The sequence below is a fragment of the Pipistrellus hanaki genome, assembly GCF_964339955.1.
Source record: "Pipistrellus hanaki genome assembly, chromosome: 6".
Taxonomy (NCBI): domain Eukaryota; kingdom Metazoa; phylum Chordata; class Mammalia; order Chiroptera; family Vespertilionidae; genus Pipistrellus; species Pipistrellus hanaki.
The window spans coordinates 38468449-38539455 of NC_140508.1; the positions used below are offsets into that span (position 1 = coordinate 38468449).

Here is a 71007-nt window from a genome sequence, read left to right on the forward strand (position 1 = left end):
ATCAGATCCATGTCCGGAGAAAACTTGCCATATTCTAGGCATGGCATTTCAAAGGATGGGCATCAGTCCCCAGGAGCACAAAGCGCCCCTTTCCTCCGCAGTTTGAAAGGGGCCCACCCTGGCAACTGCCTCTCGTCGGACCGTTTTCTTTCTCCCCATCCCTCCTTCTCGCTTCAAAAATCGCCGGATGCAGGCAGGTATCATTCCTTTAAGATCTGCCTCCCTCCTCCCTCACCCCCTCCTCTTCCTCCTCCTTCTTCTTGTCTTGCTTTTCCTGTTTAAAAAAAAGTAACACACGGGTAAGGACATGGGGTGGGGTGGGAACCAGGTGGAGGGGAGCTATGGAGGGAAAAAAGAGAAACAACTGTTATAATCTGAACAATAAAGATTTATTTTAAAAAAGTAACACATGATCTTGGGTGGTGAGTGTACTGCATAATTTGTTCTTGTTCTCCTCTGTATTTTTTAAAAAAATATATTTTGTTGATTTTGTACAGAGAGGAAGGGAGAGAGATAGAGAGCTAGAAACATCGATGAGAGAGAGTATCGACCAGCTGCCTCTTGCACACCCCCTCCCGGGGATGTGCTCGCAACCAAGGTACATGCCCTTGACCGGAATAGAACCCAGGTCCCTTCAGTCCCCAAGCCGATGCTCTATCCATTGAGCCAAACTGGTTTTGGCTCTCCTCTGTATTTTTGAAATATATTACCATAAAAAACAGTGATACCTGAACATTGCAGAAAATACGGAGAGTGACAGCACGGAGAACAGAAAAATCCTGACAAGAATCCCAACACTGACGGTCGTGTTACATGAAAATGCATCTGAAAAGCACACCTCTTCTCAGTCCTTTTTGTGCAGTTGTTTACAATAAGAGCTTTTATTATATGTATAATTTTGCACCATCCTTTTACACTGATTATATGCTAAGCATTTCTCCGTGTTAGTCAACATTCTTTGTAATTATAACGTTTAGTAGCTACCTAATAATCCACTTAATGAAGGAAACATAATTTGGTTAGCCATTCTTCTGTAGTTGGAGATTTTTTTTACAGCTTCCTGTGCTTTTTTCTCCCTTTCTTTCTAGCTATTATAAATAAAGCCCCAGTGCAGATCTTTCTGTTACTATCTTTGGGCAGGTTTTAGATCATTTTCTTAGGATGAGCTTCCTGTGAATGGCATTTCCGAGTCAAACAGTGTGAACCTTTTTGGGACTCTTCACCGTCTCACCCAAATTGCCTTCTGGAAAGGCTTTGCCACTTGGCAGTCCTGCCAGCTGTGCCGGAGAGGCCCCATGCCACCGGGGCTGCCAGCCGCTCCATTTGTAGCAGGCTCCGAGGGCCCAATGTGGTCTCTCTTCATTTTCAATTTGCATCTAGTTTATTATGACAAGTTCAACATTTGCAACTGAATTTGCGTTTTGAACCTCATCTTTCATAAATGGACTCTTACCTCCTTTTATTGCCCCAACATTTCATTATGAAGATTCTTACTGCCTCTCTGAATGTTTATGAGAATTTTCCACCCAGAGAAGCTTTACGTTTCCCATAGTCAATTATGTTTGTATTCACCATTATAATTCTCTCTATTGCTGGGAAGGCTACCGTGGCCTCTCCCAATCACAGTTTAATGATAAATCATCCCCACCTTTTTTCTAGTTAGTAGTCTGCTGGTTTTTTGTTTGTTTGTTTTGCATTCAACTCTTTAAATCACCTAGCATTGATAAAAAATAAAAAAAATAAATTACCTAGCATTGATTTTGGTAAAAATTGCTTTTTGTTTCCCAAATCCTTCCATTCCCCATTCATTTGTGATGGCTCCGCTCTCAGAGACAACAGGGGACGATATTCTGTGGATCTGCATCAGGGCTTCATATTCTACTGCATTGAGATGTCTTTCTTTTTTTTGTTTGCAAAAGTATGTTATTTTTATATTAAAATGCAATATCTTAGCTGAAACCGGTTTGGCTCAGTGGTAGAGCGTCGGTCTGAGGACTGAAAGGTCCCACGTTCGATTCCGGTCAAGGGCATGTACCTTGGTTGCGGGCACATCCCCGGTAGGGGGTGTTCAAGAGGCAGCTGGTCGATGTTTCTCTCTCATAGATGTTTCTAGCTCTCTATCTCTCTCCCTTCCTCCTCTCTGTAAAATATCAATAAAATATATTTTAAAAAATAATAAAAAATAAAATGCAATATCTTAATTAGGATTGATTCTCTATTGAGATCTCTATTTCATGCCAGACTGGTTGCCAAGCATCTGTCTTCCACATCCAGCTTCCTTCTGGTCTCTCACCTGGGGTTTCCCACAGCTCCCGCATGTACACATTTTTCTGGCTATTCTTCTCCCAGGAAATCAAGTCATATCACTGTGCTCCATAGGGGCGGGCGAGGAGTGGGTACAGCCTTACAATCTGGAGACAGGGTCAGGAGATCTGGGTTTGACCACTGCCCCCACCAGCCGTACACTGTTTCTATGGACACCCCATTTCCCTTCCTGTAGAATGGGGGTTTCAATGGCCAAATGAGGTAGAGAACATCAACTGATGTGTGCGAGGTGTGGGAATACCAGAGCAATCAGGGAAGCAATGGTCTCTGAAGAGATGGCCTTCAGGGAGCTTCCAGGAGAGGAAGGGTGGGGGCTCTTCTGGGGGAAGCCCCTCAAACCAGAGAAAAATGGCAACTCCAAAGAAATTCTTACAAAGCCTGTGAGGGGAATGAACAGAATAAGGAGGAAGGAATGAGGAGGGGCCCTGCTCTGGACAGGTATCTGGGGAGAGCCTCTCTGGGGGACATTTAAGCCTAAAGAGGGACATTAAGGCTGAGAGGAAGGGGGTGGGGGGAGGCTTTCCTGGAATGAGGAGCAACATGAGCAAACACGTAAGAGAGGAATGAGCTTGCGGAACTGAAAGCATTAGCTTGTGGCCAGGGGACAGGAGTTGGAGCATCCGCAGGGGATTAAAATGTAGACTGCACATCAGGGAGCCTTGAGAAAGACATTGGATATTGTTCTCAGAGCAACAGGAAGTCGCTGAAGGGTAATGATATGGATGAAAAAGACATGATCCTATTTATGTCTTAAGAAGTCTCTTTTCAGTGCTGTGTGAAAGTTGTGAGGCTATTGTCATAAGGAGATGGGAGATGGGAAGTGTCTGGAACCAGGCGGTGGCAGCCGGGTGAGGGAAGGCCAGATTCTGGAGACAGAAGTGCCCGGATTCCCTGGATTTGGGTGGGAGGGGTCAGGGCGGGTTTGAAAAATTGAGTTGAAGGTTGGGTCTTTTGCAGAAAAGACAAGAGGGGAGTAAAAGTTTTAAGAAGTTAGCATTCTGATTGGCTCCAGCAAGTTTGGGGTGTCCAGGAAAGACAGAAAGTAGAGCTGTTAGCTGGACAATTGGGTGTGCCAGCTTAGAGAGGGCGGCGGTGGTGGTGGTGGGGATAACTAGTCATTGGTGACCACCCAGGCTGAAAATACAGAGGAAGATGGAAAGGGCTCAGACAGGAATCTTGTCTTGAAGGAATCCAACACCTACATGGTGGGGTGGAGGAGTGGCCAGTGACGGTGGAGGTATCTTGGTGTAATGGAGGCCAAGGACAGGTGCTTTCATGGGGGAGTGGTCAGCTGTGTTAAATGCTTCCATGGGGCCCAATGAGTTTAAGGAGAGAAAAGCATCCTTTGGATTGGGCAATTGGGGGTTGCTGAAAAGGATGGCAGCGGTGAACAAAGAATGGGGGGAGTGATGCCAGGCCAGTGGACAGCACTGTCACCTAGGAAGAGTTGGGCTGGCATTGGTATAAGTCCCACCCTTCCTCCTGTGCACACATTCTTTGAGCACATCTCCTGATGGCCAGCCATGAAACTATCTGGTAACATTTTCAAACCCACAGCCATTCCATCCTCACCTACCCTAACAGCTTCTTTTGCCTGTAATCTCACTCCCGCAGAGTTCCCACCTTGTACTTTTGATTTGAAAACAACAACAACAACAACAACAACAACAACAAAACACCACATTTTCTGAACCTCCATTTCAAACATTCGATTTCAAGCAAAAAGTAATTATCCTGCCTCTACCTAGCTCGCTGCCTGTTGCTAGGTGCCGAAAGGTACGAAGAATGAATGAGACATGGCCCCGGCACAGGCAGGATAAAACTACTGCTAGTTAGAGCTGTAGTTAAGTACCCAGAGGGCAGAGAAAAAGCCTCCACAGAAGAACATGGAGATCAGGTGACTTGTAAAATGTACATGAATCAATTTTGTTCCTTTCCACCAACACAGCTAATCCCTTCACCTCTACACTTAATCCTGCCATTCGAGGGCTCCTTTCATTACCTGTTCTTGCTCTTCAAACTCTGAAACTCAGGCTTCTGTAGCCCGCCTCCATTCAAATGTCAGCGTGTAAGAAACAGCATTTTCCGCACTGTCCCTCCCTCCAGGGACCCCCTTTCCCTCCTGCTTTCCCAGTCAGCGCCTCTAGAATCCCTACCCAGATGGGCTTCCTCCTCATTCCCTCCAAGTTGCTGAGGCAAAGGTCCCCAAAGACCAGATCCAGATGCCCTCGCTTCCTCTGACTTCTGTGCTCCAGTGGTCACTCTGATTTCTGGAAATGCTCTTTCATGGACCTCTGAGATCTGGTCTTCCTAGTCTTCTCTTCTTTCTCAGATTCCATTTCCCATGTTCATTGGTCTCGGCCTCGTCTATCACTGTGCAACTTTTCCCTAAAGTTTTGCCTACCTCCTGGGGGCTGATTCCCCAAGTAGAGAGTCCCGTCCTTACTGCCTTTAAGCTTTAGACCAACACATTGAAACTTCTAGTCTGTTTTTCTCTCTTCACTTCACTATCTGTTTTTATTCAAATTCCGAAACTTTCTTCCCCAAATTTGTCCTCATCTGGTGTTTCCTCTTTAGGGTAACGACAATATGCTATAATGAGAGACACTTGATAGTCACCCTACAACCTCTTCCTACTTCACCTGCCACATCTGTTTTAAAGTTGATTGATCTACCTTCTAACTGTCATATCAATAGGTTAGTCTAACCATCATCTTATGATTGGTCCACTGCAGTTACCTGATAATTGGTATCCTTAAATCAATACTTCCCACCAATAATCTAACCCCACAGAGCAGCCAGAGTGTTTCTCCCCTCCCCCAGAATATGTATGCTTTTAATGCCCACCTCCTTCTTAAACCCATTCAATGGCTCAGAGAAAGATCATCTTTGATTAATTCAGCCTTATTATACACCACATTCCTTCCACCGGACATGGTTCTTGCCAAAAGTCTTTTCTCCTTAAATCTTGCTAACAGAAGCCACTCTCCAAGTGACATAGATTGATCTATTGAGTCACAATGGTTAGGTTTACTTCTCTTGCCAGTGATTGGTTTTATGTGAGTGGGCATTTGATACAAATCTGGCCAATGAGAGGTGGTGGGGTCTTTTGTGGAAGGTTTCTTAGTCCTTAAAAAGAAGAATAAGAAAGAACCACTTCCTTTTATCCATCTCTGGATCCATCATTGTATGATGGATACAATGCCTGGAGTGTCTGCAGCCATCTTGTGATCATGGGGACAGGAGTCCATGTGCTGATTGGGAGAACTGAAAGAGGAACAGAAACTGAGTTCTTAATGACATTAGAGCTGCCTCCCCTGGAACTTCTCACATTACATTTCTTATTGTTTAAATGTGTTTCAGCTGAATTCTCTGTCACTTGAGTCAAAATTGTTCTTACCAGTAAATTCTGGATTCTGGAATGCACCACCCTCCTGCCACGGAGCTTCACATGAGCTGTTTCCTGATGAGCAATACTCTCCTCATTCCTAGTTAAAGTCCACTACTCTGATCAAATGTTTCCTTTCTGGTCTAGGAAGATTTCTCCATGAAGCCTATCTAGCTTAAAATTATGGATTTCTTTATTCTCTTGATAAATATCTGGCTGTTTTGCTGGCTTGGCAGCTGATGTGGGCAAAGACCAGGTCTGTCTTTGCTCAGCATTATGTACCTCTTAGATGAAACCAGTTCACTGATTCAGCCAGGGTCCTAATGAGAAAGAGAGTGGTGTACTAAAAAAAATTAACTGAAACTAATTTAATGAAAGAACTATTCAGGTGAGAGGTCTCCTTAAATGCTTTCTTCCCACCAATAATCTAACCCCACAGAGCAGCCAGAGTGGAGAGGGGTTCCAGAAAAGATGAAGGACCCAGGGGTGAGCAACAGTTCAAAGCCATCATTACTTCTAGGACTGAAGAGATGAGAAGAGGGTGTGTGTTTTCAGCTCCTTAGGAGAAAGCTGTGTCTTTAGCAAAGGAACGCAGTCGGTGCCAATCCACAGCACATAGGAAGACAGCCGGGGGAACCTTACTCTTTTCCCTCCCCTCACTCTCCTGCTGGTTCCTTTACCGGTCAAACGCAATTAACACCAGAGGGCAAGGAGACCTAGTGGTGTAAAGGTCAGCTATCCAGGGCACAGAACAGGATGGAGAAAGATAGAGAGTGGCTTTGAAGGAGCCAGTGAAGAATATCTGAACAGGCATCTAATGACCTTCCAGCTACTTAATTCAATGTACCTTTTTCACTTTCTTATCAGTGCCAACCACCCTGCGGAATTTGACAGTGTAGACAACCTTCTCCACAAGGTTTTCAGGCCCGGAAAGGGCATCGCAAGGGAATCTTGTCTGTCTCGCCCGCTTCCCTTGAGAAGTCTGCAATCATCGCCACGTGTTTCCTTTCAAATGGGCTCAGAGGATGGATCCGAGCTCACACATTGCTCCTCTTTTCATCCTCTCCCTCTCTGCTGGTGCCCTCTTTCAAGATGAGAAAATTTTAGGGTCTCTTGTTTTCAAAAAATCCTCCCTTGATCACCCACATTTTTCTCCCTGCCATCCAACTCCTCCCCTAGTCACCCAACCTTCTCTAAGGAGGGGTCTGTGTATCCTACACCCATTCACTCCACTGCCTCCTGTAAACTAGCTTTCACCTCCTTTCCCCCCCCTGCCAAGGTTCATAATAGCCTCCTGATTGCTAAATTCAAAGGACTTTGCTTTGTATTTTTCTGAGATTCGGGCCATATAGCAGCGTTGATTACTTTCTCCTTGAAACTCTTCACTACCTTGGTTGCCATGGCAACCCCCTCTCCAAGTTATTTGTCTCATCTCTCTGGTCCTTCCCTCTCTCTCTCCCTCCTTTGTTGCCCGCCCACACCTTAATCAGCCCCTCAAATGTCGCTGTAATTCAGGATTCTGCTCAAGGCCCTCTCCCATTCTCTCTATGCATTTTCCCTGGGGTTTCTGTTACTCTCTACCCCTGAGTTCGCCCCTCCAGTTGAATCTCTTTCTGAGCCTCAGGCTGTGGGATCCAGCTGCCTGCTGGGCGTTACATGGCTGTGCTCCCAGGCCCCTCAGCTCTAGCTGAGACTGGGTTCATTGTTACCATCCTCAAACTGGCCCCCATGCTGTGTTCCCCACCAACCACTGAATTTCCTGTCTCCCCCCCCCCCCGCCCCCTACACACACACACACACACACACACACACACACACACACACAGGAGACTCACCCTTGGCTCTACCCTCACTCCCACTCCAACAGCCAACAATCATCAAACATTTTTTTACTTTCTTTTCTAAAGATTTCTGCCCAACCCCCTTTTCATTGCACCAGGTCAGGCCTAATCCCATCTTACCTGGACCATAGTATCCTAATTGGTCTCCCTTCCTAGAGACTGTGACCTTCCAAATTTAGTCATCACACTGGCTACTACAGTGGTTTTCCCAAACCACACATTGGACATGTCACTGTGTAAAAACTTTCAATAGTCCCCACTGACTGTAGTATGAAGGGCCTGATCTCGGTCCTCTTCTTCAGTGACACTCTTCCCATTCTCTCCTTCTCCCATATTCCAGAAACACCAAATGCCCTCAAGCCCCACTTCCTGGGCTTTGCTCAGAGTGTCCTTCCAGTTCCTCTACTTGCTCTTTCCAAGTCAGACCAGTGCTCTCCTCCTCTTGTGCATCTCTATGTTCCATTATTACACTTACCGGACTATATTTTATGGTCTACTAAAATGTCCTGTAGTAGGATAAGATTTTATATATCATTCAATGTGTCCCGCACACTTCCTTGCCCATCACTGTTCTGTGTAACAATGACGCCAAACTTTAGTGGCTTAAAACACAATTTATTACTTCTCATGGTTCTGGGGTTTGACAGGGCTCAGCTGGGCGGTTCTTGTTTAAAGTCTCTTAAACAATTGCAGTCAGATGGCAGCTGGGCTTGACTCATTGAAGGGTCCACTGGGCTTCCAGCTCAAGAAGGTTCATTAACATAGCTAGCAGTCAGCTGGGAGCTCAGTGGAGGTTGTTCACTAGCGTGCCCACATGTGCATCCACAACATGGATTGGACTTTCCACACACAGCATGGCAGCTGTGTTGCAAGAGTGAGTGTTTTGAGAGGCCTGAGCAGAAGCTCACAAGTTTCACAAGTCCCGGATGTGCCTTCTGCTACATTCTATTGGCCAAGAAAGTAACTAAGGCCAGCCCAGATTTATTGTGGGGGTGGGTTGGGGTGGTGGTGGGGAGGGTAAGTAAACTCCACCTCCTGATGTGAGGAGTAGTATATATACATAAAGGTGTGTGTGTGTGTGGGGGGGTGATGGTGGGGGAATTGATAGTGACCATCTTTGGAGACTAGCTATCCTCGTCACTCTCTCCTGACTCGTCAGAGCTTTGTAAAATGGTTGGTATTGTTGTAGCATGAATGCAATGAGGAAGACAGCCGATAGTTTCACACAGTTTGTTGAATCCTACAGGGAGTTTGGTTGTGGTTGCTGACCTTCTGTAAAGGGAAAAGAACCCAAGGAACTCGGAACTTGAAATTGATACCATGAGCGGTAAATAGGGAAGAATGCAGACGCTGTCTTGACCAGCTAGTGGGAGAAGGAGTGTCATATGGAGACATAAGTAATCGTTTATACTAGATCTCTTATGGTGTTCCCCAGGAGACCAAAACTTCCCAGCTTGTCTGGAGAGGTTGAGAGCTCTGCTGGGAGGAGATGTCTGACAGATGGACCTGTGGGTGTCCTTCAGGGTCCTGTGTGAACCCATATCAAAGTACTGACGGTGAGGGTATAGTGAACTGGGTGAGTGTAGCTGGTGGAGTTGGAAATGCTTTGTGGTCAGGACAAGGATTCAGCTCCGTGTTTCAACTCAGTGGATACTAGTAGATCCTGATGATTGGGGTCATATCTAAACCCTGGTGCAGGGTAAAATAGGAGAGCCCAGAACACAGATCACCTTCAGTGAGAAAAGGACCAGCAGGAAGTAGAGAAACTGAAAGTGGACCAAGAATCTACTTAGGACAGCCCTAGCTGGTTTGGCTCAGTGGATAGAGTGTCAGGGTCCGGGTTCAATTCCGGTCAAGGACATGTACCTCAGTTGCAAGGGGTGAGCAAGGGAGGTAACAAATAGATGTGTGTCTTTCACATTGATTTCTCTCTCTCTCTCTCTCTCTCTCTGTCTCTCCCCCTCCCTTCCACTCTAAAAGTCAATGGAAAAATTTCCTGGGGTAAGGATTAATAACAACAAAAGAATCTACTTAGGCCAGACAGGAAAAGTCCGTATGTGGCTTGAACTGACATTAAATTTGTGCTACTGAACAGAAAGGAGTGGCAGTGGTGATAAGAGTGAGAGTACTATAAACAAGGAGCTATATTTTGGCAAGGCTCTGTTTATGGTAGTTTCTGGGCCAGCAACCTGGGGCCACCTTCAACCTTTCATTCTCTTATCTCTCATGCCCCCTATGTCTATCTCAAGAATTTCTCTTGAATCCATCTCCTCTCTATCCGCACTGTTGTTTAGCTCAGCTGTGCATCACTTCCCACCTGGACAATGTGTGGTGATCTCTTAGGCATTCCTCCTACCTCCAGGCTGTGGGGCCCTTTTCAAACCCTTTTCTACAGGCAGCCAGAGGGATAACACGATACATCCATTATTTTCTTTACCGAGACCAGTGCCAACTCCTCTGGAAAATCATTCAGCACTTTAACCTACCTGTTTTGAGTGGAATTCTCCTTATTACTTAATTCATCTTATTGTCTATCACTGATTGGACTGAGGTAATTGGATCCCTGACTTAGGCTGAGTCCTTCTCCAGATTTTTTGGCTTGGGAACAGAGAGAGCTCATAATGAACATCACTGGAGCACTTATTATATGTCAGGCCCTGAACTGAGCATTGAACAGGCATTATCTCCTTTGACCGTGACAACATGCTAAGCCTGGAGCTGCTACTCTCCTTGTTTCACAGAGGAGGACACTGAGGGCAGAGAAATCAGCCAAAATAGTGAGTAGCAAGAAGCACTGATTTTAGTGAAATAGCTGAACCCAACTCTGGCACTCCCACCTCGGTCTCTGTTTGCCACAAACCTGAGAGTGAGGCTGGTTTGCAGCAGGATGTGGAGGCATAGAAACGAGGGAGAGTGGGTCTGCTGGTCAAGCCCCTGGCTTCAGGGGCCCTGGAGGCCCACCTAGCCTGTCCTGTGGTTTGGTTATGTAAGCCAACCAAGTTCTCTTTCTGACTGAGCTGTTTTGAGTTGAGCTTCTTTTACTGGCAAAGAGAAGTGGCTAAATGAGAATACGATCACACCTGTCTCCCTGCTTAAGCACCAGTTCCTCATTACCCTTAGGAAACTACTTGACGTGACACACAGGCCCTGCATGTACTGGCTAGCCTGACTTTGTTTTTTATGTATTATCTCCCCGTGTTTGTTTTTATGTATTAGGTAGAGCTGCTACATCTTCCAGGCTTGGTGATAGTGGCTTTATGTAGTAGATATTATGTAGAGAACAGTGGCACAGCCTCCCTGATCAGCCAAGTGGGGCACTTGAAGTGAGCCCCCCAGGTGGGCTGAGTATACCTTCCTCTTTAAAAAACAACAACACAGCCGAAACCGGTTTGGCTCAGTGGTAGAGCGTTGGTCTATGGCAGTGTTTCCCAACCTTCTCTCATGATGAGAATCACCTGGTGGAGTTGTTAAAACACAGATTCCTGAATCCCAACTAAGAAGTGCTAAACTAGAATTTTTGAGAACATATAGGTAAAATTGCATACCTAACTTAGTGCTCTGTATATAAAATCTGTCTTAGAGCACTAGTTAAGTATACAATTTTACCTATATGTTCCCAAAAATTCTAGTTTAGCACTTCTTAGTTGGGATTCAGGAATCTGTGTTTTAACAACTCCACCAGGTGATTCTCATCATGAGAGAAGGTTGGGAAACACTGGTCTATGGACTGAAAGGTCCCAGGTTTGATTCCGGTCAGGGGCATGTATGTGGTTGCGGGCACATTCCCGGTAGGGGGTGTGCAAGAGGTAGCTGGTCGGTGTTTCTCTCTCATCGACGTTTCTAGCTCTTTATCTCTCTCCCTTCCTCTCTGTAAAAAATCAATAAAAATATATTTTAAAAAAACAAAACAAAAAAGAACAACAACACATTTTAATTGATTTCAGAAAGGAAGGCAGAGGGAGAGATTAAAAATCAGCTATCTCCAGCCTGCCCCCTACTGGGAATCGAGCCTGCCCCCAACCATGTGCCCTTGATGAGAATCAAATATGGGACCTTTCAGTCTGCAGGCCAACCCTCTAACCATTGAGCCAAACTGGCTAGGGCTATACACGCTCCTCTTGTAGTTGAGCCTTGATTGCTATTGGCACATCAATGGGAATGATTTATCCCCAAGCCAATCAGATGCAAGGACTGGTTGTGATCATTGACCATGGAGGATCAGCTGTGCAAGGGTCCACCTCACAGAGCAGGACTTACTTCAGCAGGGCTCTGGTGCTTGCTAAGTCAGTTAAACACAGAGCCTGTGCATCAGATGACTATAATCATGATAATGCTGTGCAACAAACAACCACACATCTTGAGTGTGTCTCTTATGAAGATGGTTGTGGTACTTCGACACATCTGAAGCTGTCCACTGGGTGCGCTGGCTCTGGGGCCTCCCAGAAGGTGCAGGCTAATGTCAGCCACCACCCATGTTCTGCTCTGGGACACCTTGAATGAGCTCCAGAGTGATCTTCAGATGGCTGCCACTTGTGCTGCGCTTGAAGGTGCCCAGGTAAGTCCACACTGTGACAAGGCCGGCTGCTGCTAGTGCCAGGCCTGGGCCCACTTAGCAAGAGGTATGGGGTAATCTGAGGCCAGCTGTTGCTTGTTTGAGAGATTTTAGGAGAATTTGAAGTATGAGCCAAAATAGGCCATTCATATGGAAAAGCCACTGAAAACAGTTTGGGTGGATCTCCAAGTACGTTGGGGCAAGGAATCACTAGGGCAGGGCAAACAGTGTAAGCCAGGTTGATGGAGTCTCAGATATAGTGCCTGCCTTCCAGCTCTGTGTGTATGGGGGGGAGGGGTTGTCTCAGGAACAATGGCCTCTACCAGTATGGCAGAAAGTTGCCCCTCTAGCTCTTGCCCTGATGCCAGCCAATTCAGTTCATCCCTATATCCTTGGGGCCTTTTGAGCTGCTGCCCCACAACTGGAGCTCAGAGTGAGTCGGAGTAAGTCGATGCATGGAAACTGCCTGGGACTGCAGCAGTATTTACAACCCCCCTGGATTTTCTAGCCAGAAGTTATGGGGACTTCTCTTCCTGGCACTGGAACCCTGGGCTGGGGGCCTGGTGTGGGACTAGCACCTGTCACTTCTCAGGTGGGACCTCTCCAGCTTAGATAATTCTACCAATTCTTTATCTGCCCATCCTATGTCTCTGCCTCTCCTACTAGTCTTGATATGGTTTCTTTTTTCTTGTTAATCCTCACCTGAGAATATTTTTACATTGATTTTTAGAGTGCATGAAAGGGAAACAGAGAAACATCTATATGACAGAGACACACTGATTGATTGCTTTTGCTCCAACACTGGCCAGGGTTATGGTTTCTTCTTTAAATCCCTAATTGTATGACTTCCATTCAGCTAGATTTCAGGAGGTTCTGAATGATGAAGATTAGTTATAATTTTGATGTGGTTGTGGGAAGATACGGGTATTGGGTTTACCATCTTGACATGAAGCCCCATACATATAATTTTTAAAAATCCAAGTGGCTAGAAGAAGTTTGATGAAGACTAGCCTTCTATGCTTTCTCCCCACCCCAAACTGTCACCCCAGAGTTCCTGAGGTCACCTCCCCAGCTCTAAAAAGATCTTAGATTCCTTGTATTTGTATTAGATGGAATGCTTTTACTAGCATTGAACAGAACACTTCCGAGTGTCTTACGCAGTAAGAATCTTTATTTCAAAGAATGGTAAGTCCAGAAGTCAGTGGTTTCAGGTGTCTAGGTGTCAGCTGCATCTCCTGGCCTTCCCTTCCTGGTCACAAGGTCTGTCCAAGCTCCAAGCATCAGGTTTCCACCTAAGTAGAAAGGAAGGGGCAGGGCCAAGAAACCTCCCAGGTTATTTCTTTAATTGGGAGGAAAGTGCTGCCTTGAAGCTGCATGAAGATGTCCCCTTATGAGATCCTAGTCAAAATTGGGTCATGAGAGTTCTCTGAACAGCATCTGCTGTACCCTATATCTAGTTCCTAAGATTTACTGATGTCCCATATGGCAGATAAGCCATTAGGTCACTTGGAAACTACTTCCCTCCATTCCTGCTTTTCCCTACACAGTTTTAAAGTACCTCAACTATTTATCAGTTTAATTGTAAGACATCTCCTTGTCTCTTCACTCCTGTTCCACTGTGTTCACAGAGGCTCTTGCCTCCCCACTACCATTCTCATCAGCCTTCCTACCCTCTCCCTAAATCGGTATCTCCCAACTTCTGTATCTTTACTTTCATGTTGTAATAGGTGATAATGCTGACATTCTGTGTTGAAACTATAATCAAATCCAGGCCAATACAAAAATTGAATATAAATGAAAACTGGGAAAGACAAAATTATCATTAATTGGGACAACTATTCCATCTATTTCCTGTGGGTACCTATCCATGTATTGACAAGTTTTTAGAAAGTTTAGAAAAGTGCACACTGAGCCCATTACAGTGGTTACCTCTCGGGAGAAAGAAGGAAATGGGACGGCAGTGGATGGCCGAAAGGGACCTGAGCTTCATCTGCAATGTTCTAGTTTTTAAAAAGGAGAATATATTCACGTTTTGCTGGTATCATTAAACTTTAATTTGAAAAAATTCCCATTCATTTTCAGCCAATTATGCCAGCTCTGTGTATTTGGCAGTGCTGGCATGTTTGTGCCCAGGGAGATAGAACATTACTTTGTGTGTGTATATGAATGAGACATAGTGATTAGTAAGTAGATTTAGAAAAATGTAACCAGCAAAAGCAAAACAAGAAAGAGGGTGAGAAGAGAACTCCTTCACAATACAAACCAGAGGAACAAACATTAGGAAACGGATAGCTTCTTTATGGAGAAAACTGTAATATGTGGCTGAAAGACACATAAGATGATCAGAATAAATGTAGGGCTCCTCGGTATCCATAAATTGAAAGGCTCAGTATTGTATTGATTCAATTTTCCCCAACTTGATCTTTAAATTCACAGAACTTGACAGGCAAGCTTTAAAATTCATGTGGAGGACTTAATGTGCAGTAATAGTTAGATTAGATCATTGGAAAGGAAGCACAATGAAATGGAGCATTTTATTTAACGCTACCAAAATGGTATAAAGTTATAGCAAATAAAATAGTCTGGTACAGACAGGAATATACAAACCGATGAAACAGAACAGGGGCCTCAGATGCCCCTGGCACTTCAGCTCAATGGAGAAAGAATGTACTAGTCAATCTACGGCGCTGCGTTTATCAGCTCCATGTTCGGAGAAAGGTTAGATCATATCTTATTTCAATCATAAAATATACTGTAAATGCATTAAAGACCTAAATAAAAACAAAATTATCAGAAAAGAATACAGAATATATTTAAACATTAGGAGTAAAAAAGGCCTACAATAGGATATAAAAATAAAGGGAATAAAGGAAAAGATTGCTATATTTGATTATGTCAAAATTTATAAATTGTCTAACAAAAGATTCTACAGAATTAAATGAGAAAAAGAATGAACAGATAATTCAGAAAAAAACCCCCAAAATACCATACACATATTAAAATCTCACTAGCAAACAGGTATTATATATTTTTTTAAATGATTAGATTTTTCATCCTTCAGATTGGCAAATATTTAAAACAACTACTTATGGTATGGGGATTAGAGCCTTCTCATACCCTCTGCCTGGAAATTTAAATGGTACATAAATTATGGAGATACTTTAGTAATATTTGTTAAAACTAAAAATGTGGAAAGCTAAAAATTTGAGACCCCAAATTCCATTTCTGAATCACTAGTCTATAAAAACATTACAGTGGAGTCATGTGCAGGCTGTTTTCCTACAGTGCTGCTTATAGAGGAGAAAAAAGGAAGCAACTTAATGTCTGTAGATCTTGGGGAAGAGAAAATGTGGTACATTCATGGGAATAAATATAATGCAGCTAATAAAGAATTGGATAAGAGCAATTTACATCAATATATGAATATATCTTTAAAATTTTTTTTTAAGTGAAAAAAAGCAGCTCACAATAAAGTCCCTATATAGTGGGATGATTCATTCAAAATACCTACATTAATACTATAGAAGGAGACAAAACTGTGGACAGGGTGGGAAATTCGGACTTCAGAGGATAGCTAAAAGCAAGTTTAGCTATAGTTACATTGTTCTACTTTTAATAAGGAGAATGCATTCATCCTTTACTTGTTTGATTAAAGTATAATTGGAAAAGATTCTAATTTGTTTTCAGTCAACTCTGCCGGCTCTCTGTTTGGCTGTGCCCGAATGTTTGTGCTCAGGGAGAAAGAACATTTACTTTGCGTGTGTGTCTGCAAATCAGGTACAGTGATTATAAGGAAACGAGATGCAATGGAATGAAAGAATAAGGACCAACCAAATAAGGGGAGAGGAAGTCCTACTCTCAGTTGATAGCAAAACTTATAATAAACCTAGAAATACATTTATCAGAAAATGTGCAAGACTTGGACCACAGAAAATCAAAAAACATCCCTTGTAGACAGACACGCTGACTGGAACTGAGAAATATAGCAATGTGCCCTGGTAGGGAGACTCAGCCTGACAAAGATGCCAATTTTCTTCACAGTTACCCATAAACTCAATGAAATCCCAATTAAAATCCTAGCAGAAAAATTTCTGGAACTTGACAGGCCGATTTTAAAATTCATGCAGAGGGACAAACATGCAAGGATGACCAAAGCAATTTTGCTAAAACAACAAAGAGGGTAGGATTTGTCTTGCCTGTTAGCAAAGCATATTATCAAGCTCGGGAGCAGACAAATAGATTAGTGGGCCAGAAAGAGCTCTGACATGGACCCACATCAGCATTCAGTGTCAGGCAAAGGTAGCAATTTTAAACCAGTGGATAAATGATATATTATTCCATAAGTGGTATTGGAACAATTACCTATCTTTTGTGGGGTGAGGAGGGATTAAAGTTAGATCCTAAGATTCCTGTGTATGGAGTTTATTTTATATATAGAATAAAAGCTTAAATATATACATGTATGCAAACTATAAATTTTAGAGAAGAAAATACAGAAATGCTTTTGACCTTGATACAGGGAAGGCTTTCTTAAATAAGCCTGTAAATTTATCAGTCTTTTATGTATTAAAATGTAAAATTTCTCTAAGACAAAAGATATAATTAAATGATAAGAATCAATGTAGAAAAACATTTGTAACATACATAACAAGGTATTAGTATTCAAAATGCATACAGAACTCCTAAAAATCAATAGCAAAATGACCAAAAAAATCTTTAAAATATAGGCAAAGGGTATGGACAAGCAATCCAGAGGAGGAAATACAAACAGATAGTAAACACATGAAGACTTCAGCCTTGCAGGTATATTCAGAAAATGCAAACTAAAGCCGAGATATTATTTTTCACTCATCAGACTGGTTAAAAATGTAGAATTTGGAGATGGTCTGGGTAAATGGACACTCTCACACATTGCTGGCAGGAGATTCCATTATTATGACACTTGGAAGAACATTTCAGCAGTCTCTATTAGAATTTAAGATGAGTATATTCTATGACACATCAATTCCTTTTCTAAGCATCTCTCAGAGAAACACTTGAATGTATGCAAACAGGCAATGTCCAAGGAAGCGCTTAACGGCTTCTTCTTAATGTAGTGACACTGGGAACATTTTAATAGTCAATCCGTAGGAAGCAAGGAAATCAAACAGTTGACTGTGGTGTATCGGTTATGGCTGCTGGTTGCCAGCTGCAAGGAGCACTGTATTGTCTGGCAGGCTATACCAGGTCCCGTAGGGCACACTAAGCTGAGAGCAACACCTCCAGCATGTACACACCCTGTCTCTGCAAACAAACATACACACAGAGAATGAAAGATGTGTTTCAATGGGCATAGGAAAACATTTTGGGTAAACAGCAAAAACCCAAGAACAACTACCTCTGAATGGGGGAAGAGTCCTGAGCAGGTGGTGTGGGAGATCAGAAGAAACCTCTTTATTTGTAAGGCATTAATTTTATGAATAAGAAAATATATTCATGTATCACTTGTATAATTAAAATTTAATTCACAAGTTCTAATTCATTTCCAGCCAATTAGCTCTACTTTACATGTGTACTGTGTTCTCAGTTGTGTGCCCAAGGACAAAATACATTTATTCTCTGAATAAAGCATCAAGATTAATAAGCTGATTAAAACTTGGAAAACAATAAGGAAAAAAAAACCTTTTTCCACTCACAAAAGCAACAAAATTGGTAAGGTGGGTACAAAAGCATAAATCTATTAAGAAATGTGAAAAACCTTTATGACAAAAGCGAACAACCTTTATTAAAAGCCATTAAGAACCAAATCAAATAAGACTGATTAAATGGAGACAGATACCATGTTTATAGATTTGAAGAACCAATATCCTAAAGCTGTTATTTCTTCCTTCAATCCCACTAAAAATTCCAACAGGAGGTGTTTTTTTTTTTTGGTTTTTTTTTTTTTTTTTTGTGTGTGTGTGTGTGTGTGTGTTTTCATGGTAATCTGACAAGCTGATTCTAAAATGTATGTGAAAAAGTAAATGTGTAATATGACCAGGGTTAATTTATAAAGGAATAAAGAGCCAGGAAGAGAGAGGTACTTACCATATTGGGTAGCAAGATAAAGCTTTGCTCATTAAAATCTGGTATTGGCCTAGAAGTAGACAAATAGATCCACAGATTTGAATAGAGTCTAGACATAGGGAACTGGGAGAAAAAATGGGGTGGGGACAATAAATAGTGCTTACTGGTTATTCATTTGGCAAATTAGAACTCTGTGTCACACCACACAATGAAATACATTTCAGGTGGATTAAGGACTTAAACATTTTATTAAAATTTAGGAATTTTAGATGCAAATATAGTATAATTCACATGATGGGAAAGCTTCTTAACAAGAGCGCGACCTGCTCTGATGCCAGTTCTGCAGAACCAGCACAGTAGTTTGAAAGGATGCTTTAATATCTGGTAGGTCTCCAGTCAGACTGTACTTCCAACCTCCTGGAGCAAGTGCCTGTGGAATGTCTCCACCTGGACCTGGCAGGCCTCTCTTCTTCTTGAGCTCAACCTGGTCCTGGGAAGGGGGACTGCAATACTGGGTGGACTGAGGGCTGAACCCAGCTCCTGCCACTTACGCTGTATGTTAGTAAAGTACTTCCTTCTCTGGTTTCTGCTTCCTCTTTTATGAAATGGGGCAATCCTCTGAGTCTTGTGGCGGGATATGAAGTTCATATGAGATGGGGAATATAAACAGAACACAGAAATGGCAGAGCTTACAAGGGTGAGGGAAGCAAACTCCTCTACTCTTTCTCCACCCACCCACCCCCCCCAAGCCCCCGCCACCCACGACTTATTATCCCAATTCTTTCTTCTTTCCTGCATTCTGAAGAATTGTCATACATTCTTTTTGGTCAAAAGTTTGAGCATTGACTTCAGATATTTGATTCCAGGGAAGAAAATACTTATTCAGCACCCAAAGTGCTTACTGCTTGAGGCTTGGTGCTGAGAAACACAAAAAATAGAGTTAAGACCTGATCCCAGCCACGAGGCAGGAGAAAACTGGTGCTAATTAGCACTGTAGTAAGTACACAGGTCAGAGAAAAGCTCCCAAAAAGAATATGAAGATCAAACTACTCTCTAAAAGGTAAATAATTTAATTTTGTCCCTTCCAGTCAGATACACATTATTGCCCCAAACTAACTTGTCCACCTCAACACTTGATCTCAGTCCTTGGGAGTTCATTTCACTAATTGTCTCCATCCGTACTCGCTTTGTCGCTTGGGCTCACATCCCTCAGAATATTCATATACCGGTGCTGCTCTTTCCTTTAAGATTAAAATTAAAAAGTCCTAGCCCCAGCTAGATGGCTCAGTTGGTTGGGGTCCCATCCCATAAACCAAAAGGGTGCAGGTTTGATTCCCGGCCAAGGCACATAACAAAGTTGTGGGTTTGATCCCAGTTGGGGTATGGGAGGCAACCAATTGATGTTTCTCTCATATCAATGTTTCTCTCTCCCTCTCTAAAAACCAATAAAAACATATCCTCAGGTGAGGATTTAACAATAATAATAAAAAATAAAATCAATAAATATATCCTCAGGTAAAGATTAAAAAAATAAAAAGCCCTAGACTTTGCTCCTTCCTCTTTATTCTCAGTCAATATTTTCCCCAAGCTGCCTCTGATAAAGGTCCCCAGAGGTCTCTCATGGTTCTTTGGAAGGTGCTAATCAGCACTGTACCATCTGCCCGAATGCTTTTCCCAAATTTGCTCTGTCCCATGAACTCCTTCCCCTTTTTAACGAACTGGTTGAAGTGTCACCTCCTCACGGAAGCCTCCTGGAGTCATCCTAGGGCAGGTCCTTAAATTGTACATCCCCAGCACTTAGTATCTTTCCTTCAAAGTGTCTATCAATGTTGGAAATTTTATGTTTATGTGATTATCTGATGCATGTGTTTCTCCCCTAAACCAAACAAGCTTCATGAGAACAGGGATTCTGTCTACTTTAATTCACCCAATTATCCATAGTGTTAGGCCCAAAATAGGTGCTAAGCTAGGAAATTTGGAATGAATCAACTTTTGGTCACTAAAGAATGCATATCACTTGTGGGGGTTGATGTCTGCCTCCTATGCTCAACTTCCCATCCCTCAGATCATGAAATCTTTCTTCAGACTCTTCAAAGGACTTTTAGTGATGGATTCACCACCACGTCATATCTCAACATTATTCCAGCCTATACCTGATCACTCCCCCAATGCTCTTATTTAGGTCACCAAAAGTTTATTAATTATCAAATCCAAAGTAGAAAATTATCTTATTGGAATTCTCTGCTCTGCTGCATTTGACAGTGTTGATTACTTTCTTCTTGAAACTCTTCACTACCTTGGTCGCTATGGCAACCCACTCTCCTAGTTGTTTGCCCCATCTTTCTCCTTAGTTGCCTGTCCACATCATGATTGGTTCCTCAAATGTCATTGTAAATCAGGATTCTGCCCAGGGCCCTGTCCCATTCTCTCTCTGGTGATCTCACTCATTCTCAAGGTTCCAATTACTCTGAGTGGTCATGGCTCTAGGCTGGTACTTCTGGTCAAATCTCTTCCTGAGCTTCAGATGTGGACCAAGAGCCTGCTGGGCTCTACCTGGCTGTGACCCAAACCACTTGGCTGAATCTAAGCCCATTGTATTGCCCCTCAAACTGGCTCCCCATGCTGCCTGTGCTCCCCATCCCAGGGGCCTCCCCACCATTCACCCTGTCATCCATCCAAGTCATCCTTGTCATTACCCTTATTCACCAATTATTTGGTTGTTGTTTGTTTGTTTGTTTTGTTTTTAATCTACTACAAGTTTCTGACCTATTTCTCTCCCTCTCCACTGGTCTAGTTCAGGCCTCTCACTCTCTTATCTGGACATTGTTCTCCTTGCCTCTGGGCTAGTTCATATGAGGGATGTCTGGGGATTTGGGCTTTCTAGTATCCCTTATTCTTCCCTAGTGCCTCTTGTTACATTTAGGGAAATTTCCTGTTCCCTGTTTTATGTGGCTGTGCTGGGATGAGGCTACTATCTAACAGAAGCAACAGAGGCTCTTTCACCAAGTTATGCCTCTCATCATCCAGGTCATCAGGGCATGGTGTGAGGCCTGAGCTCAGCCAGTTAGACCAAGGCTCTCTCCTGATTTTGACTTCTGTCCAAATATGACAGAAATAGAATTATTTGATGTCTAGGACAGCGGTCACCAACTGGTGGTCCGTGAGGTCTGAAAGGTTGGCGACCACTGGTCTAGCAGACACCACCAGGTACCCTGAATGTAGCATTTAAGACTGTGCCCCAGTCCTCTTCTACTTCATTGCCCATCATTAATTTCCTCTAATCTGCCTCTCTGGGCCTCAGCTTCCTAGCCTTGGAGATGGGGCTAATGGTAACCCACCCGGTGTGGGAATATGGGGTTAGGATGATCAGATGAGATAATGGTCATGACCCCACCATGTAAACTACTAGTATAAAGAGCTATGTACACACTGGAGTGCAGAATGTATTTCCTGAAGTCCAGATAGCCTTATATCCAGACAGCCTCAACCTTTTCCTTCCCCCTTGTTCATCGTTTTCCTGGAAATTGTTAAAAAATCTGTGGTAACAAAATTCTGAACCACTATTTCAGACATTTGATTTCAAGCAGAAAGTAATTATCCTGCCTCTACCTAGCTCGCTGCCTGTTGCTAGGTGCCGAAAGGTACGAAGAATGAATGAGACATGGCCCCGGCACAGGCAGGATAAAACTACTGCTAGTTAAAGCTGTAGTTAAGTACTCAGAGGGCAGAGAAAAAGCCTCCAGAAGTACATGGAGATCAGGTGACTTGTAAAATGTACATGAATCAATTTGTCCATTTCCACCAACACAGCTAATCCCTTCACTTCTGCACTTAATCCCAGCGCTCCAGGGCCCCTTTCATTACCTAATCTTGCTCTTCAAACTTGGGCTTACAGAGCCCTCCTCCCTTCAAATGTCAGCACATAAGAAAAAGCACCTTCCCTGTCCCCTCAAAGTCCCCCCTTCTCCCTTCTGCTTTCTTAGCCAGATCATCCCCCACTCAGGTGGGCTTCTGGCCCCTCCCTCAAAGCTGCTGTGGCAAAGATTCCAAAGACCAGATCCAGGAGATGCCCTCACTTCCCGGACTCTGTGCATCTGGCCCCCCAGTGGCTACCCTGACCTCTAAAAATTCTCTTTCCTGGGCTTCTAGTATGCCCACGTTTTTGGTCTTCTCCTCTGGCCCCTTCTGCTCGGTCTCCTTAGCAGGATCCTCTTTCTGCATCCATCCCTAAAATGTCCGTTACAGCTTTGAGTCTAGCCCTATTCCATAAACTCTGCACCTGCTCCTTTAAGCCCATCCTTAGTTCTCCATCTACCCCCCTTGGGAGATGCCCACACTTTCTTTGTGAGCTCCAAACTGGCATATATACTTTCCAGCTTGACAATAGCCCTAGTCAATGTCACCAATGAATATTTTCCCTCCTTACCCCCCTTTGATCTTCGCTCTGATTTCTGCAGACAGGAGGACTTTAGTGACAGTGCTTTCACTCTCTCTTCTATCATGTCTATCCTATTTCCTCAGAAATTCCCCCTCACTCAAATCCTAACCAGCAACTTCTCCCCAGTTATCACAAATTCCCCAGGATAGGTGGCCATGCTGCCTGGTTTTCCCTCCCTTTTCACTTCCATTTTCCTCTGCCACTTCATGTTCCAGTGAGGATTTAGCAAGTGCCCCCCCCCCCCCCCCCCGCCCACACACATCCCCTGCCCCCAAGTGCTCCATCTGGTGGGCTCCCAGTCCTTGTCTAACTGGCTTTTCTCCTTTGCCTTCATATTATTCTTTCCTGGAATAGCTCCACATCCCTGGGTTTCCATGTTACACAGGCTCTAGGTGCTTTTCCATCTCTAACTTCCTTTTTTTGCCCCTGTGTGCTTTTCTTTTTCTCTATCCACCCCTTAAATGGGGAAGAGGTTCTCTGTCCAGACCCCCTTTCTCTTTTTAGCTGCTACATTCTCTTAGGACCACCTCACCAAAGTCCATGGCTATAATCACCCTTAGTCACAACCTAAGTCTTTTGTTCAAATTTCCTGCTGGATCCAAACTCTCTACCTACATCCACTTGGATGCCCACCTTTTACTCAACTTGTCCAAAACTGGGCTCACTAATCTTTCTCTCACTCCCAAAGCCTGTTCTTTCTCCTGCATATTCTCCCAGTCACCCAAGATAGAAACAGAGAAGGCATCCCTGGTCAGCAGGTTTTTCTAATTTTACCTTCTCACCATCCTCTTGGCTTCCACCCTAATTCAGGTCTTGCCTTCTCTACCAAGGCAATCATTTCCTCATTGGCCTTTAAACCTCCAGATGTCTTCAAGCAACCAGAATAATTACGCTAAAACAGAAACCTTCCGACAGCAACTGCCTGCTCAAAATGCTTCAGTGGTTCCATGGTCAAAAGGAAAAAAAGATAAAACTCTTCAATTAAACAAACATTACACTGTGATGAAGACAAACCTTATTCATCTCTGCCTCTTATTTCATGTTTGGCAAGCCTGAACTGTCTACGAATTCATCCATGACGCTTCTCACTTCTGTCTCTGCCCTATACCTGAAAACTACTTACCCAGGCACCTCTCTAGGAGTGCCCCTGGATGCTCTCGTAAAACTTCACACTTACTAGTTCACCGCCCTCAGCGGCTGCATGCTTTGCTCATGTCCGATATCTCTGGCCATCTCCTCACTACACATAGTAATTTTAATATCTGTCCGTGTCCTTCTTACCTCTTTGCATGCCCAAGAGCGGGTACCACATCTTATTTATCTTCATATATATATTTTTCTTCATATATAGTTGTTAATGCTCACCTGAGGATATTTTTCCCATTGATTTTTAGAGTGTGTGTGTGCATAAGAGAGAGAGAGAGAGAGAGAGAGAGAGAGAGAGAGAGGCAAACTAAATTTTATTATTTCCTGGGAAGACTGGGCCAATTAATTCCTTAGGGAGTCTAGAGATTGATTAATTGGGCCATCTATCCATTTACCTCCCTGGCTGGACATCAGTAGGTTCCCTGCCAGGCCAGGTCAGGCAGGTACTGTCTGAGAGAGAGAGAGAGAGAAGGGGAGGGACAGAGGGAGAAAGAGGGAGAGAGAAGGAGAGAGAGACAGGGAGAGGGAAAGAAACATCACTGTCTTCCATTTGCATCTCGACTAAGGTCGAGAATCAAACCTGCAACTCAGGTACATGCTCTTGACTAGAAATTGAACCCTCAACCATCTGGTGTGCAGACAAACACTCTAACCACTGAGCCACACCAGCCAGGGCATTATCATCATATTTTAATACCCAGCACTATAAGTAATAGTGCCCATTCCACTGTATCCTCATCAACATTGTGTATTCTTGCCGAAACCGGTTTGGCTCAGTGGATAGAGCGTCGGCCTGCGGACTGAAAGGTCCCAGGTTCGATTCCTGTCAAGGGCATGTACCTTGGTTGCAGGCACATCCCCAGTGGGGGGTGTGCAGGAGGCAGCTGATCGATGATTCTCTCTCACCGATGTTTCTAACTCACTATCCCTCTCTCTTCCTCTCTGTAAAAAATCAATAAAATATATTAAAAAATAAACAACAACATTGTGTATTCTTAAACTATCCAGCCCCCTAATTTGTTGATAGAAAACTTATTTCTTTATTGTTTTTCATTGTTGATCTTCAGTTACTAATAAAATTGAATATTTTTCAAAAAAATTTTAGTCAATTCTATTTCTGCTTCTGTAGATTCTGTGTAGGTGAATTACATACTTATTGGTTGCATTTTTACTATTAAGGTTTTGCATTTGTCCTTTTATACATTATGGATCTGCATAGTTCACCCACTCTGCTTTTTGGTTCGGCTGATGATATTGTTTGACACTGCAAATATTTAGTTTTGATGTAGTCAAATTGGTTTGTCACTGCTTTCTTGATGCCATTTTGTTACTTTTAGCTTAGTGGATACCCCCTATTCAGATACTTGTTAAATATCCATTTCCTTTCCTCCCTGGTTTTTAATGGAAACATAGCTCTTTACTGACGTTTTAGAATAGTTTTTGAATTTGGGTGTGTGTTCTCAGATGATGTTGAAAATAAATTATTTTTCTTTTAATAGTCAGAGCCCCAATTTTGGACAAGTCTTCCCCTCATGGCTCTGATTCTGAGCTAAACTATTCCTGGCTGATTATGGCGTCAGGGCCACAGTCTTCTCAGAGAACATGCCACCTGGAGGGAACTGGAAAGCTTTGGGAAAGTATGCTTTCAGACAGCGACAATGAAACACAAGGAGGCATTAAGAGGTGGGAGAAGAAAGCCTTTCTGGAAGCCCTGCCAGGGCAGTGTGCAGAAAGATGGTTCAACTACATATGAATGGCTGAATCTAGCTGGTACTGATCAGTCCTGGAGGACTCAGAATCTGCAAGGAAACATTAGTCAGGGATCATAAGAGGGGGAGAGCCCAATGCCACCTCTCACCTGCATCAACCTACCTGTACAGAGTCTGCCAGGACATTTTACCATCAGCAGAAAACCATCTCAGCCAGTTCCTGCCAAATTCATCTTCAAGAGTTCTGCAGCCATCACCATGATTTCTCCATGCTCCAAGATCCTGGGGTCATCATGTCCCCTGACCAATTATTGCTCTAGGCACCAGGGCAGCTGAGGGAGATGCTAGAGCTAGAAAGGAACTCAAGGATTATCTAGTCCAACCACCTCATTTTACAAATGGGAAAACTGAGATTCAGTGAGGGGAGGCGTCTCACAGCCACTTGTTGCTATAAGGAGGATGCTGAATTGTGGAGCCCTTTTATTAAAAATGGATTTTTAAAAAATTTATCTTTAGTGATCAAGTTATTACTGATGGCCCCCTATTCTCTCCCCCGCCCCTATTGCTCACCTCCACCCCCGGTTCCTCCACTCCCATCCCTGGCCTTCACCACACTATTGTCTGTGTCCATGAATTATGCATATAAATTTTTTGGTTAATCTTTGCCTGCCCTGCCCCCACCCCCTCCTTCCATCTGAGATCGTCAGTCTGTCTGCTCACATATCTTTGTGAGATATTAATGTTTGTGATATCTATGTATAAAATGTAAGTGTGAAGGCTAGAAAATATTGTCATTTCAGAGTTGCCAAGAGGAGATTTCGGAGGCAAACTAAATTTTATTATTTCCTGGGAAGACTGGGCCAATTAATTCCTTAGGAAGTCTAGAGATTGATTAATTGGGCCATCTATCCATTTACCTCCCTGGCTGGACATCAGTAGGTTCCCTGCCAGGCCAGGTCAGGCAGGTACTGTCCTGTTCAAGAGACAAAGACCAAGCTCCCCCCGCTCCCCCCCAAGGGTTGTGCAGGGTCTTGATGGTTAAACTAAGAAATTAGAACCACAGGCAACATGGAACCAATGAAGGGTGTTTGTCTTCCTCCCTCAGAGACCTTCTAAGTCTGCCTGGACTCTAAGCTAATATTCTTGATAGTTCTGCATCCAAGAGATTTAAAGTTTATTCTTTAATGCAAAAATCCTTTGATTAAACACTTGCTTTCAAGCAATATCTTTAATACTAAAATAACAAGGGTAAAGTTCAATGATGCTTCACAGAAGATAGCTTTGGAAAAGACTTCCTGGTCTAGCACCCTCCTTGGCGTATAGATGTGCAAACAGAGACCTGGAGAAGAGCCAGCAAAGCACAGGAGGGTCACATGGGAAGTGAGTGAGGACCACGACCGGGGCCTCAGCTCCCATGCTCCACCCCTGCTCCAGGCTGCCTCTATCAGTTTTGAGGTAGGGAATTGGCAGAGGGTTTCGCTTTGGAGGAAGTGTTAAGATATCCAAGTGCAGACTTTTCACAAACTGCCACACTGTCCAGGAAAAGAGGTGAGAGGCTAGAACCACTCAAAGGATTAGACTTTGGAGAAGGGTCATGTGCAACCCATATCTGTTTGAGAGCACTCATACATATCCCTACACGGGTTCCTTATGAGGAAAGATGGGACAGACAGCAGTTTCTCTCTAAGAGGGGGGAAATCCATGGAAGGTCTTGAGTAAGCTGGTGGCCAAGGAACACATAGTCAGGATTTTAGCCTCTCGGGAAAGAGCTATGCTTTGGTGTTCCTCTCCCTTTTTAGGATATTGTCATTTTGGGGACTGCAGAAAATAAGAAAATTCACGCTGAGGTGCTAACATGTGATTTCTCTCCCTAACTCCAGTATAGCCTGAAAGATATGGCACTGTAATCACTTACTTAAAGGACTTGCTGCTGCCCTCCCTCTGTTGAGCTGAGCCCCTCAAGGAGGGCCTGGTTTATATTCTGCATCAGGTTCTCAGAACTTGGCACAGGATCTAGCCAATGCTCCTTCAAGAATGAATGAGTGGGAAAGCTGGATGATCAGATCGCATCCAGGCCTGAGCTCAATAATGGTCAGTGGTAAGGGAGCCAGAAGAGAGGAAATAACATTGTGAAAACTTCACCTTGAGCCAGGCTGTGGTAGATGTTAGGATAACCATGTTACAAGTAAGGAAACTGAGGCTCAGGAGGGTGCAGACACAAAGCCAAAAGGCATAGGGCCTAGGACTCCCAGAGGCCTCGCCTTTAAAGGTTTATCCGTTCTAAATTATTTCCCAAGTTCACCCTGACCCCCTGGGTACTGATAGCCCAAAGGGAGACCAAGGACATCTGTCTGAAGCTCTGGCTGCTGCTTAGCCAGCTTCCTCCCTTCACCTTGAGCCCACTCTATAAAGTTTTTCTCAAGATATGGAATTCTCAGAAGCCTGGTAAACCAAACTCTGCCCCTCCTCTGGCTTTCAGGAAGACACTGGGAAGGGAGGGTACTGGGCTGAGGTCAGATAAGCCCGCCATAGTCAGGGTCAGCTATCACTAGTTGAGGTGAGCACATCTTAGTTTTTCCCTCTTTTCAGAACAGTGACCCTTTCACCCATTATGGAGGGGGTGAGGAATGAGGGATGAGCTCTCCACTGGATGCCAGCAGACTGGCTTCTAACAATCCTTCTCTGGCATCATTTCCTGAAGCTATTCAATGGGAGTCAGCTTTCCTTCTATCATCTTTTTCTGTCATTCTCCTTCTCTAGCCTACCTTCTCCAGCCTTTTGTACCTCACCCGCCATCAAGCCTTAGAGCTACTTCTCCCCAGGGCAATGACTTTCTTGACAGCCCCGCTGCTTTTCACTACTCAAATGCTATCCTGTTCCCTACTGAAAGAATCCAACTTTGAATGCTGTTCTGATTGGGTCATCCCTTATTCCCATCTGATCCTTGTTTGTGATGGTTCCAGTCACCTGGAAACAAGTTCTTGGGACTGAGTTTTGGGATCTGCCACCACATCAGCCTTAGCCCCCCTCTGCAATCAAAGCCCTCTAGCTTTAAATAGACTGATCTCTATGCCCACCCCCTTTGGAGTTCTGACTGAAGGGTAGCCAAGTACTGGTGGTCTTTCACTTTACTTTCAGCCCAGTCTCTTTATATGTAAGCACAGAGATGCTTGATCAAATGGTGGGAAAGAATAACATTTATTACTTCACTGTTCAAACATTTATACTTGTTCTTAGGTGTCAGCTTGAACAGCAATCCTCCTCAGTCTACATCAGATCCCCTCTCAGACTTCTCTTATATGGCACCTGCCACAATCCATAGTATGTATATAGTATATAGTGTGTGTGTGTGTGTGTGTGTGTGTGTGTGTGTGTGTATATAGGATTATCTGTCCAATGTCATTCCCTTTCCCAGTGGCCTGGTTGACTCCATGGTGGAATGGACTGTCCATCTTGTCTACAATGTGGCCCCAAGGTCTATTACTGCATGGGATTCTGACAAGGACCTGCTGACTAAATAAAAATTCAGGCTCCCTTGGGAGACAGGATCCCAATAACTATAGAAGAGGAATTTGCCTAGCACTAACACTAGCACTAAACAGGAGGCTGAGTAAAGTGCTCTAGGCAAGCGGATCTCCAGGGAGAGGGATGAAGTTCAGGAAGGCTTCCTGACAGGCATAGCTGAGCTCACATGGTACACTGACTAAAGCATAAAGCATTCGCAGGCTGTCTAACAAGGGCACTGCCACTCAAATGTAACCAGGAGGACCCTAAAAGAACTTATTTTACCTATAAGTAAAATGGGGTCCACAGCAGGACACAGACTAGTTCCTAAAGCCCAGACCTAAGCCTCTTGGAGTCTTGCAATTACCATGTCACACTAGGAGATCAGCAGAATTGCAGAGCATGCTCCTGCTCTTTTCCAGAAGTATCTTACTTTACACTTTCGTGAAAAATGTTTCAGAAAAGGGGGCAGGGTGCTGCTGTGCTGCCTTAGTAAGGTGGAAAGAATGATTTGGCAGTCACCTTGGGAAGGGGTGGGCTGCAGGAATCCTGCTGTAAAGGGTCAGAAATCTTTCAGAGGGAGGCCTGTTTGTGACTCTCAAGCAGGCTTGATCTTTGACAGAAAGCTGGTTTCTGAGGGAGAGCAAAATAAGCAATAATCTTGGTTTCCTTTATCATTCAGGTGCCTCCACAGGAGAGTAGGGCCACAAAAGCCTTTTTTGTTTGTTTGTTTTGTTTTTGGAATTTGCTATTGTCTATTTTCTCAAGTCTTCTCACTAGGTTAGAATCATGTGGTCTTATAGAGTCAGGCCTAGGTCTTGCCCCTGAAATCCCCAGGAAGCAGAGAACAGGGGCTCAATGTTTGCTAAACAAACCATCCTTTCCACATGTGTGACTCCTCAGCTTAAGACTTTGCTGAACCAGGAAATAAACCCAGAAACCCAGAAGAGAAGAATTCAGAGATAAAAGCACTGGAGAATCAGATAGCAGACATAATCAATACAAGTTTGGTTCTTTGAAAATACCTTTAAAATGTACAAATCTTTGGCAAATTTTGATCAAGAGAAATTACTAATAACACTAGAGTGAAAAAATGAAAAACTGACAACAAAGAGATTTAAAAAGGACAGGAGAAAATTACATAGAACTATAGCAAGAAATTAAAAATCTAGGTAAACTATGAAGTTACCAAAGATCTTTCCCAACTGTTACCTCAATAGACCCTCACAATAGCTCTGTGCCTTGGACAGGTAGTGCTCTTGTTATGTTTTCTAGAAGAGACAAAGATAAAGAGGTAGACAACCAGCACAAGGGCTTTGACAAGCTACCCTGCTTTGTGTCAAAGGTCACAGCCATGGGAGCACATGGACATCGATGACACTGAACTGCACTTGTAGCCACTGCCTGAAGCTATAAGCCCCCTGGTTGAATGGCCAGACTTATATTTATTTTTCCACTTCAGATGCCATAGGGGTTTCACTTTATTTTTACTTCAAAAACAGCACCATAAAAATCCTTGATGATTGGAGCTCCAGCTGTCTTAAGTTGTTTGTCAAGGGATTGGTTACTCAAATCTCCTATGGAGGGAAACAATTTCAGGCGAGAAGCCATGGGAGCTGAAAAACGCAAATGTCTCATCTCTGAAAACTTTCAGACTCCCTCTTGTTCACCGCCTGGCCTGGCCCCTGCTCCCCCTCTCCCAAACCCACCATCTGCTCTCCAGAGAACAGATCAAATTTTCAGGCTAAGGTACTTTGGCGCCAAGGACTCAGCCCCTCCATGCTACCTTCTGCCCCGCACCAACTTAGAAACCCAACACCATGACCTAAATGGACTGCAGCCACATAAAACCACAAAGTAAAGTTTATAAAGCTTTATTAAACATTTCAAACAGCTTTGCAACGAACACACCAGAAATAAAAGCTCCAGAATAGCAGTCCAAATGTTCCATAAGTGTGGCCTCTTGGTCCCATTTCCTAGATGGACTGCCTCCAGTTCTGTCCTTTGCCTGGCCCACCTCCCTTCCTGCTCAGGCAAGAGAAAGATGGCTGGTTTAGACTGGAGGGACAATCATACTGATTGCCAGTGGGCAGGGACCAGGAGAAAGTCTCGTTTGCCAACACTTGTATGAAAGCGCAGAAACAGCAAAAAAAGCAAGTGACAGTCACAGTCTTCCTCTCTGTATTCTTCGTACAGTCTGTGTGTGCAGGACTGAAGGAGCTCCCGGCACGAGGATGTCACTGCTCCCCTCTGTCTTGTTTGAACCACCTTGGAGTCCAGTGTGCTGGTCACTCTGCAATCCCATGCTAAATAAAAACTGTAGCGGCACCTACTATAGTAGCTATTGCTATACCTCAAAATCAGAACACATTCAATAAAGCTTATTTAAAAGGAATATACACATGTATTTGTTCACGTATACACACGGCACACCAAAAAATATCCAAACACCTATCAAGGGATCATGGCTGTTTTGAAACAAGTACTCTCTCATTCACTCGGCTGGGGACTCTAGAACTACATGAACACGCTACACCTCAATCCTGCAGAGCATGCACAGGAGAGACAATGAGGCCAACCCCCAGCCCCCTCTGGACAGCTGAGGAGGACAGGAGGAAGGACAAAGGAGTGATGCTGAGCAATGAGCCCAGACACCCAGGTGAAAGAGCAACATGTTACTTCTTTCTTAAAAATGAAGTGGAAAAAATACTGGAGATTTGTGAACATTAAACAGTCAATACATGTTTCTGTCTAGCCTGCTGATCAGGGAAAGAAGAATGAAAAAGCGAGGCTCTCGGGCATCAGCAATCTCTTTAAATTCGAGATAAGTGCAAAAATGAGCCCTGTCTTAGACAGATGCTCCCAAAAAAGGAAAGGGGTAGAAGAGAACTAAAGGGAAACCAGAAGAGGAACTGAGGATTTGGGAATATTCTGGGAAGGCAAAAGATCCTGACAAGGAGGGAGTCACAGAGGTGACAATGAACTTGGCATTTTATCTGCCCAGGTCATGCTGGGGTAGTTGATCAGGATGGGTGCAGACTCCTCGCAGGAATGAGGCGAGGGGGGGCAGGGGTGCATCTTGACATCTGGGACCAAGATGGGGACAGAACACACACAACCACAAGACCACCCACGGCTATAGGACTCTACAATAAAAGCACCTGTCAGTGCTATTATTCACATTATAAGGATAAAACATCACAGGCCAAAAAGGCGCCGTCAGGAATGTGGCACCCGCAGGCTGCGGGATTTGAAACTCCAATGCTTTATGACCTATGTCAATGCCTCCCCTCCCGTCTTCTGCTTCCTTAGAAAGCTAAATGTGCAGGCTGTTAGGTGCCCACAACGCTGGGGTCATGTGCCGATTCCGGAAGCGGGGAATCCGAGCAGTGGTACAGGAAACAGTTTCCCCAGCAGCTATAACAGATGAGGAACAGGGCTGCTAGGAAAACCAAGGCACAAATTGTGCAAGGCTTCCGCTCCAGGAGGAAGCTGAGCAGGTAGAAGCCCATGAACATGGAGTGGCTGAACCACAGGGCGGGGTTGAGGGGCTTGGGGATGAGGAGGACAGGCAGCAGCCACTGGAGGCAATACATGATCTCTGTCAGGCAGGGCCTTCACCAAGGCCGCTGAACACCGCTGCAGGAACCGACCTAATGGGAGCCCGCGGGCGTGGGCGCTGCCCTCCGCGTTCTTCAACCCTCACTCTCCAGGAGCTCAGCCGCTGTGCTCTCTGGCTGTCAGCCCAGGATCACCAAGGCAGCAGGGGTCCTGAAGAGAAAAGTCAACACAACAGACAAACAAAGACAGACAGACAGACAGACAAAAAACAAAAAACAAACAAACAAAAAAACAGGAACAGAATGTATACTTATTTGGGAAAATGGATCATGGTTAACAACAGTAAATGTGAATGCCCTTTCCGCCCTGCCCACCCACGGAAGTCACCATTCCTAGAAGCCTCCTGGGGTGTCTCCCCTGGGCTTCCTGGGGGCTCTTCCGGCAGGTCCCGAACAGTGGACTGGCTTTGCCTGGGCCCTGCCCAGCAGAGATCATGTATCGCCTCCTGGGGCTGCGGCCCGTCCTCGAGGGGTCCAGACCTCACAATACCGCTCTGTGGTTGCCATCAAATGGTCATGGCTCGATGTTGTGCCCCCACAGGATTAGCACAGGGTTCTCTCTCACAGCAGGTGCTCAGTAGGGAGTTAAAGCAGTTAACTGTGCAGAGCCTGCGGGAACTGCAGCAGCAGCAGTACCATAAAATATTTTGTTTTAAGATGGCAGCTTGCTTTTACAAATTAGCCTGGCATCATTTTACCAAAATCAGCCAACTTCTTAGAAAGTGAATATAAAAAAAATAATAACAAATCACCATGTTACTATGTTTAAACTGACCTCGCTTGGATCACTTACACTCTCCATCTGCTGCTGGCACTGTATGGAACCTGATTTCTGTGAGCTTTTAATAAAAATTAATTTTCTGTCCACATAGGGGCAAATGTCAGTTGGCCCCTGTGCCAGGCAACGTGCTGGAGAGAGGTGCTCACCAGCGCTGGGCCACCAGTGCCCCGGGGTCGCACTTGCAGATCCGCTGTGTTAAGGTCTAATTGATGCGCCTGGATACGGCGGGAGCCACAACCCTCTGGTGGCGGTAGCAAAGCCCTGCTCCAACTGTCCAGTGCAACGAATACAAAGCACCTCGTTGGCTGCGCAAGACCAGGACCGCGGGGGAAGGAGAACAGAAGACAGGTTGAAATGACCTGTCCAGCAGCAATCTATCCCTCAGCGCATTCTGACCACTTTACACGGGAGCTCATCCCATCCCTTCCTGTGCCCCTCTCAGAAAATATACCCAGTGACTACCGTTTTCCCGCCTAGAGTTCAGGGCTCTGGTAAGATTCCTACAATCGCCACGGCCATAGGTCTAGCAACGGAAGTGGGACTCAAGGAATCAGGGAAAGATGACACGCTCAGAGAACTCCCGTGAAACAGAGGACGCTGGCTTACAGCACATCAAATATTCAAAAAAGAGCGCTGAGCAGGGACCTATGAAGACAAGGTTCCTGGAAGGGGCAGCCTTTTCAGTTCTGTAGGCAAAGGATCCTTCTCTAAATTAGGTTTCCATCTGTGCCCAAGGTGGGTTCTGGGAAGGCACCGCACCTTGGGTTCGAAGAGAAGAGATCCGTATCAAGAGGAGCACAACCACTAACTACACTCGTGCAATTCGCTACTCAGAGTTGCAACCCCCCTTCATTTTACACTAATATTCAAAAGCTAGTACGGCAGAATCTTCTGGAAAGGGGCTAAGATGAAACTCAGGAGGCGGGGGTCGGTGTGGAAAGAGCAGATGGATTATTTTGTCCTCTCCTAGCGAATGAGGAGCGCCCCACCCTACAGGATCACCCCCGCCCAGGTGCGCATGCGCATTTGGGTGGCGGGCGGATACTTAAGGGCCGGCTGCGGCAGTGCGCCCAACAGCGGCCTCCGAGAGACCAGCGGCCAGCGGCGAACCCTCAGCCTTCGGCAAACTCTCTCAACCACCCATTCTCGGAACCATGGCAGCAGTGGCGGCGGCATCGGCTGAACTTCTCATCATTGGCTGGTACATTTTCCGCGTGCTGCTGCAGGTAAGTGTGCCCGGGGTACTGGGTGGCAGAGGGGTCCCAATGTGTATACCCCGAACTGGCAAGCCCACGTTGCAATTGCCGCGCTCATACCCATCCTATCCTGATTGCCACGATCCCTGATGGCCGCGATCCTGCCTGCCCGAGTGCCGCAAACGGCGCCACGCGCCCCCACCCGTTCCCTGCGCCCTCCTCCTAGCGCGGACCCTTCTCAGTGCGCCCGCGCCCGGCTGGGAACAAAGAGTCGGGGCGCGGCGGGCGCCAGCCACCAAAGAACGCGGAGGCTCTTAGCAACCAACATGGTAAGAAAAACCCGCTACACTCAGACTCGACCCTAGGAGGGAGGCGGGGCACCTCAGTTTTGTGAAGAGGCTACAACTCACATAGCAAAAATTTTCCACCTTAAAAAATTGCGCATTGCGGGGGAAATTTACTTTTTTAAAAAAATATAGCGCTTGCGGGGCTGAGCCGAAAAATAAATCAAGAAAGGGCACTTCTCAAATACAAAGCACTTCACAAAGACCAACAAACAACAAACTAGAAAAAAAGTAATTTGTGGGGGAAAGGGGATGAATTCGAGAAAAATGCGCATTGCAGGAAAGATAGACAAAAGCACTTGGCAGAAAAATTGTATTAGATAAAAAGCGCATTGCAGAAAAAAAATATAAACAAAGCAGCTAACAAAAAATGAATCAGGTAAAAGTGCTTTGAGGAAAACAAAGGAAAAGGCTCTTTGCAGGAAAATGGAAGAGAAAAAGGCGCTTTTTAAAAAATCAAATTTACTTTATTTATTTAAAAAATATAATAGAGGCAAAGCACTTTGGGTAAAAAAAAAAATCAGAAAAAAAAGCGCTTTGCTCATAAAACCATTTACCCTAAAAGCACCCTTTGCAGGAATAATTTCCTGCTAAAGGATTCTTTTGCCAAAAGACTTGCATATTTCCTTCAAGGTGTTCCTGGAATGCTGCATTTACTGGGTAGGATTCCCTTTTCGAAATTCTCCAGGGACACAGCCTATTGCAAGAAGTGAGGTATACTTAAGTTTTAGGTCCAATCAGCTTGCTGCCATGCAGCTCAGCACAGCTGGAAAAGCTCCAGTTGCTCTGACGCGTGGACAAGCTGTGCCCCGCCTGCCTCTCCTAGTGGGACAGGTGGCCGGGGCAGGGGGAGGGGCGGTGGCGGGAACTGAAGCGCTGTACCCGGGCTGCGGATCCCCGCATCTAAGAGCAGGTACTGGGTCTCTCACTACAGGTGTTCAGGTACTCCCTGCAGAAGGTGGCGTACACCATGTCGAGGACCGGGCGGCACGTGCTGGGAGAGCGCCGCCGAGCCCCCAACTAAGGCCCCAGCCCCTAGCCCGCGGCCATGTCACCAGGTGCTCTTGTGCATCCCGCCCAGCATGGGAGCCAATGCCGCCCAGGAATAGGGGGTCCCCTGTGCTCCCTCGCCAGAGGAGCATTTGCCAAGGTCAATGAGGGGCTGGCAGGCCTCTGGAGAAACAGCACCGCAATGACGACAATACCAGACCCCTTCCCAACCCCTCTGTACCCCTCCCACTATGGGGCGGGGTAGAGGGAGAGGGATGGAGGGAGCAGAACTCTGAGATTTGGGCATAGGCACTCTGATCTGGACCGAGTTGGACAGCGACATCCCAGCCCCACAACCAGGGCCATGCCAGCAGGCCCCACCACAGAGATCCAGACCACCCTACCAGCCAGCAGAATGAACATTCCAACATCATCGGCCAGCCGAAGCCCTGAATCTCTGAGCAGCTGACAAGGAGTCAACTTCGTGTCTGTGTAGCGGGACAAGAGGGCTTGGGTGGGGGAGGAAGAGGGTTAAGAAACAGAGCGGGACTCAAAAGAACTGTTGGTCCAGAAAGAACTCACTACAGACTGATTCATTTGCCTCTCAGCATAACCATTATGGCTTTTCTCAGTTTAGGTTCTTACAAGGGTATTTCTTAGATCACAAGATCTCACACATCTAGAGGAAATGATGAACAACATAGACTGATGAACAAAAACAGACTCAGAGAAAGAGAAGCACCGAACAGACTTTCAAACATCAGAGGGAAAGTAGGGGAGGGTGGGGGAAAAGAGAAAGAGATCAACCAAAGGACTTGTGTGCATGCATATGGACCTGGCCAGTGGCCATGGACAACGGGGGGAGAGGGGGTGAGGGCATATGTAGGGAGGGGTTTGGGATGGGATTGGGGGATGAGAACAATTATGTGATACCATAATCAATAAAATAAAAAAGGGAGGAAAAAAAAAGAAACAGAACGGGGCCCTATCACTGTCCCTTGCCTACTGCATGTGCATTCCAGTCTTGCTGCCTTTGCTCCCTCTATCCCCCCCCCCCCACCTCCCAAGCCCACCCTGCTAGAAAAAATGTGTCACTCAATTTGGACCTCTTCAATCAGTAAAAGAATCCCAACTTTACTAAAATACCTCCAAGCCCCCAGTCCCTCATTGATCTTTTCCCTGGTCTCACCCAATTGTGGTCAATATTGTGGTAATCGCTAATTGTAATAATTGTGTAAGTGTGCATTAGTTGAGTTTCCTGGCTAGATTGTAAGCTCCTGGAGGACAGGGACCACCTCTACAAAAAATAAAAAAGCATCTCCCCCATCTCGCACAGTGTCCCAGGACCCTGCGGGGCGGTGGAAGCGCACCAAAAAGTTGTCTCTTGTAACTTCTTTTGTGGCTGGGTTGATGTGCCCATTGTGAAGTAGGCATGATGCTTGGGAGAAGGAGGGGCTGGGGAGGCAACAAAATGGATATTGGGACTCTCATATATCATGTATCTCAACACTGTCCTGATATAAAGGACCATATCCCCCTCCAAGAGGTCTTCACTTGTGGTCTCAGAATAAGAGACCACCACCCCCTTCCTCCCTTCCAGAGGGTAGGTGCCTTCACTTGTCCAGGAATAAAGGGCCTTGGCAGATGATCACTGGGAAAGATGGGAGGAGCGGAATGCCGGGAGTGGCCCTCAAAATGGGGTATTAGAAATAGGGAAGAGGAATGCAGGGATGGAGGGACACACACACAGGACTTCAGAACACAAGCCCTACCTCTATCCAGGAACCCCAAAGAATGAATACTGTGCAGGTGGGCACTGGGTTGGGCAATGACTATGGGATAAGTGGTATGCGTGGCAGCTCCCTTGCCCAGTTCATAGGCCCTATAACCACTATCAGGACCATTACAAGGGCATCCTGCCGGTCTTGCTACTCTCTAGGTTATCCCTCCCACTCCCAGAATCCTCTCTTCAGCGTACTCACCCCAATACTGGGTTATCTGCTTTTAGAATTAGCCTCCTTAATTTTGGCAGTGCTTACCAGGGCCCTGACCCTCATGTCAGGGTGGGGGGGGGGGGCGAGGGGGCTGCTCAGCTCCAGACTTCTCTCCCTTTTCCCACTCCTCAGTGAGTTAGGGCTCCCGACATGGCGTCAGCTGACCACCTCACCAACTGGCTCTGCTGTCTACTCAGTCTTGACTGTGGCTTTATATGTCTCTGTCACCACACCTGTTCCTGGGTCAACACCAAGGGAGGGAGTTGGAGAGCCATAAATCTCTGCCACTTACTCAAATCCCTTAGTCACAGCTGTCACAAACACTTTGAGGCACAACTCGCCTCACCCCCTTGAACCTAATGTTCTCTTAGCAAGCCCCTTGTGTTTTTCAACCCAACCACCCGCACCTCTGGAGGCATCAGAGAATTAGGGGGGTGGAGGGTGCAGACCTCAGTTCTGATATCGGCATTGCCATCAATCAGCCCAGGGAATCTGGCCAGGTCACTAACCCTTCTCTTTAGTTACCCTCTGTAAAAGGGCTGCTAAGATCCCAGCGAACCCTAACATCCTAGAAACATTCTGCTATCAAAGTGGCAATCAGGAATGATAGGACTGGAATGGGATGTGCAATATGAGACTCCCTCTTCCTTAGGCTGGGTGACTTTATAGCCTGAAGGCAAGGCTGGTCTCTCCTTTTGCCTCATCAGCAGGCAATGCCCACACCTCCCTTCTGAAGCCCATCTCTTAGCAAGCCTCAAGAGTGGAGTTTCTGTAGTTTTCTACCGAAACCCCCAGCACCATGAACATATTTCAACATGTGTTCTTAATGAAGGCTGCCTCTCCCTTCAGAGACTTCCAGGGATGTGTCCAGAGGCTCTAACCTCAGGCTAGTTTTAAGGCAGCTAGGTTCATTGAGACAGGCTGCAGCAGCACAGACAGGTCTGGCTGCTCTGGACACAGGAGGTAGCCTCAGAGCTTTCTAGATGATCTTGGCAAAACCCACCCATGTGGCTTTCTCCATCCATATATCAGCAGGGTTCAGAGCATTGTGAGATGTCAGACTTCCAGGCAAAGGCTGCCATGATGGCCTACACCTGCATGGGTGGGCTTGAGTGTGTAATGTCCACTCCCTTCTTTTGTCCCCCATTCCCAAACCACCATGTCTTGGCAACAAACATAACCCAACAGAGAAGACAGAAGGAATGCGCTCACTTTCTACTCCAGTGCAAGGACTAGAAGTCTGGTACAAACAGCTTGTTTATAATACTTTTTCCCCATTAAAACATTAATACATTTTATTCTGACAGATAGCAATGGGAGGAGCTGAAAATGACGAGTTTTATTGTAAAGCCCTTAGTCCACAGGCCTCCCCTTTTCCTTAACTGTCTCTACCACCCCCACAAGGCCAAGGCGAGAGCAGATGAGTTGTGAGAGGACTGGGATGGCTCTGTGGAACTGCAGTAACAGGTGAGACTGCCCCAAAAAGGATGTTAGTTTCTTAGCTTAACCAACTGAAGTTAAGCCCCAGGGGAGTTCAGGTACCATGATATTCAGGGGTGCTATGTGACACTGTTACCTCTATCTGTAGAGTATTTGGATTGTGATTAAAGGGAGGGGCAGGAGGACACATTTCTTTGAGCTTCAACTATGGGACAGCAAGAGTTTATTACACTTGGTTTGGGTGAGGGAGAAGGTTTGCTGTGAGCCAATTGTTAGACATTATTTTCAAACTTGTATTTGCTCAGGAGCCAGCATCCTAAAGTGAGAGTCTAAATCTGCAGTTAGTTTCTCTCCCGCCAGAGATTTAAATGTGCACGAGTGCACACAGGTGTACACACAAACATTAACAACAGTCTCTTTTTCCCTGGTGACCTCTTACTTCCTTTATATGCCCCAGAGACTTATCATCATCTTCTCTGGGAAAGATCCTGTTCACCCTTGTCTCACTCCCTTCTCCTTCCCATAGGGCCCGGACCCCAGCAGAACCCAGATTTCTCAGCATTCCCAGAACAGGAAGTCAGAGAGGCAGGCAACACATGGTCCTTGGTATATCACACGGTGACAGGTTTGAATGGAATGCATATGTTTCAAATATAAGAGAACAACAAAACGATGGCCAAACCCAGACTTCCAGATTCCTCTTGGAAATAACATATTACACATAAAAGGTTAAACTGTTTTTGGCAGCAATTCTAACGAGACCAATTTTTCAGATATGGAATTGATCTAGTCACTGGAAACCAACCAGGGCTCTGATCATTTTTTTTTTTAAACAGATTTTTTTGACGTTAATGAATCTCGTATTTAAAACAAACAAACAAGACCTAACATTTGGCATTAGCATTTAAGCTGGAATTTTTTTTTTTTTTTTTTTTTTTTTTTTTTTTTTTTTTTTTTTTTTTAATCCTGGCTTTGGCATTGCCATCCAGAAGGCTGAGGGAATAGTTGGACCATGTCAGGCAAGGCAAACAGAAGCTGTCCCCAACACACCAGTGCCCTGGGAAGGGATAAAACACGACCCAAACCTATAAACAACAAAGACCATTTCTTCCCTACGACAAAACCCCAGTCTGTCCAACATTTAGCGTTAAACAGAAGCCTGGAAGGAAATTAAAGAAAGTTTGGGAGGGGTAAGGAAAAAAAGCAACTATCCCCACAACCCCCACTCCCCAGCCCCCATTCCCGGTTTTCCTTTCCAGGCTATAAAGTGTGCCAGGCATTCCATTCCTTCGGCTGCCCTTGAGGGCCACTCCCCACATACACTGAAGGAAAAGGGACGGGTGTCCAGACTGGATGCAAAGTTAGAGGGAGTAGGAAGTCCCCGAGACTCCAGAGTCGACCTATCCCAGACACCAAAGCAGGGCTCGGGGCAGGAGACCCTTTTCTCTTTTCCCCCCACGCCCCCTCTGTCTTAAAAAAAACAACCGAAGTGGTGGGGACAGAGTGACAGGCTTCTCAGAAGCTGGGTCCCTGCCAGAGCCCCAGAGCGGAAGAGGGGATGGTCGCGCCCCCCAGCCGCCCGCTCCTCCCGCCCCTACCGGGAGCGGACTGGCGAGCGCTGACCTTGGAGGCCAGAACGAGAGCCCAGGAATCCCGTGACCCGCCCCCGGCCAGGAAGGGGTCCTCCAGGCCCCGGCTGGGGCCAAAACAGGGCGATCGTGAGAAACCGGACAGAGGTGGCCCGAGGGTGCGCGAAAGGAAAACCCCAGAAAGGGACCGGGACGCCTAAGGTGACCCCAACGGGACAACATGGCGGCGCGGACGCCCTGAGGCCTCTCATCCAGCCCCCAGGAGGCCAACACGGTACCTGCAAGCCCTGCCATGGCACCGCCGCCCCTGTCGCCTTCGCAGTCGCAGTCGCTGCCGGCCTCCACCTTTGCCACGGACGCCGCAGGAAGCAGGGGAGACGCCCCCTTCGTCTTCTAGTCCAGCGGTCGAGGACCCCTTCTGGGGTTTGGCTGTCTACAGTAGAAGCCCGATCACGGGACCCAAATTGGGAGGGTTTCTCCCCCTACATTCTCCAAAAATCTGCTCCAAATGACCCTTTGAGAACTTTCTACGTATGTATGAGGAACCCTGAGGGCTCTAAAGCCTTCACGCCCGAAGAATTTTTAATCAGGCGAATCCTGGGCAGCCCCAAATCACGGGCCCACGGGCCCCTCATGCATATGCAGCAGATTGTGATCACACACTTCTAGAGCCGAGGAGGGGCGTACCTTGTTCTCTGGGTGTGAGCTTCTGTTCCCTTTGGTCCACGTGGATGACCCTTGTACTCAGGAAAACCCTCCTCTTGGCTCGAAGTCCTCCTCCTTCCTGGTCCTTTCACCAATGGGCCGAGGCTCAGGAGCGGAAAAAGTCCGGGTGGGACTTAGGGCTGACTTGGGGTCAGGACCTGACTCCGCCCCTTGCTCCACCTTTGGGCTAGACGCTGTCGGACCCAGGCTCTCAGCTTCCTCACGTCTGATGAAATACCTACTTCACCGGGTTGTGACGGGGATCGAATGAGTCAGTGCACTCGATTATTAGCTAACTAGGCACATTTCTTGAGCGCCTACTACGTGTAAGTGCAGCACGGGAGGCAAGAAGGTAGAATAGAGCGTGACATAGGTGCCTTTCTAACCCCAAAGCGCTGCCAGTCTAGTGGGGAAGGCTTGAGGGAGGGGCAAGGAAGGACAGTCATCAAATACTAACTATATGTTAATAATTTTAATCGGATTAATATATAATAATGCAATATATGAAGTGTTGTTGGGGAAAGTATAAAGAGTTATGAAACATTAATGGGGACGTAATGCAGGGTGTTGGGAAGCTGGGACTTAGGTTGAGAGACCAAGGACAATTAGGAATTGTACAGGGCAAGAGTGAGAGGGGAAATGTTTTAGGCAGAAAGAACCACTTGTCCTAGATGTGAAGGTGGGAAGGAGCAGGGTGAAGGTTAGAGGTGACCAAGGGAGTGGGGGAGGTAGAGCCTCCTAATGAGTTTGGATTTTATCTCGAGAGTAATGAGAAGCCATTTTCTTCAGGGGAATGACATAAAATTTGGGTTTCTGAAAGGCCACCCTGGCTGCAAGGTTTGGAAGGCACTTGGGAGTGAGTGTATGGAGACCAGTTAGAAGGCTGTTGCAGCTAGCCAGGTGCAAAATAAGAGTGACTCAGACGGGGTGGTGGCTTGGGAAGGAAGAGAGGATATAAAATTGGAAGTGGCATAAACTAATGAACTAAAATAGATCCAGAGACATAGAAGCATCCAACAGACCCTTGAACCATGGAGGGAAGGTAGGGGAGGGTGAGTGTGGGTGGGTGTAAGAGATCAACAAAAGGACTTGTATGTATGCATATAAGTATAACCAATGGACACAGACAGTAGGAGGGCAGGTACATGTGCTGGGGGGATAGAGGAGGAGTGGCTGATGAGAGGTCAATGGAGGAAAACGGAGGCATGTAATACTTTAAACAATAAAGAATTTAAATTTAAAAAAATGATTGGATGTGGGTGTGTGCTGGGGCATTGGCAATAAGACCTAGTTTTTTGTCTTGAGTATGAAGGAGTGAAAGAGCCCTTGACTGGAGTGGTGAAGCCTGAAAAAGGATCAGATTGGGAGGGAAGATCAAGGGTCTGGCTTTGAGAAGGTAAGTTGGAAATGCCTGGTGGCATCTAGGTGGAGAGGGTCAGTAGGCAGTTTTATATGAGACTGGAGCTCGAAGAGAGGTCTGGACTGTAGATACACATGTGGGTATCTATCACTCACAGGCGATAGATACATCATGGTGTGGGATGAGATCCCGAGGGGGGAAAGGTGGATAAAATAGTAAGCAGAAGAGGAGGAGCCAAGAAAGCAGGCTGAGAAGCAGTGACCAGTGGGGTAGGAGAAGGACTAGCTGAACATGGGATCCCAGAGAGAAGGTTTCAAGGCAATGCTCAGTGGGGCTGACTATATGAGGACAGAAATGGCACCACTGGGTTTGATTATAAGGAGGGCTTTACATTGCAAGTTCCAAAAAGAAAAAAAGAAATCCTACTGAATTGGCTTAAAAATTAAGTAGAAACTCAATGGCAGGCTAATTGGTAGGCTTGGCAAAGTCATCAAAGACATTTCATGTCTCAAGTTCATTCCATTGCTCTAGTGTCCTCATGTTGGTTTCATGCTCATGGTCATGGACAACCATCCCAGTTCCTGGGGTTACATCAATAAGATGACCATTTATTCTCTAGCTGAGATTCCAACAGTGGATGTGGCCTCTCACTCGCTTGCTGCTAATGGGCTGAGGCAGGGGTCTTCAAACTACGGCCCGCGGGCCACATGCAGCCCCCAGGGGAGTCTGATCCTGCCCACCAGGTTTTTTGGGCAGTGAGCGCAGCCAAGGTGTTACAGTAGGGATTAGTAGTTCATATAGTCCGGCCCTCCAGCTCTCTGAGGGACCGTGATCTGACCCCCACTTTAAAAAGTTTGAAGACCCCTGGGCTGAGGGATCAGTGCACCCCTGCGAGGCACACCCAGTATTCAATACTGGAGGAAAAGAGGCGTCTTAGAGTGAAAACTCTTGCTTAGAATAATAGAAGGGGCTAAAAAGAGAAGTGTCAGCATGGATGAGGAGCAAATGAAATTCTTGTTGGTGAGAGAAGAAGTTAGAAAACTGGAAGTTTCTACTAAATCTAAATATACAACTATGCTATGACCTAGAATTTCCACTCTTAGATATTCATTCTAGAAGTGAGTGCCTATGTGTACAAAATAACTTGTGTAAGAATTTTCATAGCAGATTTATTCATAGTTCAAATTGGAAATAGCCCAATGTTCATCAACGAGGGAATTAATGAAAAAAATTATGGCATCTTCACTCAATGGAATACTATGTTTTTACATCTAAAAGTATAAAATACTGACATATATGATATCATAGATTAACCTCACATAGAGTACGTGGTCTAAAATAATTCAAACACAAAAGCAGTGCATATTGTATGATTCCGTTCATATAAAGTTCAAGGGCATGCGAAACTAATATATGGTGATAGAAATCAGAATAGTAGTTATCTGGGTTGGAGAGGGAGTAGAGATGGGAAAGGAGCAAGAGGGACTTTTCTGGGGATCTGGAAAAGGTCTGTATCTTAATCTGGTTGGTGATTACATGGGCAAAAATTCATCAAGTTCTACAATAAGCTTAGGGGACTTTGTGTATGTTATATCTCCCCCCAAAATAAAATATAATTAAAGGGAGAAAGGGGTCCTGCCACCTGTGGTCTGTGATGTGTGCTGCGGAGCAAGAATAAGGTCCATTGTGGAGGGACTCCACCTTCCTATAACCTTAATGCCAGGTCTGGGCATTGACCAGGCCTCAGTGGACAACCCTCCTCATTGGAGCCCCAGAAAACTGTAGAAGGTGAGGCAGAGCTTCTTACTCACATGGGGCTGGCTCTTGCCCAGGTGGTGCCCTTTCTCTGTACCCACAAGACTGCTTCACCGTATAAGCTCAGTTCCCATTGGTAGAAATGACACCAAAGCTGGGTTCTGACTTCAGGGCGGGAAGGCCCTTCTGCCCTAAAATTTTGCTCAGCAGATCTCAACTTCCTGCCAAGGCCTTTCCAACCTGCCATCTGAACTTACCTATGACTCCTGCTCTCTCCTGCTCCACATTTCCCAAGTCTAATATATCCTTCTAAATCCCTCTTCAGGCTTTTTTTTTTTTTTTTTTTTTTTTTTCCCACCAACAAAGCCTTGTTCTAGGCCACTATCCTCTCTCCCCTGGACCCTGCACCAGCCTCCTCACTGGCCCCCCATCTCTCTAAGAACCATTATCCTTCATATAGCAGCCAGGATGATCTTTTTAAAGATCTGGGTAAAAAAGGTGAAAGGATTAAGCAAAAAAAAAAAAAAAGAAAAAAAAAGACCCAAAAAAACACCCAAATAAACAAACAAACCTAATGGACACAGAAAATAGGACGGTGATTACCAGAGGGACAGGGGCGTGGGGAGATAGAAGATGGTATAGGGAGGATAAATGATGATGGAAGGAAACTTGATTGGGGGAGGGGGGGAGAGGTGAACACACAATACAATATTCAGATGATGTATTATAGAATTGTACACCTGAATCCTGTATAACTTTATTAACCAATGGATTTTTATCCTTTCTTTTGTTAATGTGAATCAACTATGTTGATTCTTCCATCCATGTATACTACAATAAAACCAATTAAAAAGTAAAATAAAATGACCCTGTCACTTTAGAGGGGGTGTCCCCTATCCCCTGTCTTCACCTGGCAAGAGCCTTTCCAGTTGTCAAAGCCCCAGATCAAATGCTGCCTCCTTGATGAAGGCTTTGCATTCACTCAGCAGACATTTGTTGAGCACCTAAAATGCACTAGGCACTGTGCTAGGCAGGGATGATAGAGAAATGAATAAGACAAATGCCATCAGTCTGGAGAGATGGGCAATTAAGCAGTGCCAACTTCCAATGTTGGTTAACTCTCACTGGCTCTGAGCTCTTTGAAGGCAGGGCTCATTTGGGCGTCATTTATTGGCCTCAGAGCCCAGTACAAGGCCTGGCAGGGAGAAGGAGGCAATAGCTATTAAATCAAGGAATGAATAAATGAATGAAAGGCCAGGCCAGCCTCCTCCTTTCTCAGTTGTCCTCCAAGCCTCCAAAATAGCTGATAACCAGGTTCATGAAATTCAACTGAAACTGGATGGCAAACTTGGAGCTAAAGTGAAAGAATCAGCAAAAGATTGTTATTTATAGAACAACTCGTAGCCTGATCACAAAATTCGTGCACTCGGGGTTGGGAGATCCCTGTCACAGTGTGGGAGCCCCTTGATTCGTTTCCCCAAAGAGGTAGGCTGGAACCGGGGGAGGCCTGCAGACCCCCGGAGTAGGCACATGGAGACCCCCCCGCCAAACCCTGCCCCAGGGCTAGGCCGAGGCGGAGGCCTGAGGACTTCTGAGTGTCAGAGGGGCCTCTCCTTGCCCCTACGGATCCCAGCTGGGCCCCCAGTGCAGAGTCCTCTCTACCACAGCCCCACTGGGCCAGGCTCACAGTGAGGCCTCTCAGAGCCCCTGGGGCCGCAGTGCAGAGTCCTCTCCATTTGATGATAACTTTTTTTAGAAAATCCACATTATTTCCTTACTAAAACTTAGATTCAGGAAATTTAACCCTGTAATGGAAAAATAGTAATTTGTTAAGTCACCAAAGAAGCTATGTGATATAGGAGGATTTAAAATGGAACAAGAGTTATTACCAAGGTGACCAAAGAAGCAAGCTCTGGAATAACGTTTATTGCAGCCAGAGTGCCAGGGTTTTGATTCCACTCTGCACTTACTATCTGGGGGTTGTTGAGCAAGTCATTTAACTCCACTGTGCCTCATTCTCCCCATATGGTTGTTTCTGGGAATTCAATGAGTTTGTATTTTAAAATGCGAATAGCACCTGTCACATAGTTGGCACTCATAGTTACCTAGTGCTAAAGATGGATAAAATAGGCTAGCCCAGGGTGGAGGCAGGACAAGTGAGTTCAAGTCTTTCATGACTTTGCCACATCCCCTACCAACTCTGTCTTCAATTTCTCCAACTCTTACTTCTTAGGGCTTCTATACTTGGGAAGCTAGTGGTTATTTTAGCCAAGTCTGTGTCGACACCTAGTGGTGATATAGAGAAATACTAACATTCTTACCAAACTGTCAACTTATTAATGATAGGGACAATCTTACCTAATAATAGACAAATATGTAAATTGACTGTTCCTTCGCTATGCCTATAGCCAATCAGAGTGACTATGCAAATTAACCTAAAAGATGGCAGTTAATTTGCATACCTAGGCTCCCAGGGCCTGTGTCTCAGGAATAGCCTGGCACCCAGGTCGCTGTGAGGTAAGGCCTGGGCAGGAACAGACCCCCTGCCATCGATCACAGGGAGCTGGAGGTCCACTCCGGCACCAGGCCGAAAGTCTCCACCAGAGGCTTTTGGCCTGGTGCAGGAGCAGCTGGGGGTCGCTTTGGCCTGGTGCAGGAGCAGACCCCCTACAATTGATTGCAGGGAGCTGGGGGTCTGCTCCTGCCCAAGAGGCTTTCGGCCTGGGAAGGACTGGACAGGCTTGGGCAAGGGCTGAGCCGGTGATCAGAGGGAGCTGGAGGGGCCTTGCCCAGGCCTAAAGCTGCGGCCAGAGGCTTTAGGCCTGGGCAAGGCTCAGCCCTCGATTGGTGTGAACTACAGAGGAAACACCTTTTCTGACTGCACATTGGCTAAGCTTCCTGTATGCCACTGGTAATATTCTTAGTAACTTGGGTAATAAGAATCCAAAAAGGTGATCTAGGGTTGTTCCATCACACTTCTGAAGAAAAAAACGAAGGTCCGCTGCTGGAGGGCTAAGAAATGTCATATCCTGCCCTAGCCAGTTTGATTCAGTGGATAATGCCTCGGCCTGCAGACGGCAGGGTCAGGGTTCAATTCTGATCAAGGGCATGTACCTAGGTTGCAGGCTCCTCCCCGGCTGGGGCCCAGATCAGGGCTCATGTAGGAGGCAACCAATCAAAGTGTTCCTCTTACTTTGATGTTTCTCTCTCTCTTTCCCTTTCTCTTACACATTCTCTAAAAGTCAATGAAAACATATCCTCAGGTGAGGATAAAAAAAAAATAAAGAAATGCATATCCTATGAAAGACACATCTTGAAAATATCTAAAGAAAGTTGTCATTTTTTCTTGGTGAAGGGACTGGAGTCCGTGTTGATGAAAACACCTTGGTGGCTGCAGTGACTGGCAGTGGCTGCAGCAGCGGGTGATGGAGCTGGTGCCTTCCCCTGATCAGCCCGACTGCCTCCCACAAAGGGAGGCCAGACTTCGGCTTAGGCCCGCTCCCCCGGGGGCACAGGCCTAAGCCATCAGTAGGATATCCCCTGAGGGCTCACAGTATGTGAGAGAGGGCAGGTTGGGCTGAGGGACTCCCCAACCCCCAGTGCATGAATTTCGTGCACTGAGCCCCTAGTAAAGTATATAAAGATCTTTCTATAAAGACACTGAGTATTACATAAAATCTGATAGTTATCCAATTTCATTCTATAAGTAATAGATTGTAATTCTTATTTTACAGAAGAGGAAAGGAGAATTCAGGAAGGAAGTCAGTTGCCTAAGGTGAGGGAGCTAGATTTGAATACCCTGAAGTTTGCATTTTTAACCTCTCTATTCCAGGTTCCGAGATAAATACTATGATTGCATTAAATCTGTATATTGCTTTGGGTAATATGGCCATTTTAACTATGTTGATTCTTCAATTCATGAATACAGGATATGTTTCCATTTTGTTGTATCTTTTTCAATCTCTTTTAATAATGCTTTGTAATTTTCAGTTCACGTTCTTTGTTAAGTTTATTCCTAGGTATTTTATTCTTTTGTTTGCAATTGCAAAAGGATTTTTTTTTTCATTTCTTTTTCTGAAGTTTTGTACATTGGTTTTGTATCCTGCAACTTGACTGTTTTTTTTTTTATTGTTGCTAATAGTTTTTTTATGGAATATTTAGGATTTTCTATTGAATATATACAGGATCATGTTGTCTGCAAAAAGTGGCAGTTTTATTTCTTCCTTCCCTATTTGAATGTCTTTTATTTCTTTCTCTTGCCTTATTGCTGGCTAGGACTTCCAGCACTAGTTTGTATAAAACTGATGAGAGAGAATCCTTGTCTTGTTCCTGATCTTAGAAGAAAAACTTTCAGTATGATATTAGCTGATGGTATATCATATATGGTCTTTTGAATGTTGAGGTACTTTCCGTGTATTCCTATTTTATTGAGTGTTTTAATCATAAATAGATATTGTATCTTATCAAATACTTTATCTGCATGTTTTGATTCGATCAAATGATTTTTGTCCCTTCTTTTGTTAATGTGGTGTTACATTGGTTGATTTGCATTTAGTGAACCATCCTTGTGCCCCTGGAATGAACCCTACTTGATCGTGATGTATTATTTTTTAAATTTACTATTGTATTCAATTTGTTAGTATTTTGTTTAGGGTATTTGCATTTTTGTTCATCAGAGATATTGATCTGTAGTTTTTTTGTGTGTGTGTGTCCTCTTTGCCAGTTTTTTTTTTTTTTTTTTTTTTTTTAATATATTTTATTGATTTTTTTACAGAGAGGAAGGGAGAGAGAGAGAGCCAGAAATGTCGATGAGAGAGAAACATCGACCAGCTGCCTCTTGCACACCCTCTACCGGGGATGTGCCTGCAACCAATGTACATGCCCTTGACTGGAATCGAACCCAGGACCCTTCAGTCCACAGACCGACGCTCCACCATTGAGCCAAACCAGCCTCAGCATCTTTGCCAGGTTTTGATACCAGGGTTTATAGTGGCCTTGTAGAATGTGTTAGGAAGTAATGCCTCTTAAATTTTTTGGAAGAGTTTGAGAAGGATAGGTTTTAAATCTCCTTTGAGCATTTGGTAAAATTTTCCGATGAAGCCATCTGGTCCTGCATTTTTATTTTAGGGAGGTTTTTGGTGACCAGTCTATTTAGATTTTCCAGTTGTTCATGATTTATCTAGGCATTTATCTATTTCTTCTAAGTCATTGAATTTGGTGGCATATAGTCTTTCATAATACTCTAGTACAGCGTTTTTCAACCGCTGTTCCGTGGCACACTAGTGTGCCGCGAGATGTTGCCTGGTGTGCCGTAGGTGCAGACAAGACAAGAATTTTATAATTTTTCACTATTTTGTTTACTTAATATTTCATAATAAAGTAATTATAAAATACTTTCTTTGTGTTTATTTGATTCCTATTTAAGAGAATTACTTTATATATAGTCAATGTAGGCACAGAGTTAAATTTTTTAACATTTTCTAATGGTGGTGTGCCTCGTGATTTTTTTCATGAAACAAGTGTGCCTTTGCCCAAAAAAGGTTGAAAAACACTGCTCTAGTATGATCCTTGTATATCTATGATGTTGTGTGATTTCTTTCTCATTTCTGATTTTGTTTATTTGGGTCTTTTTCCTTTTTTTTCTTATGAATCTACCCAGTTTGTCAATTTTATTAATCTTTTAAAGAGCCAGCTCTTTGTTTTATTCATTTTTATATAGTCTTTTTTTTCTCTCTTTCATTCAGTTCTGCTCTAATTTTTATTATTTCTTTCTTTTGCTGACATTGGGCTGCATTTGTTTTTCTTTTTCTAGTTCTTTAAGATGTGATGTCAGTTTGTTTACTTGGGATTTCTCTTGTTTCCTGATATAAACTCCCCTCTTATTACTGCTTTCATTGCATCCCAGAGAATTTGATATGTTGTAGTCATTCTCATTTGCCTCCATTTATCTTGTGATCTCATCTTTTATTTTTTTGATCCAGTCATTTTTTAATAGTATGTTGTTTAATCTCCATGTATTTGTGGTTTTTTTTTACTTCCTTTAATTTCAAGGCATCGTGGTCAGAGAATATGCTTGGCATAATTTCAATCTTCTTGAATGTGCTAGTTTTGTGACCCAACAAATGGTCTATCCTTGAGAATATTCCATGTGCAGAAGAATGTATAAGCTGATGCTCTGGGATGGAAGGTTCTGTAAATGTCAATTAAATCCATTTGGTCGGTGTTTTTTTGTTTTGTTTTTTAAGGCCGGTATTTTTAAAAATATATTTTCATTGATTTCAGAGAAGAAGGGAGAGGGAGAGGGAGAGAGAAACATCAATGATGAGAGAGAATCATTGATTGGCTGCCTCCCACATGCTCCCTACTGGGGATAGAGCCTATGTCCTTGACCAGAATTGAACCTATGATCCTTCAGTCTGCAGGCTCTATCCACTGAGCCATGCTGGCTAAGGCAAGGCCGGTATTTTTTATTGGTGTTCTGTTTGTTTAGTCTATCTAGAGCTGTCAATGGAGTACTAAGGTTCCCAACTACAGTTGTGTTTTGACCTGTTTCTCCCTTTAGTTCTGAGAGTAGTTGTTTTACATATTTCGGTGCTCCCTGGTTGGGAGCATATATATTAAGAAGTGTTATTTTTTCTTGATATAGTGTCCCCTTTATCATTATAAAGTGTCCATCTTTGTCTCTTGTTGTCTTTGCTATCATGAAATCTATTTTGTCAGGTATAAGTGTGGCTACACCTGCTTTTCTGTGGATGTTATTTGTTGGAGAATCATTTTCCACCTTTTATTTTGAATCTTTCTTTGTCTTTGCAGCTTAATAGTATGTTTCCAGTGGGCAACATATGGTTGGGTTTTGTTTTTTTATTTACTCTGCTACTCTGTGCCTCTTTATTGGTGAAATCAGACCATTTACATTTAGGGTAACTATTGATATACTGGAGGCCCAGTGCATGAAATTCGTGCATGGGTGAGGCCTGGCTGGTGATCAGGGTTGATTAGGGCCGGGCTGGAGAGGAGGTGATGGTCTCCAGGACAGGTGCTGAAGGAATGGACACTGGACACCGATGCCATCATCATTGGTAATAACACTTCTTAATACCACCGCTTGGTTCCTAGCCTCTCCCCTTCTCCCTTCCTTACCACCACACTGGCACTGCAGCAGGCGGGCAGCAGGCTGATCGGGGCCTGACAGCAGTGGGGGATGGGGCATGGGAGGTTGGCCACCAGCACCAAGGAGGGAGCGACCCTTAGTCCCCCTGGGAAAGGGGCCATGTCTGTCTGCTGCCACCCACTCCCGGTTCTCTGTCCCAGCCCGGGGGCCAGGAGAAGGGACCAAAGGAGGTTAAGAACAACAACAAAAAAGACATAGGTTTAAATCCCACTTCCTTGTGACAATAAAACTTCAGCCTAAATGATGACATTATTGCATTGTTTTCCACTGACTGATGTAAGAGTCTGTACTGGTAAAAAAAAAAAAAAAAAAAAAAAAAAAGGGAGAGAACAGAGAGCCGTTCTGTACTGCAGAATGCCAACTAGTAAATATAGAAGGGATGATGGAATTGCAACCATAATAGCAATTCATGTGAATATGTGTATGACTCAGTGGATGCTAAAATTATGGGTGTAAGTTTGATGAGGAACAGAATATTCAGTCTCAAAGTGTCTCCTCCTAAATAGCTTATTAGTTACAAAGGAAAAAAATGGTAACTATAGTGGAGAAAGCTGACAGGCCCCACCTTAGCTCAGTGGTCAAGGTTAACATCACAGTGACAGGACAAACCAACGTGTGTGGGATATACCAAAGAGGCTATCCTTTGTGTGGTCTTCCTGCCCAAAGTGCATAGCCTGGACCTAATGAGAAACAACTAGACAAACCAAAATGTGGGACGTTTTACAAAGTAACTGGCCTGACCCTCCAAAAATGTCTATGTCAAGAAAGAAAAAGAAAGGAACGGAAACCACAGCGATTAACAACTAAATGCAACACGTGATTCTGAATAGAATTCTGCCCTGGGAAAAACTTGCTATAAAGGACATTATTGGGAAAATTGCCAAAATTTGAATGTGAACCATGAAATAGGTAATTGTAGATTGTTCAATGTTAAATTTTCTGATTTTAATAGTTATGCTATGATTATGTAAGAAAATATCATTGCTCTTGAGAAATATTTAGGGAAAAAGAAGCATGATGTCTTAAACTTTCAAATAATACCCCACCTGCCCCACACCCTACTACATATATATATGAGAGAAGGAGGGAGAGAGAAAGATAATTGTATTTATTTTTGTTAAATTTATTGAGGTGTCATTGGTTAATAAAATTATATGTCTCAGGTATATATTCTTTAATCATCTGTATCTTGTATTGTGTGTGTACCACCCCAAGTGAGAAAAAGTAATTTAAAAATAATGTAGCAAAAAGTTCACAATATATAATTCTGGGTGATTCTGGCTTAAGGGCATGTGAGGTTTTTTTTGCTCCATTCTTGTCACCTTTTCTGTAAATTTGAAATTATTTCAGAATAAAAGTTAAAAATGTAAAAAAACAACACACACACACATTTAAAAATCATGGCTTCTTCTATGTTTCATCAAAATCCTGATTTTAGCCATGTCTCAGAATAGAAAAAAAACATAGAAGTCGTGTGATCAGAAAGAGCAAATCATTTTACCTCCCAGTGTCTCCGTGTCTCAGTGTCCTCATCTGTCAAATGAAGCTCATAATTCTGGCCTCTCGGTGTGGCAGACCGTGCATGAGAAACATTTAGTACTAAGCTGGCACCTAGCAAATGCTTGATAAATGCTCGCTTACAAAGCTAGTAGAGGAAGGACAGCAGGAAGATGAGAGAAGAGAAGGTCCTTCCCCCTCAGCAACACTAACTGGGCAGCTGCTCATGGACCAAAGTGCCTTTGTGGGAGCTTTGGGATCCAGGTGGGCGACTGTGAAACCCCAATAACGGCAAATTGTTGAAACACTGCTCTCTAATTAGATATGAGCAGGTTAACAAAGAGAAATCCTCAATAATTCCATCTGCAGATAATCCACAAGAGTTTTAAGTTCCCATTGCACTTTCAAGACTCCTAAATTGAAAATCATAGATGTAGGTAATGAACTGGAATTTTGATCGGTAAAGAAAAGAAGAGTACTTGAACCTATGTCAAAAGATCGGTGAGTGGAATGCACATTTATATGTTTATTTTAAAATAAAAAACTTAAGCTTTGAATGTAACACTTGAAGACTTTTTGTTTAATGACCAGACTAATGTCCACCCCATATACTAGTATTATCTTTGTGTGAACCAGAAAAGTCATCCCTTCCTCTGGGTTTTGGTCTCAGGCTGGACGCTCTTGTGCAGTACAAAACCTGCTGGACAGTTAATGGCATCCCAGACACGAATCTCCAGTCCTGAGCACAAATGGGTGAGAGGGCTGTGGGTAGTTATATCATCCTCCAAGTCAGAGGGGCACCTCACACCCAACAGAAAGGTCCCTGTTAGAATGCCGCCTCCCCATCTTTCCTGGGGGAAGCATGATCACTGTGACCTCCTTTTTCTACGTGTCTATGTATTTTTTTTTAAAATATATTTTATTGATTTTGTACAGAGAGGAATGGAGAGAGATAGAGAGTTAGAAACATCGATGAGGGAGAATCATTGATCAGCTGCCTCTTGCACACCCCCTACTGGAGATATGCCCGCAACCAAGGTACATGCCCTTGACCGGAATCGAACCCGGGACCCTTCAATCCCCAAGCCGACGCTCTATCCGTTGAGCCAAACCGATCTCGGCTCTACGTGTCTATGTATTAAGGAGGCTGGAGATTGTGGGAGGAGGCTGGATGAGATTACCGGGGTTGCAGTCAGGGAGAAATGGATTCTTTTTGAGGCAGGGAAATGGTGAATAACACCGCACCTGGCCCACACCCTACTTTTACCTTCTTCCCAGGGTTCTCAGAAGTGGGTGGGAGGGCATTTTCGGTGGTGCAAGGAAGGGAACTCTGGGGAATAAGGGGAAACAAGAACAGGGCTGTGATGGCCTCTTAATGTGTTCATTAGTGTCCTGCCACACAGACCTAGCAGAGGCTGCCCTGCCCCCAAGGCCCCTCTATGGGGACTAAAGACTAGCAAGGGCTTGGATCCTGAAGCCAGGCTCAGGAGCCAGAGTGGCTCCAAGTTCTAGAGTGCTGGGTGGCTCAGTCCTGAGTCCAAGCTCAAGCAGAAAGCTAGCGCCTCCAAACCCAATTATAGAATATAAATAAATCCCAGATTCCAGGGCCTCCACTTGAGTTGCCAGGGGGCGTGGCCAGCCTGCAAACCACCACAGGCTCCTCTCCCAGGCTGCCCCACTCCCAAAGGGAACCCCTACCCTGATCTGAGACACCCTTCAGGGCAAACCAGCCAGACTCCACCCATGCACCAGGCCCCTGTCCTCACTGATAAAAGAGTGATATGCAAATTGACCATCACTCTGACACACAAGGTGGCTGCCCCCATGTGGACACAAGATGGCCAGCAGGGAAGGGCAGTGGATAGGGACCAGGCCTGCAAGGGAGGGCAGTTGTGGGTGACCAGGCCAGCAGGGGAGGGCAGTTGAGAGGGAGCAGGCTTGCAAGGGAGAGCAGTTGAAGGTGATCAAGCCTGCAGGAGAGGGCAGTTAGGGGTGACCAGGCCGGCAGAGGAGGCAAGTTGGGGGTGACTGGGCCTGCAGGGAAGGGCAGTTGGGGGTGGATGGGTGGGCTAGGCCTACAGGGAAGAGAAGTTGGGAGTGGGGGGGCAAGTCTGCAGGGGAGGGCAGTTAGGGGTGACCAAGCCAGCAGGGAAGGGAAATTAGGGGCAATCAGGCTGGCAGGGGAGCAGTTAGGCATCAATCGGGCAGGGGAGTGGTTATGGGGTGATCAGGCTGGCAGGCAGAAGCAGTTAGGGGCAATCAGGAAGGCAGGCAGGTGAGCAGTTGGGAGCCAGCAGTCCTGGATTGTGAGAGGGATGTCCCAGATTGGAGAGGGTGCAGGCTGGGCTGAGGGACATACACCCCCATGCACAAATTTTGTGCACCGGGCCTCTAGTTATATATATAAAAACCTAAGTGACCATCTGACTGGTAGCTATGACATACAATGACCAACAGGGGGCAGATGCTTCAACCAGTATCTATGGTGAGCATTGACCACCACGGAGCAGACACAATGCAGGAACTGCTGAGCTGTGGTGACTTGGCAACTGCAGTCCTTGGGTGACACACCCAGAACCAGAGAGGAGGGAACCCGATTCTGGGGTGCATCACCCAAGAAGTGCCCTCTACGCAATCTGGGACCCAGCAGGGGATGTTGGAGAGCTGGTTTTGGCCCCATCCCTGCAGGCCAAACTGAGGGACCCCACCTGCCAGAGGGACTCTGCTCACTCCACAGATGCCCTTCAAGCCCCGGCACCCCCCCAGGTGTGGCTGGTCTAGGAGGGACCTCGGAAGGTTGGCTCCAGGGCATGTCTGGCCTGCCTTGCCCCATCCCACCCTGCTGGACACCTTCTAATTAATTTCCTTTCAATGTGCATGAATCCTCTAGTTCAGCTATATACAGGAATGAAGCTGATACATGCTACATATGGCTAAACCCTGAAAACGTGATGCTAAGAGAAAGAAGGGAGACACAAAAGACCACAAAGTGCATGATTCTATTTCTGGTGACTGTCTGGAGTAAGCAAATCCATAGAGATAGGAAGTCGATTGTGGTTACCTGGGGCTGGAGGTGGGGTGGAAAGTGAGATAGTATTGGGTAACTAACCAGGACAGAGCTTCCTTAGGGGTGATGAAAACGTTCTGGGATTAGATGGTGGTGATGGCTACACAATTTTATGAATATACTAAAAACCACCGAATTGTATGCTGGTAAGAGGGTAAACTTTATGGTATGTGAATTATATCTCAATAAAGCTGTTATAAAATCATTTAAGAGGCCCTCACTCTCAGGTGTGGACTCTACATTTGCACAACCATGAGAGTGAGGGCCTCAAATTTTGAGCTCTCAGCATCTCCCTTCTGTTCCTTCATCCTGGCCCTGGTGGAAAGTGGGGTGTTTATCCTCTAAATTCTGGTCCTCATTGATTGAGGGTCACCCGAGATTTAACACTCCTGGTTTGTCCGGTGTATCCAGCCATGCTCAGTGCCATGGGCAGGTGACTCCTTCAGGGAGGGCGACTCGGGAACCATCGGGGTGTGTGGGTGCTGATGGCTGTGGCACTGTCAGTGTCTGCATTGGCTGTGTCATCAGGCCACCAAAAGGCTCAGGTGGACAGCTCCCTCCCTGCCCCAGGCATTCATGGCCTGCTTTCTGTCACTAGCTCAGCGTTTCCTTTTCTAGAATTTCCCACCATGGAAATGTACTCATTGGTGTTTGATTTCTTTTGCTGGGCAGTGTGTTTCTGAGATTCATGCTTGTTGCTGTGGGTATTAGTTATTGTTGTCTTATTGCTGAGCTGTGTTCTATCATATGGATAGACCTTGAGTTGCGTATTCACTCTGCTGTTGATGAATTCCTGGGCTGTTTCCAGTTTTTAGCTACCAGGACTAAAGCTGCTGTGAACATTCACGTGCTGCAAGCTGTTTTGTGGACATAGGAACAAACATTTTCATTTCTCTTGGGGTTACCCAGCAGTGGAATCGCTAGATGATCAACTGCCATCGTATTTCCTATTTGCTTGCTTTTTAAAAAAGTGGCTCATCATTCCACTAAGCTTCATGAGGGCCAGGACTTTGCTCCACACTGGATGCTGGGTCCAACCAAGCACATGGACCGGCAGTGGGTGCTCAGCAAGTCTATACTGATACTGAGTGAGTGAAAAGCCAGCAGCACTGATTACCAAGCCGGGGGTCTGCTGAATTCCGGTCCTCCTCCCCGGTCCCAGGTGCCTGCTGTGGTTCCTGGGGGACCTGTATACTTGAGACCCTGAAGGTAAGGGGAACTAATGACCCAGTCCTGCCAGGGGTTTCGAACCCTCCACCCAAATTTCCCTGAGAGTTTCCTGTAACACTGACATGTGACGGTGGGGTTGGCTTGCTCGGCCTGCTCCTTACACTTGGCACTTTCCCCACTGTTGGGTGACTGGGTGCCTTTGCCTCATGGGGTGTTCTATGCAGGCCCGCCCCTTCCCCCTGCGCCCCACACCATGAGAGGCCCGTGGGCCACGGGAGTCCAAGCTCTGCTCACACCTTCCACCACCAGGCACCCCTTGCTCTTCTGGGCTCCTGGGGTCATGGGATGGGCCCGGGTGGTATTGTGTCCATGTTTTAGGGTGGGCCTGCAGTGTCTGAGGCCGGCAGATATTTGTGTCTGTGAATCTCTCACCACCTGTGGTCCTAGGCTCATGGCACAGCAGACCCGATGGATGGGGAGGCCTCACCCTCATCTGCCTGAAGACAGCACCCCAGCGGCGAGAGCAGGACTGCCCTCCCGCGTCTGTCCAGCAGGGGGCGCCAGCGCTCCGTGGAGAAGCAGCGCGGTGTTTTTTACACTGTAGCTGTGGTTGGAGGGGGATTGGGAGAGATCACTCTCAACCGGTTCTGAGACTCCCCATGCCCCTGTGGTGCAGAAAGGGGGAGGAGGCTACTCAGATCTCCTAAACCACAGTCTCTATTCCCAGCGCACCACACCCTCTCCAGATTTAATTGGGGAGGGGGGATTCTGTAGGAAATAGGGTGGAGGACTGTTGTCTAACTGGGCTGGGATGGACTCAGCGACTCTCCATTCCCTCCAAGACTTTCATTGGCTGCTGGGAAGTCTGAAGTGTAGAGGGCAAGGCCGGGGGAATCTTGCCCCCATCGAGGTTCCGCAGTATGAGGGAGGGGCTCTGCAGAGTGTTTGCTCATCTGTAAAATGGGTATGCAGGGAACCGGCACCTCCAGTGCTTTCTCTCCCTTTCTGCTTCAACTCAGCTCAGGCTGGAGGCTTGAGAGGTACCTGGGCCAGTGTCCTAGGGACTCCAGCGTGCACTAATCAGGCACAGCCACTTCCAGAAGAGACCACCACTCATTCCTGGACACTGCTCATTTGTATAATGAGATGGCCATCTGAACCAAGACTGTGCATTTTCATTACCTAAGTAGCCTCAGTCAAAATGATGAGTTGGGTCAATTAAATAACATCCTCCTGTTCTTTGGGGAAACATATTGAGGACATGTTGTGCGCCATGCTCTGGGCTGAGACCTGGGGATAGAGCAATAAGCCGAGAAAGGAGGCCCTGTTCCCAGGGCCCTTGCTGTTTAGAGGGAGAGACAGACTGTCAAAACAAGCAAACAACAAAGAAACGAGTAATTGCAAATTGTGGTCAAAGCTGCGAGGGAAACCCAGAAAGGGCAGGGATAAAGAACCATTGAGGAGGGGGCTCCCCTTAGCTGGAGCTGTCAAGGGAGGGCCCTCTAATGAGGCAGCATTTAAACCAGGAGCTGAAAGATGAGATGGAGCCAGCCAAGCAGAGGCGCGGCAAGTGGAAAGGGTGAAATAGGGCAAGGAAAATGATCAAATTCATATTTTTAAAAGATCCTTCTGGCTGCTGGTGGAGAATGGGCTGGAGCGGGGCATGCATGGAAGTCAGAAGACCAGACAATAGTAATTGTGGCAATAATTCAGGGGAAGATGCTGGTAGCTCAGACCAGGGTGGGAGCCGTGGACGTGAAGGACTCTGGATGTATTTTAAAGTAGGGGTGACAGGTCTTGCTGTTAGATGAGAGGGAGGGGAGAGGGAGGAGTCCAGGATGATGCCTTAAAAATTAGGTGGTTGGAAGTATCCTTTACCGAGATGGGGAAAGAAGGGTGTGAGGTAAGCAGGTTGAGAGGGTCATAAGTTGAGCTACTGGCAGAGATTTAGGAATCCCAGAACAGGGTCCAGCCCTCTCCCCTCCGTATTCCCCTGCCTTTGGTGCTGGGTCGTGGTTCTGAACGCCAGGGTTAAGGCTCCTGAACTTGGCCTTGCCTCAGCATCACCCTGGAGCACTGGGAAATATGATCCCCGGACCCAAATCTACTGACACGGAAGCGCCCAGGTGCCGCTGATTCCGCGGGTCTGAGGACGTACGAAGGGGCTTCTGCCCCAGAGCGAGGGATCCTGTTCCCTTTAAGTCCCTGGTGTCCTCCGTCTTCCTCTTCAGGTGGCCACACCCCAGTGAGGAAGGAGCCACTGTCTGGAGAGTCAGGAGGAGCCCAGAGGGAGACAAATGAGCAGGGGCTGCTGAGAGTCAGAGATGCCAAGACCTGCAGGGAAAACAAGCCATCTTTAAAAACATTTTTTAAAATCCTTATCTGATTTTTTAGAGAGAGGGGAAGGGAGTGCGAGAGAGAACATCAATGTGAGAGAGAAACATCAATCTGTTGCTTCCCATATGCGCCCTGACCAGGGATCACACCTGCAACCCGGGTATGTGCCCTGAATGGGAATCAAATCCCCAACCTATTGGTGTGCGGAACGACACTCCAACCCACTGACCCACTCAGCCGGGGCAACAAGCCTCCTTTTAATTGTGACTTCATCTCCAAAGAAGCCCAGCCACCAATACGTTATATTGCTTCCTGGGAAGTGGTTGCATGTGGCAAATAAAACAGGACCCCAAGGCTGGCATCGTGGCACCGTGCTCTTGCAGAAGAAGTGAAGGCCTTGAAGGCTGAGGCCTGAGAGCCGCTGGGACCCTGGGCTTGCTCCAAGCTGAATCTGCCAGCTGAAGGCAGCCTGGTCCTCTCTGGACCCACCCCCTTGCTTTGGCAGATTGAGAGGTACAGGAACATTCTCTCTCCCTGACCCTCTTCATGTGGGGTCATCTTTTAGGCCTCAGCACCAGTATCACCTTTGCAGGGAAGCCCTCCCTCAAGTCCTCCTTCCTCCCCCTCTCCCCCCCGCCCCCCGCCCCATAACTGGGTCACATGCCTAATGGTGAGCACCCACTTGGCACTCTCTTTCCACATTCACATACATGATCTGCTTTCACTTTGCAAGGCAGGCAGATAAAGGCACTGAGATTCAGAGAGGTAAGCAGCTTGCCCACCATGATCACACAACCAGCACACAGCCTCGGGCTCCCGTGGCTGCCACAGATCCAGCGAACGGTGCCCCCAATCCTTTGTTAGAGCCGGAGACCACTTAACAATGGAAAGCTGTGGATAAGCCAAAGGATCAGATGAACGGTTCTCAAAGGTCCTCATAAATATCAGTGCTGGGCCAGGCACCGGGTAGGGATTAGGCTTCAGACCCTCCTGGCAGTGTGCCCCAGAGACCAGCCTCGCCTGAATGGAGCCCTCCCCTTTCCCAAAGTCAGCTGTTTCTCTGTCTCTGGAAATGCCTCTGAAATGTCAATTGCGGGGCACTCTCCCTCCTTCCCTCCCTCCCCTGCTGCGAGTCATGTAGCAGCTCAAATATATTATACATATTAAAAGAATATATTCTCTGGCAGCCCTGAAGGGGATAATGAAACCTATATATATATCTATATATTTATACACAATGGATTGGCTCGAAATGCTCTGAATATCCCTCCAGCTGTGGCAACCCTTTGAAATATGACACTCAAACAACGCCTCCCCCACTGGCGGCTGGCGGGAGACATTAAAGATTTAAAAAAAGAGGGGGAAGGAAAAAGAGGAAGGAGAAGAAAAAGGAGGCAGCTACTTTTGCCTTTGGCTGTGCAGCGGCAAACTGTGTTTAAATATTAAAACCACCCATCACCCAGCCCAGCTGTCCACCCCTTCAGTGGCCTGGGTAAGCACCGCGGCTGGGGGTTGCCATGCACATCTATCAACCTCCTCACCCCAGTGATTGAAGGGGGGTGCGGGATGGGGGGTGATGGCGCTGAGAGGACGGATGTGGGGGGCTCTGCTTTAGATCCCAGACTCTGGCTGGTCTAGGCTTGGCTGGGGAACAGTGCCTGATGTAGGAATGGGATGGGGGAAGGGGGCAGTCTGCTGGATTTGAGGCTGAAAATGTAGGTTTGGATCTTGTCTCTGCCTCTTAGGTCTTGTGTGACCTTGACCTTGGGAAGTCTCTTCCCTCTCAGGGCTCCAATTTTCTTATCTATACTGTAAGAGATGTGGATGGATCATGGGAGCACTTGGACATTACCTGCAAAATCGGGCTGGAGTCAGTGGGGTCATTAGGTCCATTAGAGTGAGCGGTCCTTCTCCGAATGTCCAGAGCATGGTCTCTGCCTCTGCACTGCCACTGTAGGGCCTCCCAACCAGGCCGGGCCTGAGCTCCTCTGTGTCCCAGCTCCTGCAGGAGAGGAGCTTTGCGATGTTTGTCGATGCTCAGAGATGTGGGAAGGTCCATCCTGTTCCAACAATTTAATTAAAAATGATCAGAAGTGACATGGTCTGTCTTGCAAGGTGGTGAGCTCCTTGCCACTGAAGGAATTCAAACAGACTGAACGAACTTTTGGGGGGATGCTGATAAGGGAGATTTCAGCATTTAACAGGGCCTGGTTTCCAGGTCCCTTCCAATCCCAAATTTCTATTATTATTTTTTTAATGTGTGCATATATTTATTTATTTATTTTGTAGCATTCTTTTTTTAAATTGATTAGCAGGGGTCTTCAAACTACGGCCCGCGGGCCACTTGCAGCCCCCAGGGGAGTCTGATCCTGCCCGCCAGGTTTTTTGGGCAGTGAGCGCAGCCGAGGTGTTACAGTAGGAATTAGTAGTTCATATAGTCCGGCCCTCCAGCTCTCTGAGGGACCGTGATCTGGCCCCCACTTTAAAAAGTTTGAGGACCCCTGGATTATGGTATCACATAATTGTCCTCATCCCCCCATTTCCATCCCAAACCCCATCCCTACATATGCCTCCACCCCCCAAATTTCTATTATTTTAATTTACCATGATTAAAGGCTATATACAACTTTAGCTCTGATTGAGGAGAGAAAAGCTTGTGGTTTCTGTATATGTTATGAGACTATGAAATGTTATGTAGCTCTGCCTTCCAGGTACCTCTCATGGTGGGTGTGGAGATTGTCTTGCCACCTTGAGTAAAATTCCACGGTTTAAAGATACATAGTTACATAATTGCTAATTTATATATTTACATAACCTATAATATTTTACATAGTGCTGCATGATTTCTAATTTACATAATCGACCTACTACTACTCCATTGAAAAGGCCGAGATTCGTTGCATCCCCGGCTCACTGAGCGATGGGTGGCCTCCAGCATGGGGCCTCCGGAGGACTTAGGAGGGGCGTTCACACCAGGTTGGAATATTTGCTCACCACTAAGTCTAGAATCAGATCCCTGAAGAAGATGTTACTCCCCTAATTGGGATGCTCCAAGACTAAGATCCAGGATTCCAGAATCTAAGGTCCCTATAACTTGAAGTTTGAGGGACTCAGCATTTCTAAGATCCTATGAACCTAAAAATCTTCAAAAGGAAGGTCAAGATAGGCCTTTCTAGGGGGGAGGTTGGGGTGGAGATGCTAAGGGGTGGATGTGAATTTTTTGTTTTGTTTTGTTCCTAAGGTAAAGAAATTCGTGAAAAGACAACAAAGTAATTTAGTTTTTAGAACTTAATTTTACATATTAAAAGAATATATTCTCTGGCAACCCTGAAGGAGATAGTGAAACCTATTGTCTATATGTTTATGCACAATGGGTTGGTTCAACATGCCAAATAAAACATTTTCTGAGTCCGGACAGGTAGGAGTCTGGTAAAGGGATGCAGTCGGTTGTGTGCTGATAAACCAACTCTCCATTGAGAAGCCTGCTTCATAGCCTTTGCCACTTCCCATGGTGTAAGTTATTCCCACCATGGCAGGTTTTAAGTTGTCCCCTGTTTAACAACCACTTCTTCAAATTTCTGAAAATTGAACAATCGCCTCTTTATGACCTAGCACCGTGGTCAGCAAACTGCGGCTCTCGAGCCACATGTGGCTCTTTGGCCCCTTGAGTGTGGCTCTTCCACAAAATACCACGGCCTGGGCGAGCCTATTTTGAAGAAGTGGCATTAGAAGAAGTTTAAGTTTAAAAAATTTGGCTCTCAAAAGAAATTTCAATCATTGTACTGTTGATATTTGGCTCTATGAGTTTGCCGACCACTGGCCTAGCAGAAGCCGGATCCAGTACACCCTGGGGTGTGGTGGCTCCCAGGCCTCTATAATCAAAGCTGGAAGGGTTTGGGGGGATTGAGGGGAGGTTGTGGCTGTGAGGTCAGTTGTTCAAATTAGAAGAGAGCTGTGCTGATCTCAGTGCCATCTCTGGAGGCAGAGCTGCTTTTCCTCTCTGGGCCAGAGACGCTGGAGGCAGCAGAGGTGAGGGCTCAGAGCTGCTGGGACTGGGGTGGGGTTGAAGAGAAGGGGTTCACACAGAGCCCTCTTCCCCTGCCCCCAAACATCCCAGGCCAGTTCTCTGAGCCTCAGTCTTTTTCTCTGTAAAATGGGGTGAATAGAGGAGCCTGTTCCCTCATGGTGCTATTGAGAGAATAAAATAAAGGGTCCATCGAGCGTTTGGTCCAGGGTGGCCCACTGTGAGGACTGACAACCACAGATATGCTCTCTGCTCGGCCAGGAGGCACCAGCTGGGGGCCAGATGTGAGCTCTGCCCCTTCATTCACTAGTTCACCCTGGTTAACTGCAAACATCCTACCTTAAAAAACCCCTTACTTGTTGGACACTGTAGTTAACAGTGAACACTCTAGTTACCAGCAAACCTCTTTATTAGCAGTTAACACCCTAGTCAACCTGCAAACATGCTACGTAACAAAACACCTCGGTTGACAGTGAGCACTCAACTATAGTTAACAGGGAACATATCCTAGCTAATGGTCAGCACCTTCATCCACATTAACACTTAACAACAAGCACTGCAAGTTGATGCTGACTCTGTCAGGAACTGAATTCCAGCTGGAAATCAGGAGGAGGCCCTCCCCGAGGGTGTGGGAGCGGGAGGAGGCTCAGGCCCTGGAGGCCTGGACGGCCAGGCCCAGCCCTGCCTGGAGCAGCAGCACCGGCAGCGCCTCACCCCCCCCTGGCTGCAGCCTCGCTCCGCTCTGGAGTCCAAGTTTACAAAGGGAAAGATGAAACAGTCCTGGAACGTGAAATGCATTATTCAGCTCCAGCCTGGACGCCCACACTTCCCTCGAGGGGAGCTCAAGTTCCTCAGTATCGGAGATGAAAGTCCAGGCAGCGGTGGGTGGGGAGCTTGGAGCCATTTGCGGCCTCTCTTTCCCCTCACCCTCCCTTTCTCCTTGGCTCTTTGTCTTTCTGTTCCCCCGCTTCTCCCCCCGAGCCTTCTCTCTCTGTCCGTCTGGCCAGCTGGCTGAGTCTGGCTAGTTCCTCTCTATGATGTTCCCCAACCGTCTCATTTCTGGCTCCTCTTTGCCCATCACATTCTCTCAAACTCTCTTCCTCTGACTCTACCTTTCCCATTTTCTGTCTCCTCTCTCCCCCTTCCTTTTGTCTCTGTCTCTCCTTCTTCCCTCCCTCCCTCCCTTCCTTCTTCCCTCCTTTTTTCCTTCTCTTTTCATCCTCCTGGTCTCAATCCAAGCACCACCTCCCCAGAAAGCCCTCCTGACTGTCCAGGTCCAGCTCATGTCCCTGGTCACTCCTAGGACCTGATCCTTCCTTGTAAAGCCCTATTTGTAAAACATGATCACAGATCGGGGTGATTGTTTAAAGTCCTTCTCCCACCAGAGTGTAAGTTCTGTGCCTGCTTTTGTCTTGCTCACTGCTGTCTCCTCAGTACCCGGGATGCAGTAGGTACTTATAAGATGTGTCTGCTGTAACTGCCTTTCTTTCTGTCCCTTCTCTCTCTGCTGTCTTGGCTGCCCTGTGGTCCCGGTCAGAGGCTCCTCCTCTTGACTCTCATTCTGCTCCTTCATTCCCGTCCCCCAGCTCCTGGTGGCCCAGGTGGGCCTCGGCTCTCAGCCTGCTGACCAGGGACCCTTGCGACTCCCAGAGTGGGACCAGGGCCTGTGTGAGGCCCCCACGTCCTCAGCCTGACCCAGCAAGCAGGTGTTCATTGTCCTTTGGTTGAAGGAATGAGTGACACAGAGAGGGATTTGGCATTCTAATCCCTGCTGTCACGCTCCACACCACATGACCGTGACCCTCGGGCAGTCCCCTCTGAGGGCTGAGTTTCTCTCTCCCCGTCTGTGAAGTGGATGGGGGTGGGGGTGGAGGAAAAGTGCTCTGTAAACCACCCAGTGCCTGCTGGCAGCTGTGACTGTCAGGCTTAGTGCAGCATTTCCCTCCGCTGTCAGGGCCCCGAGGGAATGGAAAGTGAGTCTGCAGCACCAGGGAGCCCAGCGGGGGCACTCGGGCGCTGGGGCTCTTCAGGGAGGGGGGTCGGGGAGGAGGAAGTTGAAGCTCAATATGAACCCCTCGTTGTCATTGTTAGCGTGTTAACTGTCCTGTGGAAAAAGAGTGTGCATCTATCGCTTTTATTTTATTTTATTTATTAATCCCTTTTATTTTTTATGCAAAGAGATTCTCCCCCAGGCTCCCCCCTCCCCCCCCAGTTATGCTTTCTCCTGCCTCCCTAATCCACCACCAATGGATTTCATGTAACCCCCTTACATCTTCCCCTTTGATTCTGATACATAAAATAGGTGGTAAAACTGCCATTTCCCAAAGCATTTTTCTCAATCCGTTGAGATTTTTGCTTTCCAGCAATTGTCATCAGTTTGGCTTAAATAAGCTCATAAAAACATTCTTACCGGTTTGACACTGGGCACCCTTCCACACTCCGCATTACCTTCAACCTGCCCACCCAAACTGTGGGGAGGGCCTTCTCCCCATTTGTCTGATGAAGAAACTGAGGACCAGGCCACCAGCCCAAGGTCATGTGTGCTAGAGAGGAGGAGCTGGATCAAAACCCAGATCTGGCTTTAGGGCCCTAATTCTCTGACCTCTCTTTCCAGACCTCCGTTTCCTTGCCTGCACGCTGAGGAGCTGAGCTGGTGACCTTGGAGAGCATCAGAAACGTGGATCAGCGGAGCAGAGCTGGGGCCGGGGAAGGAGGGGGGAGGGGCCAGGCCAGCTCAGCCTCCCCGCAGAACTTTCCAGGCTTCAGAGTCCAGAGGTGAAACTTATTACTGGCTCCAAATGATTTTGCATCTATTTATTTGCTGGATTTTGATTTTGCATTTAATTTCCGGTCCATTCACGGTGTCTGCCTGTTTGGAGGATGCGAAATTGAGGCAGCCAGGAGCGCAGTTTGGACACGCCTGACAGCCTCCGCTCCTTGCCGGGAGGAATGCGTGATGAGCCCACAGGGGAAGGGTCAGGTGAGCTGGGGGCTGTCTGGGCCACCACCCTCCCCAGCCAGAATCTGGCCCATGGACCTCCAACCGGGAAGCTGGATTCCTCCCCTCCTTCTACCCCAACACATATCTGCGATGGGAACCTGGCCAATGCACGGGGATTACAGGAAAACCCGGCTCTGGTTTACAAAGGATTTGAAATCCTAGTGGAAATGTGCAGGAGCATTTGAGGAGAGAGACCAGGGTTTGAATCCCAGCTTGACCCTGCAGCATCTCCTCCTCAGTCACCGTCAGGGGAATCTTCCTCACGCTCAATCTGACCTCGCTGCTCTCCTGCTCAGGACTCTTCCATGACTCCCCGGAGCCCTGAAGGCTGTGCATATCAGCCTCCTCTCTCAGCACTTCCTGCCACTCACCCCAAGCTCAGCCCTCCCAGTGTCCACACTGAGTACTGATTGTCCCCTCTGTCCAGACCATTTGCCTCTACCTTGTCCTCTAGGCAACTTCCTGGCACTTTTCACAAATTGTGAAAATGTCAGCTTTCTGTGCGAAGTCTTAAACTTAGCACTTTCCTAGTATATGCCCTGCTTGACACTCACAGCCCCACTCAGATAGCCTGTTACCAGCATTCCACAAGTCAGAGGAGACTCAGAGAAGCCAAGCAAGTTGCCCAGAGTCACACAGCAGATGCCAGTACATGCCAGGATTGTGTCCAATTCCAGAGCCCGTGCTCCTAACCTCAGAACCTCAAAACCCAGCTCTGAGACTACCCCCTCAGAGCACACACACACACTGCTCTCCCCCTCCCCATTTCCAGCAGAGAGACATCCCTGTTTCCACCCCCCATAAAGAGGTTTGTGGAGGGTGGAAACCCCGTCCTCACATTAGGCATCCATGTGTGCAGGAAGTGTTGATTATTGTAGTCCCTCATTGGGCTGGTGCTTCCATATTTTGCATGTCTGGCTCGAGGGCAGTGCGGTGACTATGGTTCCCCAGTGCCTAGCATGGGGTTTGGCATGAAGGGTAAACAGAAAGTAGGGTTTCTATTTATTTATTCTCATCGGGTACCCTGCAGAGATGATGGAGAGAGCAAATGAAGTAGGATCTGTAAACAGACCTTGTGTGGCTTTGGAGGGGAGGGAGGGAGGGAGGAGGGGGGCAGGGCAGGAATTATTATACAGAGAGGTGACATGAATTGCCAGAGGTCACACAGCAATGATCAGTAATGTCTACACTGCCTTCCCTCCACGAAGACAAGGAGAGGCATAATCTCCTGAATGTCTATGAAAGTGCACCCTGTTAGCTGGCTCAGTATCACTCCATCTCCCTGACCCCAGCCTTGGGGAGTTCTGGGGAGACGGAGGGTGCCAACAGGGGGAGGGGGCTCTGATGGAGGCCATATATCACAGTGGCAGCTGAGGCAGAGAGACGGGAGTGATTTTTCTTCATGGTTTTCAGACAAATGAGGTGGACAGAAAATGGATGGCAACCTTCGGCAGTGAGCGGCCTGGGCCAGGGGAGCCAGCCATGACTGCCTGGGCAGTGGGGAGCACATTCTCAGCCGACCTCAGCAGAGGGTGGAGGCAGCCAGACTGGGGAAGCAGCCATGACTGGAGGTGAGCCAGGGTGTGTGTGAGGCGCTGCTTGACTGTGTGACCAGGGCAGGTCAGGCCTCCTCTGGGCCTCAGTTTCCCCTCTTGCATAGTGAGTGGGCCAGGGTAGGAGCTACAGCTTCGACTGACTAAGGCCTCTGAGTCCTGCCTCATCAAGGCCTGGCAGAATCTTGGGGTAAGAAGGACGGGGTTTCCACACCCCACAAACCTCTTTATTCTTCAGCTGTCCCAAAGGGGCCTGGAGAGTCAAGTTCTCAGCAGTCCCAAGGCTAGATCCTTCCCACTTCCAAACAGCCCTTGAACATGAGGTTTGGTAACCTGGAAAGCTTATCATCTTAGAAACCCAGATTCTTCAGAGGGCGCAGAGGGTGTAATTCCCCCACCCTCAACCCCACCCCCCACACACCACGTGTACCAGGAATGTAGCTTTCTTTTCGATAATGCAGTGCCATTTCCATTTGGAGACCACCGTGGGAAGAATACAGGCAGATTGGGCTCTCCCTTTTCATGGGCTTGGAGGACCTTTTGGGACTGACACAGGTCATGCGGGAGGACAATAGACCCGCAGCTGTTGTCTGCCCATCAAGACATGCTGCCCCTCTATCGCTGGCTGCCATGGTTGGCTGCTGGCCGCGAGGCTGCTCTGGGTCTGGCGAGTTTTCCCAATGCTCCTTCACCACGCCAGGCACGGGAGCTTCTGCAAGGCCATCTCAGGCTGCGCACCCAGCCATTTTTTCTGGGGGGCTAAGAAGAATGGGGCACAGGGCACTGCTGCTCTCAGCTCCTCCAGACCTGGCTGCAGGTTCTGTCATCACCCTCGGCCCTGGAGACAGGGCGGGACTCCTTTTTCAATGGCCTGTGGCTTTAAGAGTTGGGTTCCCTCTGACTCTTTTTTGGGGTATCAGGGGTAACTGAGAGGGTGATTATACCCTGGACCCTCAGCCTCTCTCCCACCGCTATTGTCAGTGTCCCAAGTCTTTCCTCTTCCCCTCAGGGCTGTGGCTTTGCAAACTCAAGACCAGGAGGAGACCAACTGGTCTATGGGGGTGGAATCAAGGGCAAGGACATAATAAAATGGATTCATTTTTCAAAAGGATCATACAACTACATTGAGATATTAGAATGATACAATGCTGGGCACTTGTAATCTCAAAATCACAACAACTCTGTATTTCCTAATTGCCATCTATAGGAAGATGACTAAAGTGTGGCAAATTAGTAAATTAACTATTCCAGTTACAAGTGATGAACTTCAGCCACATGTAGTGGCATGGCTAGATCTCAAAACTATATTGGTGAGAGAGGAGGGGGGGAGAATGGGAGGCAAATTGCAGAAGGCTATGTATGATTTGATAGCAGTATAAATATTTAAAGAACTCACCAACAGTGTGAATACATCCATAAGCAGAAAAAATATAAAAACACAGATGGCTGGAAAGGTAACACATCACATTCCCTGAGAATGTTTCCTTTGGTCTGGGAAGAAAGAGAAAGGAATTGAATTGGGGAGTGGTATATGCAGGGGTCTTCAGCTGTAGCTGCATATACCCCTGCATATACCACTCCCCAATTCAACTTTCTTTCTTTGACAAGACAGTGGCTAATTAAATATATACACACATACACGTTTGTTGTGTTTATAGAGTTTTTGAAAGAGTGGCCTGCTTCATGTATCCATCTTTCACTTGTTGGGATGATATTGCTAAGACTCATCTCTATTGTTGTGTGTGGCTATTGTTCATTCATTTTGGCTGCTGGATAGCATTCTATTATGTGAGATAGCAGAGGAAGCAGATCCCCAAGACCTCTCAGACACTGCAGGTGGAGTGCAAATTGATGCAACTACTTTGGAAAACAGTTTGGCAGAATCTCATGCAGCTGAATATTCAGCAATTCCACTCCCAGGTATATACCCAAGAGAAACTCTTGCACATACACAACAGGAGACCTGACAAGAATGCTTGTATTCATTCTGCCCACAATAGTGAAAACCTGGGAACAACCCAAATGCTCAACAGCCTCAGAGTGGATGAATATATCTGTTTGCTGACAAAATAAATCTGAAAAAAGAAAAGATAAAAAGGCAAAATTTTGATATGTGAAAATGCGGTGGCGAGTACATTGGTCTTCATCCCATTATTCTTCACATGTTTAAAAAATTTGTAATAAGAAGGAACTGTATTTTTTAAAATATATTTTATTGATTTTTCACAGAGAGAAAGAGAGAGGGATAGAGAGTTAGAAACATCGATGAGAGAGAAACAATCGATCAGCTACCTCTTGCACATCCCCTATTGGGGATGTGCCCGCAGCCAAGGTACATGCCCTTGACCAGGATTGAACCCGGGACCTCTCAGTCTGCAGGCTGACTCTCATTCCACTGAGCCAAACCGGTTTCGGCAGGAACTGTATTTTTAGAAGAATTCTGAATTGTAGTATGTTGGACTTAG

The 71007-nt window shown here is 46.3% G+C and overlaps 2 protein-coding genes and 1 long non-coding RNA gene across 9 annotated transcripts; 1 reads left to right on the forward strand and 2 right to left on the reverse strand.

Moving 5' to 3' along the window:
* Nucleotides 1–16512: 16512 nt before the first annotated feature.
* On the reverse strand, nt 16513–18865 carry LOC311624280. Its single transcript, XR_014795278.1, has 2 exons — nt 18173–18865; nt 16513–17389 (listed from the first exon to the last, which is right to left on the reverse strand). It is a non-coding gene; the product is annotated as an uncharacterized lncRNA (long non-coding RNA).
* Nucleotides 18866–26657: 7792 nt separating this feature from the next.
* BLCAP (BLCAP apoptosis inducing factor) lies at nt 26658–41728 on the reverse strand. Of its 2 annotated transcripts, none has more exons than XM_084887400.1 (2): nt 41590–41728; nt 26658–32719 (listed from the first exon to the last, which is right to left on the reverse strand). In XM_084887400.1, exon 2 carries the CDS (start codon nt 32542–32544, stop codon nt 32281–32283), a length of 264 nt encoding a protein of 87 aa, XP_084743526.1. In that variant the 5' UTR covers nt 32545–32719; nt 41590–41728; the 3' UTR covers nt 26658–32280. The 2 variants fall into 2 exon arrangements, with proteins under 2 accessions (XP_084743526.1, XP_084743525.1); XM_084887399.1 differs by lacking the exon at nt 41590–41728 and adding an exon at nt 41181–41544.
* Nucleotides 32726–37255, forward strand: NNAT (neuronatin). 6 transcript variants are annotated; one of them, XM_084887392.1, is made up of 4 exons: nt 32726–34575; nt 34772–34874; nt 35523–35598; nt 35824–37255. In XM_084887392.1, exons 1-4 carry the CDS (start codon nt 34504–34506, stop codon nt 35996–35998), a joined length of 426 nt encoding a protein of 141 aa, XP_084743518.1. In that variant the 5' UTR covers nt 32726–34503; the 3' UTR covers nt 35999–37255. The 6 variants fall into 6 exon arrangements, with proteins under 6 accessions (XP_084743518.1, XP_084743521.1, XP_084743519.1 ...); XM_084887395.1 differs by lacking the exon at nt 34772–34874 and having other exon boundaries at nt 35523–35603; XM_084887393.1 differs by lacking the exon at nt 35523–35598 and having other exon boundaries at nt 32727–34575.
* Nucleotides 41729–71007: the final 29279 nt, after the last annotated feature.

Excerpts from the sequence above, each read along its gene's own strand:
- BLCAP (XM_084887400.1), bottom strand. The coding sequence starts at position 32,544 with ATGTATTGCCTCCAGTGGCTGCTGCCTGTCCTCCTCATCCCCAAGCCC.
- NNAT (XM_084887391.1), top strand. The coding sequence starts at position 34,695 with ATGGCCGCGATCCTGCCTGCCCGAGTGCCGCAAACGGCGCCACGCGCC. Across the intron at positions 34,875-35,522 it reads GGCTCTTAGCAACCAACATG|GTGTTCCTGGAATGCTGCAT; the intron begins GTAAGAAAAACC and ends ATTTCCTTCAAG. Across the intron at positions 35,599-35,823 it reads GACACAGCCTATTGCAAGAA|GTGTTCAGGTACTCCCTGCA; the intron begins GTGAGGTATACT and ends CTCTCACTACAG.